This window comes from Leuciscus leuciscus (assembly GCF_965113295.1).
Source record: "Leuciscus leuciscus genome assembly, chromosome: 5".
NCBI lineage: Eukaryota > Metazoa > Chordata > Actinopteri > Cypriniformes > Leuciscidae > Leuciscus > Leuciscus leuciscus.
The window spans coordinates 33,681,953-33,742,900 of record NC_138729.1 but is presented as its reverse complement, the minus strand read 5'-3'; the positions used below and the strand labels follow the sequence as shown (position 1 = coordinate 33,742,900).

General features: G+C 41.5%; 1 protein-coding gene and 1 long non-coding RNA gene across 3 annotated transcripts; both read right to left on the bottom strand.

Moving 5' to 3' along the window:
- Positions 1-18,412: 18,412 nt before the first annotated feature.
- LOC309499406 (myosin heavy chain, fast skeletal muscle-like) lies at positions 18,413-31,125 on the bottom strand. 2 transcript variants are annotated; one of them, XM_082170631.1, is made up of 40 exons: positions 31,103-31,125; positions 29,893-30,107; positions 29,655-29,798; positions 29,415-29,571; positions 29,281-29,308; positions 27,699-27,801; positions 27,439-27,531; positions 27,253-27,316; positions 27,061-27,159; positions 26,879-26,982; positions 26,659-26,797; positions 26,315-26,433; positions 26,069-26,218; positions 25,811-25,981; positions 25,418-25,718; positions 25,244-25,308; positions 25,052-25,139; positions 24,839-24,956; positions 24,633-24,756; positions 24,391-24,527; positions 24,047-24,302; positions 23,713-23,955; positions 23,430-23,606; positions 23,196-23,341; positions 23,019-23,109; positions 22,545-22,934; positions 22,343-22,469; positions 22,022-22,140; positions 21,745-21,941; positions 21,478-21,661; positions 21,206-21,371; positions 20,611-20,735; positions 20,185-20,493; positions 19,850-20,053; positions 19,651-19,776; positions 19,385-19,555; positions 19,196-19,300; positions 18,975-19,070; positions 18,740-18,871; positions 18,413-18,521 (listed from the first exon to the last, which is right to left on the bottom strand). In XM_082170631.1, the coding sequence occupies exons 2-40, from the start codon at positions 30,097-30,099 to the stop codon at positions 18,507-18,509; spliced, it is 5,790 nt and encodes a 1,929-aa protein (XP_082026757.1). In that variant the 5' UTR covers positions 30,100-30,107; positions 31,103-31,125; the 3' UTR covers positions 18,413-18,506. The 2 variants fall into 2 exon arrangements, with proteins under 2 accessions (XP_082026757.1, XP_082026756.1); XM_082170630.1 differs by lacking the exons at positions 29,893-30,107; positions 31,103-31,125 and having other exon boundaries at positions 29,655-29,794.
- A 28,488-nt stretch (positions 31,126-59,613) lies between these two features.
- On the bottom strand, positions 59,614-60,116 carry LOC309499448. Its single transcript, XR_014206261.1, has 2 exons — positions 59,834-60,116; positions 59,614-59,734 (listed from the first exon to the last, which is right to left on the bottom strand). It is a non-coding gene; the product is annotated as an uncharacterized lncRNA (long non-coding RNA).
- Positions 60,117-60,948: the final 832 nt, after the last annotated feature.

Below are 60,948 nucleotides of genomic sequence, written 5' to 3'. Positions count from 1 at the left end.
TCTGATTTGAGTCACGATCTGTTTGAGTGTGAGCATCTTGAACTTGAGTTTCATGACTGCACGATACAACAGACGAAGATCTAAAATGGGAACGCAACCCCCCATCCTTTTTCGGAACAATAAAGTAGCGGTTGTAAAACCCTGATTCTGTGTCGGGCGAGTACACCTGCTCTATAGCTCCCTTCGCTAATAGAGACTCTACTTCTTGCTCCATTACCAGAGCCTGCTCGGGATGTACTAACGCGAGTAGCACCCCGTTGTAACGAGGTGGAGGAGAACGAAATTGGATTCTGTAACCTACTAAGAAAATCTACTAAGGGTACCAGTCTCTCGAGACTGGCCTCTGGTGTTATTGTAACAGCCACTTCGGTGACCTGAAGCATCCTGGCAGGAAACAACCGAACTGACTCTTTTTGAACCCCCCTCAGAGGGTGCGAGTTTGACACAGTGTCGTGGTGACACCGAGCCATGTGCTCGCTGGAGACCGCTGCGCCCCGAGGCACCAAGGGTGGCGGGGTTGGCAGAACGGCCTCCTGAGGGCACCGAGGTGGGGCGGGCACCGTATACTGAGGTGTACACCGCTCCACCCCGGCCGGGGTTGGCCGAAACCTTTTTCACAGAAAAACAGTCCTCAGATCCATCTTCTGCTTTAAAGGCTTCTGTTGAGAATGCCATTCCGGTCCCCAATCTTTCTGAGGGGGAGCACAGGAAATTACACTCTGCCCGTACAATGAGTTTGTTAATGGCTAGGGCTGCTCCGCCCAGCAGCCCCATTTACAAAGTTATAAACTCCAAACTCATTGTACACAGGAGATTGAGATGTAGAATCTTCATTTCCCTTAACTCGATGCTCAGCGCATCCATCTCCTCGGAGGTGGACAGCTATAGCACCAAGTTATACCATTTAATTCCTCAAAATTAAATGTAGTAAAAGATCAACCAGACAAGTTAACACGGTCTGGATGAATTACTGAACATAATACATGAATCTAACAAATGAAAGTCAGATAAGTAAATTTAAATGCAGCCCACTTATTTAATTCCTCAGAATCAAACAGCAAAAAATCAACCAGACAAGTTAAAATAGTCTGGATGAAAGGCTGAATATATATTTATATATATATAGGGTTATATATAAAAAATAGTTTCAACATACAATACAATAATCATAAATTCATAGCTTGCAATACACTATGTATTTCTCTTAATGAATGCATAACCACTGGATTCTTATTGCAGTCTTTTTTTAAATAAACAGTAGCATGGGGAAACGCCTCGGTTACGACTGTAACCTCGGTTCCCTGAAGAGGGAACGAGCGTTGCGTCGAATTGACGCTATGGGGAACGCTTTGCGTGATGACGTCTTGAAGCACATGTAAAATCAGTCCAATGGTGTGGCGGAACGTCAGAGGCGGGTGACGTCACGTACCAGGAAGCTATAAAAGCCGGCCCGAAACAGAAAACGAAAGCTTCGTAGAGTCTGAAGTCGTGCTGACAGGCATGAAGGAGATATGGCAAGGTGACGCAACGCTCGTTCCCTCTTCAGGGAACCGAGGTTACAGTCGTAACCGAGGCGTTCCCTTTCAAGGGAACTCGCGTTGCGTCGAATTGACGCTATGGGGAACGTCTATACCAACGCCACCATAGCTACAAATGTCTGTCCTGTGTGAAATCAATTGCGCAGCACTAGGAAGACAAAACCTGAGACCCTGGAGTAGAGTCTAGGTCTAAAGAGTAGAATCTGACGAAGGTGTGCGGTGAGGACCAGCCTGCCGCATCACAAACGTCCTGTAAAGATACTCCTGATATAAGGGCCTTAGAGGCCGCCATACTCCTAGTAGAGTGCGACCGGACAGCCCAAGGAGAAGGCTGCCCAGCCGCCTCATAAGCAAGTGAGATAGTCTCAACCACCCACTTGCTCATCCTTTGCTTAGACACTGGACCTCCCTTGTTAGGGGAGCAATTGATCACTTTTACGCCACAGGGCAGCTCTGTGGACATACGCGTCTAACGCCCGAACAGGGCAAGCAAAATATTCGCCTCCTGGTCCGATTTCGAAAGGGAGGAGGACAGAAGGCCTCCAAGTGCCACGAGGGAAACGAGATACCAAAGGGTCTTTCCCCACAGACATTCCACCCAAAGGACTGTGGTAAGCACCTACGGCCGCCACATAAACCTTTAAAGTGGACGGGGTCCGACCTGCAGTGAACCGGTCCTGCAGGAACTCCAGAACTGTAGCACTTGGGCAGTTGACTGGATCCAACCGACGGTCACTACACAAAGAGATGAACACTCTCCAGTTCAGGGCATAAAGTTTCCTCGTGGAGGGAGCTCTGGACTGTAGAATGGTCTCAGCAACCTCAGTTCAGAGACCTAACTCTATGAGCTGGGCCCCCTCAGAGGCCAAGCCCACAGGTTCCACAGTTCCGGTCGGGGGTGAAAAATCGAGCCCCCTGCTTGGGACAGAAGGTCCCTCCTGACGGGTAGCTCCAGAGGATGCCCGTCGAGGAGGAACACAAGATCGGGAAACCATACTCTGCCCGGCCAGCGCGGGGCTATAAGAAGCAGGCAAACCCGGTCCCTGCGAACTCTCTCCAGAACTCCCGGGAGCAGAGCAACTGGGGGAAAGGCGTACAGACGTAGCCTCGGCCACGTCTGTACCCTAGCATCCAGTCCCAGAGGAGCTGGATGCGTGAGGGAGAACCAAAGTGGACAGTGAGACGTCTCTCGAGACGCAAACAGATCCACTTATAATTGACCAACTCCGTCCATATCAGCTCCACCACCTCGGGGGTGGAGCCTCCATTCCCCGGGCCTCTGCCCCTGTCTCGACAGAGTGTCTGCTCCTATATTCTGGACCCCGGGGATGTAGGCTGCCCTGAGTGACAGCAACTTCCCCTGGGACCACAAGAGGATATGGCGTGCCAGATTGGATAATGGGCGCGAGCGCAAACCCCCTTGGTGGTTGATATAGGCGACTACCGACGTGTTGTCCGTATGCACTAACATATGGTGTCCCCTGAGATCTGTGATAAAGCTCCTCAGAGCCCGGAAGACAACTAACATCTCTAGGCGATAGATATGCCAGGAACGATGATGGTCTTCCCACAGACCTTGAGATGAGCGACCCCTAGGATCACTCCCCAACCCGTGAGGGAAGCATCCGTCGTTAGCAGTTTGCGACGGCAAGGAGCTCCCAGCACTGGGCCCTGGGACAGGAACCAAGGTTTCTTCCACATAACCAAGGCACGTAGGCATCGCCGCGTGACCTTGATTGTGCGAAATGGGTTGCCCCTCGGGGAAAACCCTCTGGTCCTGAGCCACCACTGCAGGGGCCTCATGTGCAGCAGTCCAAAAGGTATCCCGTTGGAAGCTGCTGCCATGAGACCCAACAGTCTCTGGAACTGTTTGACAGTGAGTAGCTGGCCTAGCTTTACACTTTTCACAGCTGCCAGGATGGAATCTATGCGTGGCGAAGACAGGCGCGCCTGCATCGACACTGAATCCCAAACCACACCTAAAAAAAAAAAAAGTGGTCCTCTAAAATGGAGAAAGCACACTCTTCTTGGCGTTCAGCCGTAACCCCAACTCTTTCATATGGGCGAGAACAACATCTCGATGTTGAACCGCCATCTAATGCGACTGAGCTAAAATCAACCAATCGTCGATGTAGTTCGTGATGCGAATACCCCGGAGGCGCAGAGGCGCCAGAGCTGCATCCACGCCTTTGGTGAAAGTGCGGGGTGATAAAGCCAGGCCGAATGGAAGAACTCGATATTGGTATGCTTTGCCCCCGAAAGCAAACCTCAGGAACTTCCAATGACACGGACGGATGGAAATATGCGTCCTTGAGGTCTATCGTGACAAACCAGTCCTCGGACCTGATCTGTGGCACGATTTGTCTCAATGTTAACATTTTGAACTTGAGCTGCATGACTGACTCGTACAGAACTCGAAGATCTAAAATGGGACGCAATCCCCCGTCCTTCTTTGGAACTATGAAGTACCGGCTGTAAAACCCGGTTTCCCTGTTGGAGGGGGGTACAAATTCTATGGCCCCTTTCTCTAACAGAGTGTTTACTTCCTGTTCCATAACCAGAACCTGCTCGGGGCCCACCACTGTGGGCAGGACCCCCATAAACCGCGGTGGGCGTTACTAGAATTGTATCTAATACCCTTTTTCCACGGTCTGCAGGACCCAACGAGAAACATTTGACAGTAGCTTCCACGCTGTCAAAGATTCTACTAGAGGTACCAGCCTCTTGAGACTGGTTTCTGGATTTTGTTGCTGTTGAGTAGTCGGTTCGTCGCCCTGTAACGGCGCACCGGCAGGGAACGACCGAACAGACTGCTCTAGCACCCTCCTCAGAGGGGGCGGGCATCCCAAGGCCACTACGTTTCCGGGTGGACCTTGAGATATGTGCTCGCCGGAGACCGCTGCGCCCTGAAACACCGGAGGCGGCAGGGTTGGCAGACCGGTCCCCTGAGGGCACCCGTATTTTTCTCCTGCTGTTGAGTAGTCGGTTCATCGCCCTGTAACGGCGCACCGGCAGGGAACGACTGAACAGACTGCTCTAACACCCTCCTCAGAGGGGGCGGGCATCCCGAGGCCACTACATTTCCGGGTGGACCTTGAGATATGTGCTCGCCGGAGACCGCTGCGCCCTGTAACACCGGAGGCGGCAGGGTTGGCAGAACGGTCCCCTGAGGGCACCGAAGAGAGACGGGCACCGTGAAAAGAGGTGTTAACCGCTCTGCTTCAGGGGGGACTACCCTCATTTGTCCTGAGCCCTCAGACATCAGGACTTTTTCCCAGCAGCCTTCTTGGCGGTAATAACGGTCCGCAGATCCGTTTTACCCCTCGAAGACTGCTGGGTTTGAGAGCGCCCTCCGTGTCCCCGAGATTTTTGTGGGGGAGCACGGGAGGAAACGCTCTGTTTCTGAGTGGCACGGTGCTCAGCGCTCTTTTTAGATGAGTGAGGCTGCTCCCGCTCAGCAACCTCAATGAAAGAACGGCGGGGGAGAAGTTTCTGAAGTGCAGCTGCCTGTTTTGAAGCTTCTTGTGATTTAGCTACAGCACTGTTAACTGCATCTCCAAATAACCCTTGAGTGGATACTGGTGCATCTAAAAGAACATGTTTTTCTTTGTCCTTTATGTCACTTAAGTTGAGCCACAGATTCCTCTCAGTGGCCACCAGGGCTGCCATAGAGCGGCCGATGGATTTAGCCGTCTCCTTGGTGGCCCTGAGAGACAAATCTGTGGCTCTACGCAGTTCAGACACCGTATCAGCACTAATACCCCCGCCCTCTTCAAAATCACCCAATAATTCAGCCTGGTAAGCTTGCATTATAGACATTGTATGTAAACACGCTGCAGCTTGGCCGGCGGCGGCATAAGCTTTATGAACCAGATAAGATGTAAATTTTACTGGCTTGGATGGAAGTGCAGGAGCCTTCAGAGAAGATGCCATTGCTGGAGAGAGATAGCTCGCAAGCGTCTCTTCCACCTTCGGCATTTCCCCATAACCATGCTCTTTATAATTGTGAATGGATGAATAGTGTGATGTTTGTGCAGTATACACTCGATATGACACTGGTTTCCCCCACGATCTCCACACCGGGGAAAAACGGAAGGCTTCTGCGCTGAGGCTGTGCACAAGATGGCAGGAAACGCTCGTCGAGCTTGCTTTTCGAACGAGCGCCCTGCCTATCTTCTGGCCACTCAATAGATAATCGCTCGACCGCTCTAGTGATAACGTCAAGCAATTCCTCAAACGCATGAGACTGAGGTGGCGAATCCTCAGACTCAGCGTCAATACTAACAACGTCCAACTCCTCAGAGCTGGACAATTGCAGTATTGGTGCCTCCATCGGGGGGGAAGAAACCGCAACGCGTGCTTCCACACCCTGATGAGAGGCACTGGATCTATCAGAAGGAGGCTGAGATAAGGCAGAGCCCGTCTCAACATCCACTGATAAATCCATTTGTGAACCCCAGGTCTGAGATCGACGCCGTGCCTCGGCAGCGGCGGGACCCAAGCCCTGGGGAACGTGATCGGGATTGAACCGAGCCAAGCGGGATCGGAGCGTACGCAATGGAAGCGCCTCGCAATGCACACAGTCACCACCCTCGAGTGCTGACTGGGCATGCTCCTCACCCAAACAAACAACACAAAGAGTGTGAGTATCACCTCCCGTTAAATAACGCGGGCAGGGATGGACACACACTCTAAACTGGTGCTTGCTCGCCATACTGAATATATATATATATATGATATAGACAGACAACACCAAATATACAGACAGATTTCACACAGAGCGCAACTGAAGACTCAGAAAGCTTTCGTTTTCTGTTTCGGGCCGGCTTTTATAGCTTCCTGGTACGTGACGTCACCCGCCTCTGACGTTCCGCCACACCATTGGACTGATTTTACATGTGCTTCAAGACGTCATCACGCAAAGCGTTCCCCATAGCGTCAATTCGACGCAACGCGAGTTCCCTTGAAAGGGAACTCCCGATAGTGCACACACGTCGGTAATTTTCATGAATGAACGTAGCCCGTCCACTATTATTCTTATTGCAGACCCCGTAATCTACGCGCTGCCTCAGCACACGCGAGAACCGAGGTCGAGTAACAGAATATTGCAGACCCGTAATCTACGCGCTGCCTCAGCAAACGCGAGATCCGAGCCAAAGAATCTTTATTGACTTTCTTCCCTCGAGAAGAAAGCCATCAGGAGCAGAGCTAACTCTCGATAGTGCAAATGTTACACGTCGGGTATTTATGAATGAACACTGTCAGCCCCCTTTTACTAGAGCTGAACGTGCATGCTCCACTCCCAAACAAACAACACATGAATTGCGTGTGTCCCCACTCGTAATGAAGCGAGTGCAGGGAGGAACACACGATCCAAAGCTGTTTGCTCCCCATACTCCTGTCTAGATATCAGTGGCGGCTGGGGATGGAAAAAGTAGGGGGGGCTGAGGTACGATGTGGTTTTAAAATTTTTATTTGAACAATTAAACAGTTGCTGCTGTTTATTTATTACATTAACACCAAAGTAACAGCTCAAAAACAAATAGCATCTAATGTAATTATTAAAGTATGAATTTAGAATGTCCTTGTAGATTTCAAATATTGTTTTTTCAAAGACAGAAAGATGTGCCAATTTGAGATTCATTGGAAACCAAGTCATACAAGGTGAACTTCTAATTGCTGTAATTTGCATGAATTACAGTGAGTGCTCAGAGTCAATATTCAATAAACACAAAGAGTTAAATAGTCGCTGTTATTACATGGAGTAACCACTAGATGGAGAAGACTGTACATTAATTGGAATGGTGAGCAAGTCAATAAATACTATACATTGTCTCCAGTGTTCACATGAGTCAATCATGAATCTTATCCTACAGCAAACCACCTCGAAGGCAGACAAAAAAAATAAAAGAATCCTCCAAGCACTCAGCATCTCCTCTGCTCCTCCAGAGACACAACAGCATCTCCACTGCTCCTCCAGAGACACAACAGCATCTCCTCTGCTCCTCCAGAGACACAACAGCATCTCCTCTGCTCCTCCAAGCACTCAGCATCTCCTCCAGAGACACAACAGCATCTCCTCTGCTCCTCCAGAGACACAACAGCATCTCCACTGCTCCTCCAAGCACTCAGCATCTCCTCTGCTCCTCCAGAGACACAACAGCATCTCCTCTGCTCCTCCAGAGACACAACAGCATCTCCTCTGCTCCTCCAAGCACTCAGCATCTCCTCTGCTCCTCCAGAGACACAACAGCATCTCCTCTGCTCCTCCAGAGACACAACAGCATCTCCACTGCTCCTCCAAGCACTCAGCATCTCCTCTGCTCCTCCAGAGACACAACAACATCTCCTCTGCTCCTCCAGAGACACAACAGCATCTCCTCTGCTCCTCCAGGCACTCAGCATCTCCTCTGCTCCTCCATGCAGATGCTGTTGTGCTTGGAGGAGCAGAGGAGATGCTGTTGTGTCTCTGGAGGAGCAGAGGAGATGCTGAGTGCTTGGAGGAGTAGTGGAGATGTTGTTGTGCTTGGAGGAGCAGAGGAGATGCTGAGTGCTTGGAGGAGCAGTGGAGATGCTGTTGTGCTTGGAGGAGCAGAGGAGATGCTGTTGTGCTTGGAGGAGCAGTGGAGATGCTGAGTGCTTGGAGGAGCAGAGGAGATGCTGAGTGCTTGGAGGAGCAGAGGAGATGCTGAGTGCTTGGAGGAGCAGAGGAGATGCTGAGTCCTTGGAGGAGCAGAGGAGATGCTGTTGTGCTTGGAGGAGCAGAGGAGATGCTGAGTGCTTGGAGGAGCAGAGGAGATGTTGAGTGCTTGGAGGAGCAGAGGAGATGCTGAGTGCTTGGAGGAGCAGAGGAGATGCTGAGTGCTTGGAGGAGAAGAGGAGATGCTGAGTCCTTGGAGGAGCAGAGGAGATGCTGTTGTGCTTGGAGGAGCAGAGGAGATGCTGAGTGCTTGGAGGAGCAGAGGAGATGCTGAGTGCTCGGAGGAGCAGAGGAGATGCTGAGTGCTCAGAGGAGCAGAGGAGATGCTGAGTTCTTGGAGGAGCAGATGAGTGCTTGAAGGAGCAGAGGAGATGCTGAGTCCTTGGAGGAGCAGAGGAGATGCTGTTGTGCTTGGAGGAGCAGAGGAGATGCTGAGTGCTTGGAGGAGCAGAGGAGATGCTGAGTGCTTGGAGGAGCAGAGGAGATGCTGTTGTGCTTGGAGGAGCAGAGGAGATGCTGAGTGCTTGGAGGAGCAGAGGAGATGCTGAGTCCTTGGAGGAGCAGAGGAGATGCTGTTGTGCTTGGAGGAGCAGAGGAGATGCTGAGTGCTTGGAGGAGCAGAGGAGATGCTGTTGTGCTTGAAGGAGCAGAGGAGATGCTGAGTGCTTGGAGGAGCAGAGGAGATGCTGAGTGCTTGGAGGAGCAGAGGAGATGCTGAGTGCTTGGAGGAGCAGAGGAGATGCTGAGTGCTTGGAGGAGCAGAGGAGATGCTGAGTCCTTGGAGGAGCAGAGGAGATGCTGTTGTGCTTGGAGGAGCAGAGGAGATGCTGAGTGCTTGGAGGAGCAGAGGAGATGCTGAGTGCTTGGAGGAGCAGAGGTGATGCTGAGTGCTTGGAGGAGCAGAGGAGATGCTGAGTGCTTGGAGGAGCAGAGGAGATGCTGAGTGCTTGGAGGAGCAGAGGAGATGCTGAGTGCCTGATGGAGAGAAGCAGCTGAGATGATTGTGTTCTGTCACTTGTAAAGAAATTTGGCTCTCCTTTCTTTCTGGGTTGCAAACCTATCAATAACTTTGTTGTTGAAGTTAGGCATGTCTTTCACAATCTTTTTCTCCATAGAAAGCATGGCAAGGGCATTCAGTCTTTCTTGAGACATTGTGCTCCTTAGGAACGTTTTGATTCTTTTTAGAGTGGAGAAGCATCTTTCAGATTCTGCTGATGTCATTGGAGTAGTGATAAGGATTTTCAGAAGATTAACAGTTTCTGAAAATGGGCACTGAAGGTTGTTCTCCATAAAAAAACTGATACAGAGGCACTGCACCACTACACTTTTCAAACTCCGGGTTTTCATAGACCAAGGATAGTTCTGTCTTCAGTCTAGCCTTGTTCAGCATCGGATAGGCCTCCACGGTGGCATTCAATGCAGCACTTGGAAAGGTTTTAGCATTGTTTGTTTATTGTTTATTATTTAGATCCCCATTAGCTACTCCATTAAGCAGCAGCTATTCTTCCTGGGGTCTTAACAATTTTTACCAAAATATTAACATCAAAGCTATACAACAATGAAGACAAATACAGAAGTGCACACAACATCATCAAGTCATCTAACTCACATGCCCAAGCACAAACACAGCACAACACATATACACTAAACATAACAACATAACAATATAAGCTCTTCTATGTACAGAATATTACCACTCTCTGGGTATAATATAACATACATTTCAATTGCCATAGCTCATTATAAGGTCATTATTAATTACATAATTACAGTTACTCCAAAGTAAATAAATACAGTCTCAATCTTTTGGAAAAACTAAAATTGTGACTCTCTGAGACCAAAAATAACGGGAGCGAGTTCCATGCCATCGTTGCTCTATAACATGATGTTCTCTGAAGTTGATTTGTTCGACAGGCAGGTAACAAGAAACGCCCTTCACTTGATTGGCGAGTGGAATAAGTATGAACGTCACTGAAGAAAGTCAATCTTTTATAAATAATTTCAGGTACATTTGTAATAATTATATTTTTTAAGAATTTAATAAGAGAATAATTAATTATACTTCTTACATGAAGCCATGCTAACTGATTATGCATATCCCTGACACTTGCTCTAAAAGAACAATTTAGAACAAGCCGAGATGCTTTATTTTGTGCAATCTGTAATCTGTTTAGATTATTCTCTGTAGTTGAAGCCCAAATGATGGAACAATAGTCCAGATGACACAAAACTATTGATTCCACCAAAGTTTTCCGTATACTAATCGGTATGCACTTTCTGCTATGGCGAACTGCAGCCATACTCCTGCCCATTCTATTCAATATTAGTTTTATCTGAGCGTTCCAGGTCAGCCTGCTGTCCACAATCACTCCGAGCAATTTGGCTTCAGCCACTTGTTCAATGATTAAATCACCAACTGACAAATTCAGAACAGGGGAATCTTTTAACAGATGATTAGATCCCAACATCATACATTTACTCTTCGCAACATTAATAATTAACTTATTTTCTCTGTTCCAATTTTCAATTAATTTTAGTTCATGATTTAATACAGTATTAAGTCTGGTAGAGTCGTAATCAGACACAAACATAGTCAAGTCATCTGCATATAAGGCAATAGTGGCATGCCTCAAAATAAAAGACAGGTCATTAATAAAAATAGAAAATAACAGTGGTCCAAGGCAACTCCCTTGAGGCACCCCACAACGCAGAACCTTTGTCTCAGAGTAACTACCATTAAACAGTACATTAAACTCCCTATTAGTAAGATAGCTATAGATCCATTGAATTGCACACTTTTCAAATCCATAACAACTTAATTTTTCCAATAATAGATCATAATCAATTAAATCAAATGCTGCGCTCATATCTAACAGTACCAACTAATTTTCTATCGTCAATTTCTTGCAACCAATCATCCGTCATCTGAACTAAGGCTGTCGTTGTAGAGTGCCCTTTCTTATAAGCATGTTGATAGATTGAATTTAACCCATTTTTAGAGAAATACAAATTAATTTGATCATAAACTATTTTCTCCGTAATCTTACTCAAAATTGGCAGAATACTTATAGGTCTGCTATTTTTCCCAGAGAAATGTTCCTTTTTATTTTTTGGAAGAGGCACAATTTTAGCTTTTTTCCAGTTAGCAGGAAAAACACATTTTTCTAAACTTAAATTAATAATATGACATATAGGCATAGTAATCACATCAGCAACCATCTTTAATAACTTAACATCCAGTTCATCAAAACCAGGAGGTTTATCTTTCATTAACTTTAATATGTTTTCTACTATAAGACTTACTCTGTCAAATTTAAATATACATGATTTATTAAGCATGATTGTATCTTTAATCGTCTTAAAAGATAAATCAGAGTGTTCCTGTAAGATCATATCTTTTTGTAAATTCTGAACTTTCTTTATGAAGTAATCTCCTAAATAATTAGCTATATCAGCAGGTTTAGTCAAAAAAGAATCACCTACATCTAAAAATGTTGGTACAGATTTATCTCTCCGCCCTGTTAATTGGTTTAATGTATTCCATAATTTATTCCTATCTAATTTTACTTCCTCAAATTTATATTCATAATAGGTCCTCTTTTTTGTTCTATTTAATTTTGTAACAAAATTTCTTAATTGCTTGTACCTTTCCCATAATCCATTATCCACTGATATGCTTGCCTCTGACTTTAATTTATCTCTTTTCCTCATATATTCTTTAAGTTCAGCATCTAACCATGGAGAAGCAATATTTCTTACTGTCATTCGTCTTAATGGGGCATGTTTATCAACAATTGGCATTAATACATTTGCAAAAACCTCCAAAGCTAGATCAGGATCTTCTTCCCTTAATACTTGTGACCAATCTATATTTCTAATATCAGCACAATAACGATCCTCATTAAAATATTTAAACATCCGTTTGATTATTATCTTCTGACCTGGTTTGGGGATTTTAGTTTTTCTGTTAATTGCGATTAAATTATGATCACTAAAGCCAACACAAATTGAGTTTGGTTTTGAACACAAATCAGTTGCATTAGTAAAAAGTAAATCTATGCATGTTTCCGTTTTTGTCCCATCAGCATTATAAAAAATTCTTGTTGGCTTTGTGACCACTTGTGACAAATTGCAAGTGTCGGCTATAGACTGCAACTTATTTTTCAATGAGCAATTATTCAAACTCCAATCAATATTTAGGTCACCTAAAAAATAAATCTCCATATCTAAATCACAGACTAAATCCAATATATAACAAATTCGATCTAAACAGACTATTGGTGCATTGGGTGGCCTATAGCAGCAACCAACTAGAATAGGCTTTAAGTGTGGTAACTGCACTTCCAACCAAAGCACTTCAACCCCAATACAACCCAGGTCCAGTCTAGTCTTTACTGGTATATGATCCTGAACATAAAAAGCCACTCCTCCTCCATTTATATTTCTGTCACATCTATATAATAGGTATCCATTTACATGCAAAAGGGAGTCCTCTATAGTTGCATCTAAATGCGTCTCAGATATTGCCAAAATATGTAATTTATTATTTTCCAGAATCCCAGTAATATCCTGCATCTTATTTCGCAAACTACATATATTCAAATGAGCTATTTTTAACCCTTTATTTGAGAGTATTTTATCCATCACCATTTTTTATTTTACACAAATAGTAACTTATGATTAAACATAGTAAAGAGCTATCAAATGAACAAATTAAACAAAGAAGACACACAACACACAAAGACACACATACACACACATTCACACAGATGCACCCCCATTTCGCCAACATTTGTCAACAACAACTAATAAGATGTAACACCAACTCAGACAAGCCTACTATTTTACACATAACTTCTATGGTCATGAAATCATACAGTACATCTTAATTCATAAATCAAGCCAACCACTTAGTCTAACTATTACCATTTAAACTGATATAATTTAAACCGAGATACTGAAAGCATATACATTGTAACTAGACCTTCAGAAGCAGACTTAAATATGTCTGTAGACTTAGTTACCTGCCAAAGTCAATACCTGTGCTTGGCCATCAGTGTTCATTCGTACTTTGCATCTCCGGTTCAACCACAGTCTTGTAGAATGTCTCTGCAGCTAGGTGGTCAGTAAACGTAATAGTTTCTTTATTAAAAGTCAAAATCAAAATAGCTGGATGAATGATCCCATGTTTCACTCCTGCGCTCCACAACTTGTTCCTCACCTCACGGAAACGCGCCCTGGCCTTCGCCGTCTCCGCAGTGAAGTCAGGAAAAAAACGCAGCTTCATTCCACGAATCTCAAACAGCTTTTCTTTCTTAGCTAAATGTAGAATCTCATCGCTCATATCTAACCTGAGCATCCTTGCAATCATTGCGCGCTGACCAGATTTAGCCACCGGTCCAACGCGGTGGGCATTTTCCACTTCAGGTGCGCGATGGAGTTTATCCTTGAACAGATCATTAAGCAAAGCGGACACAAAACTTGTTGGATTCCCCTTCTCGGTATCTCGAACCAAGCCGAGAATACGGATGTTATATTTACGACTGTGATTCTCCAAACGATCGGCTTTCTCTTTCAAGTCCATGTTCTCTTTACGCAAACTTTCGTTTGCAAACTCCAGTGCCGAAACCCTGATCCCCATGTGGTCAAGCGTTTCCTCTATAGCAGCAACTTTGTTGGAACATTCGGACATGTCTTTTTTAACGACATCAAGTTGCGATTGAAGTTTATCAACTGCCGCATTGATTTCTTCCCTTATTATGATTCGGATCAGCTCTAACAGCTCCTGCATGTTGATGTCCTTTCCTGCTGCCATATCAATCTCCGGCACCTGTTCAGCGAGGCCAAGTCCACTTAGCTTTGTTTGCGACCTTGTTTTCTTCTTAGACATCTCACAGCTTTCTCACCCGATCGAGTCGACCTTCATACTTGGCTGACCGTCATTATAAGTCAGAGAGATCTTTAATTACCAATATTTTCACATTTTGTCTGAGATTGGCGTTCTCCCGATATGCTTAGCCTTGACGCATGCGCAAAACTAACACACAAACACAGCATGCTGTGAGAACAGCTCTCCATGCAGCAGTGTTGAACTCACAAGGTGCCCGGTGAACGCAAAGCGCTCCTTTGTCTGAGCCCAGATGGTATCACACACCTGTAAAACATAAAAATAAATAACATATGAATTGCTTTACATAGAACTTCATTGAATTATGTCACAATAATTTGAATATAGTTGTAAATGTGGATATGCAAAAATCAGGTATGAAATACTGTTGTCTAAACCAAAACTAATCAAGGATCTACAATAGAACTAAATCATTGGTAAATTGAGATTAAGAGGAAATCCAAAATAAAATTATTGTAACTAGTGCAAAATGACTGTGCAAAATCAGTTTTTGAGTGTGTTTTAGTGTGGTCTACAAGGCTGTGGTCTAAAGTTCAGAAGATATTTCTTAGCGATGGCTGATTTCAACAGTTTCAATATGATAAAAAATAACTTTTATATTGATTCAATGGATTAATTGCATTTTGAAAAAAAAAAAGTGTTATGAATTTATTGCATTTTTTGGAAAAAATTATCCGTTTTTATAATAAATCTTTGAAAATCAAAATCTGGATTTGAATTTTTTATGTTATTATAACCTAAAGATGCTATGTGAAAGTTTGAAACAGAAAATAGTGGTTTTCATCTTGCCACTTTCTTGGTAAAGAAAACACATTTTTACTCAAATTAATCAAAATGGATTTATCACGTTTTGGAACCAATCTATAATATTCAGAAGTAAACAGTGTAGCTGACAGAGTGTTTATATCAGAATGTTTAATTTTTAAACCACAACCTTCTTGGGGCTTCTTTGACTGATATATTTAACGATATCTTTTGCATTTCTCATCCAAACAACGTCAAACTTGGCTCTGCACTTACTCGTGCCCGTAGCAAGACACCTGTCGAGTTTGAAATCAATCGGACTAACGGTTCGCGAATAACAGACATACAGACACATACACAGACAGACAGACAGACAGACGTTTCTGTAATTTATAGATAGATGTACATGTGCTATGTTTTTATCTGTAGTGGCACTTTCTCAGCAAATGAAGTCCCTAACGGATAAAGTGAATTTGATTTGGCAAAACATTAGTAACTGCTCCAAACATAACACAAAATTAAAACTATAGAACAACAGAGGACCTTTGAGTGGCACCAGTAACCGTGCAGCAGTTTGTGCTCACTACTGTAGACTAGAGCACAAGAGGAGGCCTATGAAAGTGAAATAAGCTGTACCTCAATAGCAATCCGATGTTGTTCTGCGGGCCCCAGTGTCCTCTGTCGCTTGGCAGCTGGAATCTCCTCTTGCACAGTGAATATGGAAGACCTTGTTTAAACATAAAACAATTGCTTAATACTACATTATTCTGCATTCATGTTATTTCTATGATTTTTTACATTTACCTGATGTTTCTAATGCTGTCGGCAAAATTACAGATGGCAGCTTTGATGAAGATGGGGTCAATGTTTCGTTTCTGAAGCTGCTGAAAGAGCATGTCGACGTGTGGCATGATTTTGTGAAATAGTTGGAGAAAAAAGCAAAATGTACCATCCTACAGCATCCTCCAGCATCCTCACAAACCCTCCTGCTTCTCTCACAGTCACAGCATCAAAGTTCCCAGAGTCCTGAATGGTCTTAAAACACTTCAGAAGATCATCCCTGTGCTCATATACAGTGTTTACTGAGCGACTGTGAAAGTTCCACCTTGTTGCACACGCTCTCGGAAGTCTGCTGCCAACAACATCATCAAGCATGCTGGTCCGTTTGGGCGACCTTGAAAAAAATGCACAAAATCCACCTAGCTCCATAAAAAATGTGGAGACCTTGGGTATCTTTGAGGTGGCTTGCTGCATTACCAGATTGAGCTGATGTGCGTAACAATGTACGTAGTGTGCGTTCTCATACACATCCATCACTTTACGCTGAACTCCTCCAGTGGCACCCCGCATAACGCTCGCTCCGTCATAAGCTTGAGCTATTAATTTTGTCTTGTCTTTGGGTGGGATCAATGCACTCATCCTTTCCAAAAGTGCTTGAGCGATGTTTTCAGCATTCGCGTTTTCAATTGGTATGAACTCAAAAAAGCGCTCTTGAATGACGTTGTAGCGGTCGATGTAGTGAAGTACAAGGGCAAGTTGGCACTGGACAGACACGTCAGATGTTTCATCTGCTTGAATGGCAATATAATCAGCCGCAGTCACCTCCTCGTGAATGTACTCCTTAACAACAGTCAGCATACAGTCCAGCAGCTCATTCTGAATTGTTTTGGACGTACCTCTGAACACAGTAGCTCCCTCCAAGTGCTCCTTCAGAGCATCGTCCAACGACGAGGCAAAGTTAACAAGGCCCCTAAAAATGCCTGGGTTCTCAGAGACTTCAGTCTCGTCGTGGCCACGCAAAGCCAATTCAAAGGCACCACAAAATTTTACACAGTCAATCAGTTTAGAAAGAATATATCGATTCTTGTCCACTTCCTCATTGTGCCTTCTTATAGCTCATTCTGAATTGTTTTGGACGTACCTCTGAACACAGTAGCTCCCTCCTAGTGCTCCATTCTTATACAAAGTCGATGGCCATCATCCAACTGAGTAGCAATGTTAGCCTTCCCCAGCAACGCAAATTTCAGGCAGTTGTCCATATGCATCTTTGTGTGTTCGTGTTTTTTTATTTTTTCCGAAAAATGTTTCATATCTTGAACACCGTTTTCACACCAGGCTCGATCGGTCGCTGCAGTTTTAAAAAGCAAACAAGGGAAGCAAAACAGCGCGTTAGCTACTCCGCAGCCGGTTAGCCACAGCTTCCTAGTGTACCATGTCCGCGAAAAGCCTCTAGTATAAGACGCTTCCTTGTCTTTCACCTGCTGTCTGATGTTAATTTGTGGCTGGTCCGGACCCATTTCTTTTATTTTTATTTTTTCAGCCAGTGGTCTTCTTTCAAACGGAGTTTGAAGAAGAGATTGCACGGTCTCTTTCTCGTGTGTCGCCCGCGCCGCCATTGTCAACTTGTAAAGAAAGACTGGCTCCGCCCGCCGAATCTCACTGCAACGTGACCACCCCAAGTAGAGTAAAAGTCCATGTTATTCTCCGATGGGCGCAGAGGCAAAGCGCCCATCGGAGAATTATTAATGCGCGTCACTGATTGGTTGAATTGATCATATTTAGTGACGTTTTATAGCATATCAGAGCTCCATTGGTTAGATAGCGAGGGCGCCCTTTCTCGGCGCCCCAAGCATAAAACTACACGGCCAGGTAAAATATAAAATATAACATGTATCCCCACCCGTAAAGAAAGAGGGCAGGGAGGAACACACGATCTAAGGTTGTTTGTTCACCATAATATCTATGCTTGTGACTGATATAGTGACAGACAACAATAAATATGACAGACAGTATAACACAGAGCGCTTGCTGAGGCACAGAAGCTAGCGCGGTTCTAAACCGGATGTCCTCCTTTCCTGGTCGTCACGTCACCCGCCCGTGACGCCCACTCTCGCCATTGGACTAGTTGACATAGGTGCTTCAGACGCAATCACGCAGGAGCGTTCCCAAAGCGTCATTGACGCATCGCGAGTTCCCTCGAAAGGGAATACCTTGTTGCTTGCTCATTATGGGGTATTATATTATAAATGCATGTATTGTATTATAAATTAATTAAATTATATTATATTAAATATAATAATTACAATAAACATATATATAAAATATATATTATATTATATTATAATATAATATAATATAATATAATTTAATGAAAATGATAAATGTTATAGGTTACAGATAGCTTTTTCCAGGTATTACATTTACTTTTTAGAGCTCTGGATCATCTGTGGAGGCTTAATTGTGCTATCTGGAAGGCTAGTTCACAGAATATTGCAATAGTCAATAACATCAGTCCAGGGTGGAAACTTTATAGCAGAAATGTTTGAGTGAATGCATTCAGTAAACCTGAGAATTAAAATGTATGAAACCTTTTGAACTTTTATGGAACCTTTAAAAAGTTCAAATTTGGATTCAAGACACTCTTGATACTCAGCACTCTTGTGATGCAAATATTAAGGTTTAATGTAATCATACAGATCATATATTAGTGTTGTAATCACAAAAAATCACAAAAAGGCTAATTATTTGCTGAAATAGGTTTATTAAGAAAGGAACTTGTACAATAAACATTCATATTATATGACTTCAGTAAATGCTCCTTTCAAGTGTTAAAGATTCATTCTTCTTTGGCCTGAGAAAGAATGAAGAGTTAAACATTAGTCTTATTAACAAAAATGTTCTTCACTTTACATAATGAAGAGAATACAGATGTGCAAATGTCATACAGGATATGTAACATCAGCAAAATGCAATTATTATAGTTCCACTACTTCTTCTAAGAGGTAGTTCATGTATTTGGATAAACAAGTTGAATAAATAATGCAAAACAACTCATCTACTTAGTCTAACCTTTCCAGAATCACGGCTCTTAACTCTGAGCTTGTTGACCTGAGACTCAGAAATGTCAGCACGCTCCTCAGCCTCCTCAAGCTCATGCTGCACCTTCCTCAACTTGGACAGGTGAACATTGCCTTGCTCCTCCTAAAGGTTTTTTTTTTATATGGTTCATGTATCATGTTTCATCAAATTAGAATTCCAATATAAATAATTACAGTGTTAAAATGTTCTATTAGATTTTACATACCGCCTCTTCAGCCTGCCTCTTGTAGACTTTGACCTTCAGCTGCAGTTTGTCAACCAAATCCTGGAGTCTGGTGATGTTCTTCTTGTCCTCTTCAGTCTTCAAAAAAAATACATGTTTACAAAATTAAGCATTGATCCTTTACTAAAAATAGGCATTGTCAGTACATACATTATTATACAGACTCTTTTGTCTGAACAAACTTGTGAGGAATATGGTCATACCTGATAAGTGAGCTCTTTCACTCTCCTCTCATATTTGCGGACACCTTTAACAGCATCAACTCCACGTCTCTGCTCAGCTTCAACTTCAGCCTCAAGCTCACGGACCTAGAGAATATATTATTTTTATTCAAACAAATCATAATATAACATACTTCACCTTGCCCATATCATAACTATAAAGAGGCTTACTCTGGACTCCAACTTCTGGAGTTGTTTCTTTCCTCCTTTCATGGCCAGATTCTCAGCCTCATCCAGACGGTGCTGCAGGTCCTTCACTGTGACCTCCAGATTCTTCTTCATCCTCTCAAGGTGAGAACTGGTGTCCTGCTCCTTCTTCAGCTCTTCTGCCATCATTGCAGCCTTTTGCATGAATACAGAAAGTCATTAGATCCACATTTTTTAAGTAAAATTGATGTAAGCGTCTAATGAAACATTTGACAACTACTGTTTCTCACATCAGTGATGGCCTTCTTGGCCTTATCCTCTGCATTTCTGGCTTCCTGTACAGTGTCATCAACTTCACTCTGGACCTGAACAAGGTCAGCCTCAAGCTTCTTCTTGGTGTTCAGGAGACTTGTGTTCTACAAAATGGAAAGCAACAGTTTGAACATTTTGAATGATGTTCTCAAATTCAGGGAAACAATATGCCCTTACCTGAGAGTGCAGCAGCCCAACACGCTCACTGATATCCACCAGCTCTTGTTCAGCCACTTTGCGGCCTCTCTCTGTCTGTTCCAGAGCAGCTCTCAGCTCCTCAATCTCAGACTGCATCAGAGTGTTTCTGCGCTCCACCATGGCCACCTGCTCCTTCATGTCTTCCTGTCCTCTCTGGGCATCATCAAGGTGCAGTTGGGCATCCTGAACATAACAATAGCTGTAGAATGAGCTTTCGATGGGATTTCTGCTAGGCTGTACTTACCATATGTTAGATTATTAAAAAATATAAATGAACACATCCCAAAGTCAAAAAGAAGAATTCCTATACATACCTTGAGTTGTCCCTGAACATTCCTGAGCTGTTTCTGGGCCTCAGCAGCCTGGCGATTGGCGTGACTCAGCTGAATCTCCATCTCATTAAGGTCTCCCTCCATCTTCTTCTTGATTCTCAGGGCATCATTCCTGCTCCTGACTTCAGAGTCCAGAGTGCTCTGCATGGATTCAATGACTCTCTGGCTGTTCCTCTTGATCTGCTCCATCTCCTCATCCTTCTCTGCAAGCTTCCTGTCAATCTCTCCCTTGATCTGGTTTAGCTCAAGCTGGACTCGAAGAATCTTGGACTCCTCATGCTCCAGTGTACCCTATGAAAAATAAAACAACATTTAAATATAAGAATGAAAATACACGCAGTGTGTTGATGAATACAACACTGTATGATGGTTCTAGGAAGAATTCTATATTGATCTCCAGATACTCACTTCAGCCTCTTCCAGGGCGGTCTGAATCTCTGACTTCTCAGTCTCCACTGTCTTCTTGGCCTTTTCCAGCTCATGGATGCTCTTACCAGTCTCACCTAATTGCTCTGTCAGATCTGAAATCTCCTCTATAGAGAGAAAAAACATATAATATGTATCATAATGCACATGTGCTTACTTTTTAATGTTCACTGAGAATTAGAACATTTAAAGGGATAGTTCACCCAAAAATGAAAATGTTATCATTAATTATTTACTCACCCTAATGTCATTACAAACCCGTAAGACTTTCGTTCATCTTTGGAACACAAATGAAGATCTTTTTGATGAAATTTGAAAGCTTTCTGTCCCTCCATAGACAGCTACATAATTGATTCTTTGACACTTCAAAAAAATTATAAAGAGATCATAAAACTAATCCATATGAATTGAGCTCTCAGATTTCATCAAAAAGATCTTAATTTGTGTTCCAAAAATGAACAAAAGTCTCACGAGTTTGGAACGACATGAGGGCCAGTAGTTAGTAAAATAATTTTCATTTTGGGTGAACAATCCCTTTACGTTTTTTTTTTCTCTAATTTAACGATTTCATTCTTACGCTGCAGATTCTTGTTCTCTCTCTTGAGGGTCTCCAGCTGATCCAGGCTCTCCTCATAGGAGTTCTTCATCTTGAACAGTTCAGTGCTGAGTGAACGAGCCTCTTTCTGGGCACCTTCCAGCTCAGCCTGACCTTCCTCATATTTCTGCTTCCATTCTGCCAGGACCTTTGGTGGAGATATTTTAGGATAGAGTTTGTTTAAAAAAATGTTGAACAAAGCCCAATCCAGCAATACTTTACAAAGAGAATATAATATGACTAAAACTGTTTACCTTGTCAAAGTTCCTCTGCTTCTTGTCAAGGTTGGCAGCCAAACCATTGGCTCTCTCCACATCGATCATGAGGTCCTCCACCTCACCCTGGAGTCTCTGTTTGGTCTTCTCCAGAGATGCACATTTGGAGTTCACGGCCTCAACTTGTTCCTCTGCCTCTTGCAGACGCTGAGCCAGCTTCTTCCTGTTGAGTAATACACATTATTTTGAATTCTAATCTATAAAATAGCTGTGAGAGTTAGGAATATTATACAATAATATACATACTTGGACTCTTCAAGCTCCTCCGTGCGCTGGATGGCATCAGTTTCATATTTGGTTCTCCACTGAGCAACCTCACTGTTGGCCTTTGACATTCCCCGCTGCAGCTCAGCCTTTGCCTCCTGCTCTTCCTCAAACTGCTCACGGAGCAGGTCACAGTCATGACGGGCTGATTGCACAGCATGGGCCAGTGCGTTCTTAGCCTAAGGGACAAAGTCACATAATATTATTGTATTATTGTCTCTACAGTAAAGTAATTCATGAATTGATTATGCTGTATTACCTTAACCTCCTCTTCAATAAGCCTCTTAAGCTCCTCAATTTGCTGAGTGAAAGCTTGTTTTCCTCTGGTGAGCTGAGAAACCAGAGCCTCCTTCTCCTCCAGCTGACGGCCAAACTCACCTGTATAGATTTAGATTTACTGTGTCAGATTGTGCTGTCTCTATCAGTTACTATCAAAACAAACTCCTTGAAAGCAAAATGTAAATAAGTGTGTTTTCTTCTGATAAGACTGTCAGAAATGCAGTGCTATATATAATCTTAATACACCACACTCAGTTACTGTTGGAATACTATTAATTTATTCATGATTTTCATTAGTTACCATTTTCAGTTTGAAGTCTTGCTCTTTGAGCACTGAGGTCATTTAACTGGCGAATGTTCTCATCATTCTTTGATTTTATTTCACTAAGTTGGTCCTCAAGTGTGCGGCACATCTTCTCAAGATTAGCCTGCAAATACAAAAGTCATTAGATAATTGAAAAACTTCAACATGTTATGTATTCTTTAAACATAAAATTTCCTACTTTTCCTTTGGCAACAGCTTCCATGTTGCTGGAAAGATCGTCAATCTCCATTTTGAATTCGCTCTTCTCTTTCTCAAGCTTCTGCTTGACACGCTGCAGGTTGTCGATTTGCTCTCCCAGCTCGGCCACACTGTCTGCCTGCTTCTTGCGGAGGGCAGCAGCAGTAGCTTCATGCTGGAGGGTGGACTCTTCAAGATCACGACGCAGCTTCTGGAATTCAGCTTCACGCTTCTTATTCATCTCGATCTGAGCAGCAGTGGCTCCTCCAGCCTCCTCAAGCCTCTCACTGATCTCCTCAAGTTCCCTGGAGAGATCAGCTCTCTGCTTCTCAACCTTGGCACGAGCAGCACGCTCAGCCTCGATCTCTTCCTCCAGTTCCTCAATTCGGGCCTATGGTGGTAAGTAGTTAATTAGATTTTTGGTTATCTTTATTTTATTATAATGATGTAATGTTTGAAAAAAATCTCTAAATACCTGAAGCTCCTTGATTTTCTTCTGGAGTTGAGCACCTAGAGATTGTTCATCTTCAATCTTGCTGAGCAGCTGACTTATTTCAAAGTCTTTCCTGTTCAACAATAAGTAGTTGTAAAAAAAAACATAACACAACAATAAAAAAATGCAATGTTTTCAAAGATTTCCTGCTTTAATTACTTTTTTATTTTCTCATCAGATTGCTGCTTGTCATTCTCCAGGTCCATGATGGACTCCTGGGATAATTTCAGGTCTCCTTCAAGCTTTCTCTTGGTTCTCTCCAGGTCCATGCGGAGCTTCTTCTCTTGTTCAAGGGAACCCTCAAGCTACAGGACAATGATATATAAAATGTGTTCACAGCAGAAAACAGTTAATTTGATGAATTAATATAATTAATTTACATCATCAACTCACATCATCAACTTGCTGCTCAAGCTTTGTCTTGGATTTGGTCAGGGTGTTGACTTTGTCCTCCTCGGCCTGAAGATCATCCAGTGTCTGCTGATGTGCCTCTTGGAGGGCTTTCTTCTCCTTCGTAACCTTAGCAATGCTCTCATCCTGAGCTGCCATTTCCTCAGTCAAGTTCTTGACCTGTAGGATTTTTTGTTCCAAATAAGCTTAAATATCACAATTCATATTCTATATCAATATTTAAAACAGAGATTAAATTTAATCTTAAACCAACTCGATCTCTAACCTTATTCTCAGTGGCATGTTTCTCCTTCTCCACTTTAGCCAAGGTGAGCTCCAAGTCATCAATGTCTTTCTTCAGCTCAGAGCACTCATCCTCCAGTTTCCTCTTCTTGGCTGTCAGTTCAGCATTGATTTCTTCCTCATCCTCCAGTCTCTCAGTTGTCTCTTTGAGTTTAGCTTCAAGCTGGATTTTGCTTTTAATCAGACCCTCACACCTCTCCTCAGCATCTGAGAGATTCTCAGAGTCCTGTTTGTAAAATAGATTGCTATTTCATTGGAAACAACCTTGCTCATTTTTAATGTAGCCAAAATTCAGTTAATTATAAAAATATACTCACAGATGCAACTTGCAGCTGCAGATCATTTTTCTCTTGCAACAGTGCTACCATCTTCTCTTCAAGCTCCTTCTTTTTGGCTTCAGCCTTAACCAAAGCCTCTTTGCATTTTGCATAGTCCTCTTTCATGTTTGCCAGCTCCTTCTCAGTCTCTGCACTCTGAAGCAGAGGCTTAATCTTGTAATAAACCTTCATCCATGGCCAGTGTTTGACATTCATGAATGAACGGATGTTGTATTGGATGGTGTAAATCGCCTCCCTGTGAATAATTCATCATTAAATGGCATAATCATCATTAAGTTTGCACAGTTATCATTGATGTCATCTTTACTCATGACAATAATCACCTCCTCTCCATCATTTTCACATACTCCCTCCTCATCAGGTAACCACGGCAGAGAGCCTGAGTCATTGTGACCAGAGCAGCCAGTTTCTCATCACGCATCTCCTCAAGAACACCCAAAAGACCAGCTTTGAAGAACACCTGAATTTATATAAAACAGTCAATCTAAATATATTGATTTAAACTGTATAAGCTAAATGACCATGATCACTGAATCTTTGGAATTTGTAAAGCTAAATAATGAACCTTTGTATGTCCAAATCTGTAGTCGTCATGATTAATGTCGATGGATCCCAGGAGTTTCTCACTGGCCTTCTTGTTATCCATAAACTGTCCATCTGGGATAACACCGGCATTCAGCACCTTGTATCTGTGGAAAATGTATCAAAATACTTCATATCTTTTAATTAGGAGCCTCCTAGGAAATGTTGTTTTCATGTGGTCCCATTTACCTCTGCTTAAAGTCACCATATTGGATTCTGCTGGGGAAGCCCTTTGTGCAGATTCTGATGCCCTCCAGAACACCGTTACACCTCAGCTGGTGGATAACCAGGAAGTTCTCCATGAGACCTAAAACAAACAGTTTACACCATGAACTTGGTAAATTAACTTCATCATATATATTGAGAACCAAAATATCTGTACGTTTTTTTTTAATACTTTACCTGGAGTCTTGGACTCATTAGGAATCAGGCAACGCACAAAGTGAGGGTGAGTGGCCCTCAAGTTGGTCATGAGTTTGCCCAAGTTCTCCTGTGGAGAATAGAAAAAGGTTGGCATGCTTTGTATTTCTTTTTTTTTTCTTTTTTTTTTTTTTAAATAAAGCAATATTGCTGTGATGTCATCTCTATACATACCCTGAACTGGGAGGACACAGTCTGCATGGAGCCACCCTTCTTCTTGCCTCCCTTTTTAGTATTATCTATTGAGATAAAAATACAAAGGAAACTAGAAGTAGCAAAATAAATGCAAAAACAAGAAAGAAAGTTCAAAACTGAGTCAAAGTTTTGTTAAATAGATTTTTTCTTTACCCTCAACAACAGGTGGGTAGAGAGTAGACAGCAGTTTGACAGAAGACTTCTGGTACAGCAGCAGAACAGAATCATTCAGTGGATCCTTGTTCTTGTCCAACCAGCCAGTGATATTGTAGTCCACAGTTCCAGCGTAGTGAACCAGGGAGAAGTGGGCTTCAGCCTTGCCTTTGGCAGGCTTTGGTTTCTCGAAAGCTTTGTTCTTGCCAAGATGCTGATCATATAGCTTGTTCTTGAAGGAAGTGTCTGAAGCCTTGGGGAACATGCACTCCTCTTCAAGGATGGAGAAAATACCCATGGGCTGTTTATAAAAGAATGTTGTTTATTATCAAAAATAGGAGATTTTGAGAATAGGATCAATGGAAATAAATAAATTCATAAACCATTGATAACCTTCTCAATGAGCTCAATGCAAGAAGCCAAGTCCATGCCGAAGTCAATGAACTCCCAAACAATGCCCTCCTTCTTGTACTCCTCTTGCTCCAGCACAAACATGGTGTGGTTGAAAAACTGTTGCAGTTTCTCATTGGTGAAGTTGATACACAGCTGCTCCATGCTGTTGTACTGAAAGACAAAAAATGACAGAAACATTTACTACCTTCTGAATATCATTAATTTTGACATAAAAAGAGATAAAAGAATTATTCTTACATCAAAGATCTCAAAGCCAGCAATATCCAGTACGCCAATGTAGAAATTTCTTTGTTGTTTTGTGTCCAACATCTGGTTGATACGAATGACCATCCACAAGAACATCCTCTCATAGATAGATTTGGCCAAGGCACTAACAGAGTTGTACACCTGTAAGTAGAATAGAATGGATATTTTATTCTGCTTCTGCAATAATTAGCCATACTTTTAGGTTAAACACATGGCATGCTGGAAATGTTACTATACCTGTGGTACGGTCTGGCCTTTGGTCACATACTCATTTCCGACCTTGACTCTGGGGTAGCACAAACCCTTCAGCATATCAGCAGAGTTCAAACCCAGAAGGTAGGCGATTTTGTCAGCCTCTGTTAAATAATTTTTTGAATAAATTATATTTTCTTTTCTAGAGTCTTTTATGTAAAATTATAATAAATCAGGCACTAGGTACTTTCCCTTTCATTTTTAGATTTATTGATATGCATGCAACTTCTAGTTTATATTTACACTAAACATTTTAAACACAGTTTCTGTTATCAGCAAAGTCGGTGCAGTGGTTACTATTTTAAAGCCCAGGATAACACAAGTCTCACCATCTGTGCCATCAGGCTCAGCCTGCTCCTCACGCTGCTTCTGCTTGAACTTCATGTTACCATGATGAAGCACAGCTCCAGTGAACTTGTAGATGGACACTTTCTCATCACTTGAGAAACCAAGAATGTCAATAGCATCCTGTAAATACAGAGAATAATAAAATATATAATTTGCCATATTTAAATAGAATATGTCAATATTCAAATAGCAATGACTCACATCAGTAGCATCCAGCTCAGCTTTATCATCAATGCTGGCCACTGTGATTTGACCCTGACTGCACATGGGGAAGTCATAGGGGTTGGTGGTGATGAGCGCCATTTCTGTAAAATATACAGCATTTATGAAAGAGCATCTTACAATATTATCTGAAACATTGAATTAATGAAATGTGCACCTACCAATAATTTCAGGCTTATGGTTGGTCATCATCTGGAAGAAGATGTGGTAGCCTCTCTCATCTGGAAGCTGGAATGACACTCTAGACTTCTCCAGCAGATCTGTTGAGAGAATGTACTTGAGTCACAATCATCTGAAGAGTGACAGACAAAGACAACTGTTCAGGATGGATAAATTAAATCATGTCCACCTACATGTCTCAATGTCAGCACTAGCCAGTTTTCCAGTGGCGCCGAAATGAATTCTGATGAATTTACCCTGTTTAAATCATAATAGTATAATACATAAATAATTATTATAATCTCTTTATAGAAAACTCTGTACAGTAAAATTGAACACAACTGACCATCTGTACTGTAAATAAACAGTGGTTAACTTACAAAACGAGAGGAGTTGTCATTTCTCACAGTCTTGGCATTACCATAAGACTCAAGCAGAGGGTTGGCAGCAATGATCTGGTCCTCAAGAGAGCCCTGTGATGTTTGAAGGGTTTTCATTTATTTTCAATTGTTTTTTCTATTTCATGACTAAACACAATCTATAGGCATTTCACAAATTCACATATCGTATAGTTTGTGAGATGAGTGTAAATCATCATCTTTTAAAATAATTATATATGACATAGTTTTGTATCTCATACCTTTATTTTACTGGACTCTTTCTTGACACCTGACACTGCAACTGTGGCAAAGTACTGGATGACACGTTTCGTGTTCACAGTCTTTCCAGCACCAGATTCTCCACTGGTTTATAAGAGATTTGAAGACAGAAGTTTGAAAGACATGTAGACTTTTCAAAGTATATTTAATCTTTGTTCAATCTTAACCCTCTGATGGTCTTTATTTATGTCTACACTCGAGTTTTTTGGGGTCTCTAGAGACCCCAGACAATAACATTTAATTTTGTAACAAGATAATAGTTTTTTTTTTTTTACAAATGTAATTTTATTCTGTTTGTTAATGTTTTTACTCAACATTTGTGCAGTTTTTGGAGAATTTATGATATTTTTTAAATTTCTATAAATAAATAAATAAATAAATATTTAAATAGCCTTTTTACAAAAAAACAGCATTTGATGTAAAATTAACTTTATAAAAGACCCAGATTTCTAACTTTCATTCATGGGGATAACATGGATAATTTTAAATGGTTTAATGTAAAAATTTTGCCCATTTTTTGGAAAATGCAGTTTTAAAATAAAAAATAATAATTTTAACCACTAGATGGCTATAGAGCTCCAGTATGCTATTTGCTATTAGACTACCTGAAAGATATCTTTTCACAAGTTGGATTCAGTTGGATTCATATCTAAATATTATAAAATCACAATTATAACAAAAATAAAATATTTTTGTCAAAGTTTAGCATTTTTTTGTACCAAAAAACCCCCCAGTTTTTCAATAATGTTACATTATGATTAGAATCAAACCTGAACAAAATGTTACAAAGAGAAATGTTGGAGTCTTAAGATTTTATCATTTATTTCAATAATTTATTTTTAATCTAATTCTAGATTCTAGACACACACAATTGTGTGTGTGTGTGTGTGTGTGTGTGTGTGTGTGTGTGTGTGTGTGTGTGTGTGTGTGTGTGTGTGTGTGTGTGTGTGTGTGTGCGTGCACATTTTCAATGTGTCAGTGTCACCAATTTATTTTTGTGGTGGTACTGCATTTTGGATGATTTTATTTTACAAATGATAAGAGAACAGTTTTTATAGTCTCAAAAATGTATTCCTCTATGTGTGTGTGTGTGTGTGTGTGTGTGTGTGTGTGTACACGCGTGTTGTGAGCAATATAATTTAGCATTGTGGATGTTTTTTGCATTGGTGGAAGTGTGCCACTTTATTTGTGCCATTTCTGTCGATGTGTTCTGCGTTGTTTCTGATTTTGATGATGAATTTTGTCTATTTTGATTGCGGGGTCTCCAGAGACCCCGAAGACCACGAGTGTCACAATTTTTGTCACGCTAACATAAAAACAGATATCATTCCAAATTATTATTTTTTTTGTAGATCTAGAAAGTGTTGAGAGCCGTAGAAGGTTTCATACCATTTGGACAAAGGGAAAACATTTTTTAATTTGAGCAAAAGTCATTTGGGGTCCAAAAAGACCCCATAAACCATCAGAGGGTTAAATTCTATTTTGTAAATATCTCCATAAATTTTCCATCTATGTTATACTTTTCATTTTTGTCATGGTCTGAAATTAAATGAAAATACTTACGTAATCAGGACAGACTGGTTTTCTCTATCTGTTGATTGAAATTTGTAAAATATCCGGTAAATATTTATTATATTAACAGCAACATCTACTTCATCTCAATTAATTCTGTAGAATTTAATTACATAATGTCTTACCACACTGCATGAACTGATATGCGTTGTCAGAGACAGAGAAGATGTGTGGTGGAGCCTCCATACGCTTTTTGCCTCTGTAGGCAGACACCACTTCTGCATCATACACTGGGAGCCACTTGTAGGGGTTCACAGTTGCGCAGAAGAGTCCAGAGTAGGTCTGAAATGAGCAGAGACATGGTCAGATTCTAACAACACAGAAAAAATGAACTTAAATGCTTTTTATGTTGTTTCAGAACTTACGTAGATCATCCATGCAGCATAACGCTCTTTGAGGTTATACAGCACAGAGGCTTCATTGAGATGGGTCATCATGGCCATGTCCTCAATCTTGTCATACTTGGGAGGATTCATTGGGTAGACATCTTCTTCCTTAGCAACTCTCTCCTATAAATTTGATAAATTAAGATATAAGATATAAAAGAAAACAATGTAATAAGTAATTTAATGAGCATCTACATGAAATGGAAATGTAATTTACCTCTTTAGTGTCAAGCAAAACAACTGTGACTTTGCCACCGTCTTTGCTCTTGATTGTTCCCTTGAGGTACAACTCTTTGGGATCAACCACATAGCAGGCAGACTTGGCATCAAACGGTCTGGCCTGAGCCTCCATTCTCTCCCTCTCAGGCTTACGAAGGTAAATGGCAGCTTTGCCATAAATCTCCATCTCCGCGTCTGTACTCATGGTGGCGGCTTACTAAAGAGAGAAAATATCAACTTATCCATTACAAATTTCATAAATATTCAACAAAGGCAAGACACATAAAATATAAAACACATGAATTGTGTTAGGAAAGAGGCATATTCCTAAGTGTAGGTTTACACATGAATACAGACACATAAAACAATACTAGATAAACATTTAGATAGCAAGCAATAAGCAGGTAAGGGGCCCATTAATGGCAAAAATGTCGATTGAATATGTCTTTCTGGTGATGAAATTGAAATGCTGGTGTCAGGGGATGGCACATACAGTACAATATGAATTGTGGCATATATGAAGTTTCAGGAGTCAGGACAATACAGAGATTTTCACTGCCGACTAGTCTCACTTGTGGTCTCTCTGCCTGAGTGCATCCTCCTGCTACGAGTATGTATGAAACAGACAAATATTTCCTGACAAATATTACGAAATTTCTGTCACAGATTTGGTTTCATTATATTAACTTTTCTAATGATTTATATTTATGCAAATATCATGATGGATTATGATAGCAACACTGCATCCCAAGTTTGAATTTAATCAGACCATCAGTTCTGTAGTTTGAACCAATTTCATGTTTTGCTCTATTATAGCATCATCAATTGGCCCTTTCCCGCTTCTTTTTCTGTTTCCTCAGACTGAGTCTGCACATAAATGTGTCAAATGTCCTCTGCATTTGGGCTAAATTTGTATAACTTTCCCACAAGGGGGTCTATATCATAGACTCAAAAGTGGTAGAAGAAAAACAGAATGCAATACAACACAATAAAAGCGAATACAATAGGTGGTATATTTGGCACCAAAATAAAGGGTCAATGGGACCCCTTCCTTAAATTCATCTTACTAATACATTTTAAACACATTTCTTTGTAAATAAATTACATAGGTTTTTAAAAACAGCATGCTTCACCAGTTTTCGTCTATAATACAGACTATAACGACAGTTTTCCTCTACCCTAATCCACACACTGAATCATAAACTCACTTGCCTTTTGTCCTTGAGACCAGATGAAATGTTAACTTTTTTAACTGTGGATTAAAATAAAAAAATAAAAAATTTATTACAATGTATTAATATAAATGTAAAAAACAATTACTTTGAGTACAGACGCATAAGTGATGATGTTAAATTCCTTTCAGTCACAGTCAGCACAGGCTCTTACCACTTGATGGAACTTCTGAGGTCTCTTCTCTTCTCTTCTCTGCATCTCTTCTGGTCTACGCTCTTGGCTTTTATAGAAGTTGATAATGCACACTAAGCAGAATCTATACATGGGCAACCTGATATATTTGATGTATGATGAGCTTTCTTTACCCATTATATAAGAAATGTATGGACAGACTGACAGACATCCTACCTGATGAAATCAGTTATAAGTCAAACCTTTATCCTAAACTTCCATTTCAAAGTTATTGTGTATTATAATTATATATTTTTAGTCTATTAATATCTTACTTTGACATATGACACACACTGAAGTAAAGAAATCCTTTTTTGGAAAGAGGGTACATTCAGCCACCCCTCCCCCTCTTTTGAATCAGAAAACATTTCACCTATGGAAGTTCTTGTAGAAGGCTAATGTGGCAGCAATTGGGCAAAACAATAAAATATGTTACAGATCTGACAAGATATATTGTTCAAGAATATAGAAGAATATAGAAAAACACTGTAAAATATGTTTAATACAGTGAAAACACACAACAAGTGTCAGTTTTTCTTTGTAGAAGAAAGCCAGTAGTGATAAAAATGGCACATTCCCATTGTGCGAAAATCCCTTTGTTATAATTTCTGCAAATATTCAAAGATTGTAGACATTTCTTGGTCTTCAACAGCTACAGTCTAATGCACATGGAGACTAAAATGATTCAAAACTGTGTGTGTACAGAACAGGATTAAGCACTAAAAGGTGAACTGACAGCTGAATTTAGCTGCAGTGCTTAGGTGGCCTTAAAGCTTCCTTCTAGAGGTTTAAAGCTACATCCACCAAACTTGGCTCAGACCTTCAGACTGTTCTGACTCGGGTTGCTATATCTTTTCTATTGGACTTTCGGTTTTCCTAAAATGATGATCAAAACTCGGAAAAGTCCCATAGACTTACATTGATGGAATGTTCAAATGAGCCAAGGCTGTTTAAACTCCAACTGACAAAAATTCTAATTTAAACACCCAAGCCGTTTCTCAATGTCAAGGAAGGATCCTCGGAAGCCAGAATTTCGAGGATGCTACGTCATCGACATCCGTCGAAGGACTGTTCCAATGTCGAGGATCCTCGGAATTTCAACCAAGGACTGAGTCCTTCGTTCGAAAAATACCCATATACAGGAAAGGATGCATATGTGTAGCCTTCGCGCTCTTCGCGCTCTCAAATCACCCACAATCCTATGCGCGCAGCTTTGATATCTTTTTCAAAAAAATTCTAAATGTCGGACGTTAACGGAGTCGGAGCGTTAACGGCGCAATATGCTTTCAAATGTAAGTATATTTACGTTACCAAACATTTGTTAAAAAAAAAAAAATACATCCATTATGTTATGGGTCAAATTGATCCGCACTGTTTAAACACACTTGACAGTCAAAGAATCAATATGATTAAAAAGGAGTTTATTGATTTAAAAACGATTATATTGCCTGAGTGAACAGAACTGCGTCCATAGCAACGCTCTGTTTTTCATTTTCACTGACTTAATGACGTGCACTTGCTAGCCTGTTCCAGAGCCGTTGAAAAACGTGTTCTCTCCGAATGCTAAAGAGGAGCCTCGCCTAGCCTCTGAAGGAAGTGACTTGGAAGGACCAGTCCTGCCAAGGAAGTATCCTTGACATTGAGAAACACCTCCAGAAGCCCACTAGACTTAATTAAAAGTGCCAAGGGTCAAAGGGTGACTACAACCATCCTCTCACTGGCAACACTCTTTGCATTCCTCTGTGACTTCTAATAACATAGCTCTGGCATGAAACTCTGAATGGTGCAGGCTGATAGGTCTTTAACCCTTCAAGGTCTAAGGGGTTTTAAGTCCGCCTGGCACTATGTTGATATTTCGATATAAGGGTCCATTTTCATAGCAGAGTGAAGAGAGTCATATTTCTGAATTCTATAGACTCTCAGCTACAAGGTGGATGCATTGACAATACACTTCTTGAGACACTTGTATGGGTTCTGATGTGATATATCACCAAGAAATACAAAAACGGAAGTTCAAATTTTTCTTTTTTTATTATATAAACCAGCAGCGGCCCGCCGGCGGGCCGGATGGGGCGTGGCTAAACTTTTATTAATTTTTTAAGCTTTGTTTTATAACAAATATTCAACTGACAATCATAAACTATGCATCATTTGAAAGCTAAAACACTCAAGAATCATGTTCTAAACTTGTTTTTGCAATCAATACACCAGAGAGGAAAGGGTTAAATTAAATGCAAGAGGACTGGTTATGTAAAAATGAGCAAAATGAACCGCTATACTCATCTTTCATCTCGTATGGTTCATATCAGTTCGGACGAATCCAAGAAACAACAGCATACATTACACTGTAAGGGTCCACTCTTCAAAATGCATCCCACTTTTTAATCCAAAACAACGACAAAATAGGGAAAAAAATGAAATATCCTCCTTTGTTTGCATGAGCGTTTTCGAGATAGAGTTCGCATCACGTTCATTTTCAAAGAAATATCGATTCTAATCCGTATTCCAACACTCAAAAGCCATCTCACCCCCGTCGTATACACTCTTCCGGATCAAATGAGACCTTCCACAGCTCTCTCGTTCAATCACAGGCTTTGTTACAGACCAAAACAGTAAGAGACCGACTGACAGGCTGAGCGCGCTGTCAATCTCGCACCTGGGGTTTCGACTGGATAAAAGCCTGGATAAAGGCAGCCAATGTCCTGTCAGCAAAGTTTTGATTGATGGGAGTATTAGCCAACTAAAATCGATTGCAGTGATAGTCAGTTTATGCAAGCATATTCGTCAAATTCAAGTGCTCAATGTTTACATTCACATGCGCGCTTTCGCCATACGCGCGGCTCACAGACACGCACACACATAATGCAGCGACCATAGACTGTAAACAAACACACACACGCAATGTTTTGACACATGAAGCTTGCATAAATGCACGGATTTACTCCAAAGCATGTTTCTGATCATCTCGATCATGGATCGTCGACTACAGAAGAGAATTGAACGTGTTATTGATGAAGATGAAGATGAAGAGGAGCCGCGACGAAGAGCAGCAGAAAGTAATAGGATATTCATTATAATTATCAGTTTATTGCAATTTATTTGAGTAAAAACCACGTTTGTAATTACAAAATGTTCTAAAACATTTATTGTTTTCTTTTTATGTATGTTATACATTAGTTTGAAAACGATCACTGCTGGAATGTCTATAGATGTAGTGAGAAATCACTGTTTTTGCTATTAGAATTGTTCAAAATAAAGGGAATTTTGTTCAAATGTTCAAATGTTGTGCTGAAATCGTTTTTTTTCTTGTGTGGTTTGAAGGGCAGAACAGTTCTGAATTGATATACATGTATGTAGCAGGCCTATGTAGTGTTTACTCCTTATGTGAAGGTGTTGGGTGCCAGGTGTACATTTGGAGTCTCCAAATTGCATTTTGGAAAGGACGCCTATACTTTTCTTGAATAAAAGCTTACAGAAACTGCATTTTTGGGAGTATCATCCTCAAATTTGAATCTAAACATGGTCAGACATTCAGTTTTATCTGTATGGTGTTTTCAGGCCCTTAACATAAAAGTCTGATACATTTTTCCCTAAGTGAAGTTAATTCAAAGAAATCGTGAGTCACTTTCATGTAAATTTGACCTTGTTTTATTCTGTTCCTATGCTACTTTGAGTTATAATGACTCTTGGGTAACTAAGTTTCAAGTGTCTAGATTAAAAAAAGATCAGAGTTATGAATGTGGACCATAGGGTTTAAGAGCTACAGACATTTGTATTTGGGTATGTCATTTTCTGAAAATTCTCAAAAATAGGGGCGCTGGTTAAGAGGATAAAAAGAGTAAACCATAATGAATAAGGGATTTTACATCATATATTGATTCATCAAAGGGTTTAGAACACCTGTAAATAATTGGGTGAAAAAATATAAGGAAACAAAATAACTATTTACATTTCTGTGACTGTAGTCACCATTCGTTTTTTGGGGAAAAACACAGAATATTGCACTGTGCACTGTATTTGCACATCAGTCTTTCAACATTATTCTTACATTTTACATGTTGTGCCACATGTGAAAGCAGTTACCCTCTGGCTGTAGGCACATCACATTCATTACATTTCCATGAAGTGTCCTCTCTTGGGACCCCATCTGCCTTACATTTCTCACACCTCAGCCTTGCAATTGGTTTTGAGATTGGCACAGGTGTATGCCCAGTTCTCCTCTGTACAGGCACGGCCCCGACTGTGACACCGCACAGCTCAGCCACAAGCTGCTCCACGTAGGCCCTGTGGGTGATGAGCTGGGTGGCTGATGTGTTCCTCAGCTTTTGTATTTCTCTGTAAATTATAAAGCCATTGGTCACAGCAATGTCAATAAAATGAAAGAACATGGTTCTGTACCATCTTCTGGTTGTGTGATGAACTGAGTAGTACTGTATCAGCTGGTCTGATAAGTCCACTCCCCCCCATGTACATGTTGTAATCCACAATTGGTTTTGGTACTTGTATGTTTGTTGTCTCCCAGGATCCATCCCTATTTTTTCTGCTTCCTCTTGACAGTTTCCCCATCATAAGCAACATGGACACTGCTGCACATTGCCACCTCCCTGTTGTCCATTCACTTGGTGAAGACAAGGTTATCTTCTCTTATCCACCTGAGAGATTTTATTTATTTTTGTTTTTGGAGCCTCCTTCCTCCCTTCACATAATATGGTACCACAGGCTCCAAATTTGGGGGACAGCAGGTGCCTGAAGAGTTTTGGGCTGGTGTAGAAATTATCACAGTAGAGGTGATAACCACTGCCTAGGAAAGATGGCCTCATCAATTTCACCACAGAGTCAAATGAGAGCCCTAGCCCAGAGGCCAACCTGCTTTTACCTGTGTATAGAAGTCACAGGTATAGCCCATTGCTGGAGTCTGCCAGCACAAACAGCTTTTCCCCCCACTTGGTGGGTTTGGCTTTAATGTACTGGGTCATCCCAGTTCTTGCCTTGGTGGCCACCATCCTCTCATCAATGGAAATCTGCTTCCTGGGATGGTAGGCAGACTGACAGGCGGCCTTTATCTCAGTCATCAGTGGCTTCAAACGAAAGAGTGTGTCATACTCATCTGGCTGAGTCTGCTTCTTTCTGCACATGGTCCTTTTGGACTGCTCTAACCCATAGTATGCCCTTTAACCTAATAAAAAAATCAAGAGAGATTATCTCCTCTTTAACATATGTGTAACGGGGTTCAGACAGATGTTATGGGAAGAAGGAGGCGGGAACCGGCGGACATTCAAACATATTTAATAAATAAATACACAAATACAAAAATGAAAGTAAAAGCCAGCAGCCCCTCACGGACGACTGCTGGCAACACAAACAGAAACAAAACATGAACTAAAAATCAGGCCTGTCCTCTCTCGCTCTTCACTGTCGTCGCTCCTCCTTTATGCTTCCGCTCCTCCGTGAGAGATGCGAGACCGGTGCGTCGCGCAGGTGTCACTCATTTGCAATCACGCCACCGGCCTCGTGCCGTTCTCCCACGGCCCTCGACCTCGTCCTGCTCGCCACATACCCCCATCGCCCCTCGCAGGCCGGGGGGTACCACCGAGGCTGCGCCTACTCCCCCCCCCTCCCCGGGAGGACCGATCACGGCGGCTGCGGTACCTGGGGGTATGGACAGACGAGGCGAGAGTACAGGAGACGGAAGCATGAGGAGCGACAGAGACGAGAGAGGGGAGAGAGAAAAAAAAAAAAAAAAAAAATCTTTGATCCGGTTCCCGGACACACTGCCACTCGGCCCTCAACCAGCTGAGAGACTCACTCGCGGTGCCATGCGATGGTACTGGACATCCGTTGGGGGACGGCTCGACGCTCCTCCGCCTCCTGGCGGACGGCGATGGCTCCTCCTGTCGAGGGCAGCCGGCAGCGAGCCTCCCGTCCCCTGCTCCGCCCCCATCATGGCCGACGGCAACAGGCTCCGGCCCACGGCGAACGGGAGCGACTCCTCCGCTCCCTCGCGGATGGCAGCCATCCCTCCTCGACCCAGGAGGACGGCAGCGAGCTCTCCGTCCCACCTGATCTTCTTTCGATCCAGCACCATCGCCTCGGGCAGCAATCGGCGGCCGACGCTCCCTCGTGCTGCCCGACCTCCTCAGCACCGCGATTCCTCCCAGCAGCGAGGGCTCTCCGACAGCGTGTCCCTCCTTCTTCCCGGGTTTCGGCACCAATGTAACGGGGTTCAGACAGATGTTATGGGAAGAAGGAGGCGGGAACCGGCGGACATTCAAACATATTTAATAAATAAATACACAAATACAAAAATGAAAGTAAAAGCCAGCAGCCCCTCACGGACGACTGCTGGCAACACAAACAGAAACAAAACATGAACTAAAAATCAGGCCTGTCCTCTCTCGCTCTTCACTGTCGTCGCTCCTCCTTTATGCTTCCGCTCCTCCGTGAGAGATGCGAGACCGGTGCGTCGCGCAGGTGTCACTCATTTGCAATCACGCCACCGGCCTCGTGCCGTTCTCCCACGGCCCTCGACCTCGTCCTGCTCGCCACAATATGTTATCAGCTGTATGCCACGTACTGTATGTGTGCCATATATATATACTGTAGGTTATTTATTTTTACACCCAAGTTTCATCATTTAACCTGAAGTTTAATGTTGTGCAACTGTGTATTCACCTTATTTTCCATGACAACAAGGGCGACGGGATGGCGCCTTGCATGGCTGACACCGCCGTCGGTGTACACTGAAAAAAATGATTCTGACCCCTTGTAAATGTTACATGTTTTTATCTGGTTAATTTCACTGATTTTAATGTGTCATTTAATCCTACTTATTTTTTATTATTAATTTTCAAATTCACTGCCCTTGTTTAAAACAAGTTAATTTCATTAAATTAAAAGTAATTAGAAAAAAATAAGTTTAATTTAATTTCCATATACACTGTAAAATGAATACACTATATCTACTCAATAAAATTGTGCAGATTACAAGCAATATTATTAATTAAATTGAACATATTAGAATTGAGTAATAATTAATCAAATCAATTCCTTAAAAGTTAACCATTTAAAAATGTTTAAACAAAAATATCTGAATAACAGACAGACGTCAAAGATGAATTAAGAACTCTTTATTTTGTATTGCCAACACTGCAGACACCTGACCCACTAAGCAAAATGATGTCCAAAAGACGTCTTTTCAACGTCTTTGTCACAAAAGTCGGACGTTGAAAAGACGTCCTCTGAGGAGCCAGAATGAACGTTTTTATGACGTCTTTTTTTTACATGTTCTGTCCGATATAGACGTTCATGGAAACTTCGTACAAGGTTCAGATGTGGCCATTGTGGACATATTTCAACATAATTGATGGTCTCATTTAGACATAATTACTTTGACTATTGCTGTCAGATTATCTTAGTGAGAATTAACAGAGGTTTAGATGTTGATATTTGTTTAATTTGAAGTGTCACCATTGTGCTGATTAGTGTTTGCTTTAGTTGGGCTCTTGGTCCCCGTTACTTTTACTTTTATTTGACTGCTTTAACTGTGTGTTTGTTAAACACAATTGTTGCGGCAGAGAAAGCCAATAATAAGTAAGATCAGCTGTTTTCAGCTTATTGATGATGAAATCATCACAAAAAAAGCATCTAATGTTGTCAGATGCTTTGGCAATCATAACCACCAACCTTGTGGAACTGCAATATTGGTTCCAAAAGCATTAAAATTATCACTTATTTGAAGGTGTATAAAAAGCATGTGCATATGATGTTTTGAACAAATGTATTATGTAAACACAGACATCAAGATTTTGCATATGATTCACAACAATGGTGACAATCAAAACAAAAAAGCTTGGGAATTAAGGATGAGTTTTGTACTATGAAAGCTACCCATCATGCATTGCAGCATGAAGCTTTTTTTTTTTTTAATTGTCACCATTGTTGTGAATCATATGTGACCCTGGACCACAAAACCAGTCTTATGGGTTTTTTTTTTTATTATTGAGATTTATACATCATCTGAAAGCTGAATACATAATCTTTCCATTGATGTATGGTTTGTTAGGATAGGACAATATTTGGCCGATATACAACTATTTGAAAATCTGGAATCTGAGGGTACAGAAAAATCTAAATATTGAGAAAATTGCCTTTAAAGTTGTCCATTTCTATTGGCGATAGTGCTGCATCCATTCACAAAAATAAATGTTTTATATATTTAAAGGTATAGCGGAGGATGTTTTACTTCCTGGTGGGTAACCTATACTATTGGTCCTCCTAATTGTCAATCATTCTGGTGAATCAATCAAACTTTTCAAAAAGTGGAGAGGGCGGGTCTTATCTAAAATTTGGAAAGATCCTCCGCTATACCTTTAAGGTGGGAAATTTACAAAATATCTTCATGGAACATGATCTTTACTTAATATCCTAATGATTTTTGGCATAAAAGAAAAATCTATAATTTTGACCCATACAATGTTTTGTTGGCTATTGCCACAAATATACCCGTGCAACATAAAACTGGTTTTGTGATCCAGGGTCACATATGCAAAATCTTGATGTCTGTGTGTTTACATGATACACTTGTCCAAAACATCATGTGCACATGCTTTTTATACACCTTCAAATAAGTGATAATTTTAATGCTTTTGGAACCAATATTGCAGTTCCACAAGGTTGGTGGTTATGAATGCCAAAGCATCTGACAACATTAGATGCTTTTTTTTGTGTGTGATGATTTCATCATCAATAAGCTGAAAACAGCTGATCTTACTTATTATTGGCTTTCTCTGCCACAACAATTGTGTTTAACAAACACACAGTTAAAGCAGTCAAATAAAAGTAAAAGGAACGGGGACCAAGAGCCCAACTAAAGCAAACACTAATCAGCACAATGGTGACACTTCAAATTAAACAAATATCAACATCTAAACCTCTGTTAATTCTCACTAAGATCATTTGACAGCAATAGTCGAAGTAATTATGTCTAAGTGAGACCGTAAATTATGTTGAAATATGTCCACAATGGCCACATCTGAAATAGTTATAGAAATACTCCATGAACGTCTATATCGGACGTGCAGAACACGTCAAAAAAAGACGTCATAAAAACGTTCATTCTGGCTCCTCAGTGGACGTCTTTTCAACATCCGACTTTTGTGACAAAGACGTTGAAAAGACGTCTTTTGGACATCATTTTGCAGCAGAATCACTGAAGGACAAAACCGTAATGTTAAAACCGTAATTTTAAGTCACCATTATGGGGATTAGTGTGTGTTTTAGTTGGGCTCTTTACCCTTAAACCGTTAACTTTAGATTTTGTTTGGCTGCTGTACCTGAGTTATAACAGCCAGATGAACAAATAGAAAAGGTTATCTGATGGTGTTGGTTGTGATTTAACATAATCATTATTTCACAATCATTTGACCTGAATCATTGTATTCATATAGAGCCCAAATTCTGAGTTAGGTTTACTTTATTAATTATAGCAGCACTGGCCTTGTACAGCATAATATTTTTAGCCTTTTCAATGAAATCCAAATGATCAAATCAATAAAAAAAACTTCAACATTTTCTTTTTATGTAGGCACACACAGACATATGTAGGCACACACAGATCACCTCTGATCATAAGCTCATTATTTATTCATGCAGCAATGCATGATGGGAGCCATGAATGAGTTTTGATTGATGGCACACAGAATGCACTGCAACATGCTTTATAATTGTCACCATTATTGAGATTCATAGGCTGATTCTTGAAAAAATTTAGTAAATTCAACTCAAAATAGTTTTGCTAAAATTATGAATATAATTAATCTGAAATTACTTATAAAATATAAGTACAACCAATTTACAAAATATAAGTACACTCAACTTAAAAAATATATCTGGATTTAGATCAATTTATTTCGTGCAACCCCTTGACATAATAAAATTAAGTAAAGTCAACATACATTTTTTTTCAGTGTATGAATGAGTGAGTGGATGGGTGAATGTGAGGCTATGTAAAGCGCTTTGGTGGCCATAGGTCTATGAAAGCGCTATATAAATGCAGTCCATTTACCATATGAAAGGAAGGTGAAACTTGTCCTTCTTGTGAATCTTGTAAAACAGATTTTACCTGTTATGAACAGTTATTTTTATAAACCTTTACAAAGTGCCCAGATGTTACCTGTTATGAATAGTTGTTTTTATAAACCTTTACAATGTGACCAGATGTTACCTGTTATGAATAGTTATTTTTATAAACCTTTACAATGTCCCCAGATGTTACCTGTTATGAATAGTTATTTTTATAAACCTTTACAATGTGCCCAGATGTTACCTGTTATGAATAGTTATTTTTATAAACCTTTACAATGTGACCAGATGTTACCTGTTATGAATAGTTGTTTTTATAAACCTTTACAATGTGACCAGATGTTACCTGTTATGAATAGTTGTTTTTATAAACCTTTACAATGTGACCAGATGTTACCTGTTATGAATAGTTGTTTTTATAAACCTTTACAATGTGACCAGATGTTACCTGTTATGAATAGTTGTTTTTATAAACCTTTACAATGTGACCAGATGTTACCTGTTATGAATAGTTGTTTTTATAAACCTTTACAATGTGCCCAGATGTTACCTGTTATGAATAGTTATTTTTATAAACCTTTACAGTGTGAGCAGATGTTACCTGTCAGTCATTTATTATAAAACAATATAATGTGAGCTCTGTTTCCCCTTAAAACTTAAATGAATTAAGTCTTCTAGTTAGAAGAAATAAGTCACGTCAAGTTTGCAAATGAATACCATTTTGGTTTATTACTTATGAAATTTAAATGGTGAAATGTATCTAAATGAAGGTCAGCAGAAGGTCTCTCTAGCTTCCCGAAAACATCAAACACTTCTTACAACTGATTTTATACAACTTATTTAATCATTCATATTTCACCAATTAGCCTACCTAATCTCCTATCCTTAACCCTAAATATTCTCATTCCTTCTTATTTACAAATCATTTTTAATTGCTGCTCCATCAACTCCTTCTGACAGGACGTAGTTAAATATTCCCATAGGTTAACATTACCTCTGGCCACGTTAACAATGACGATGGATGAGACAATGTGAGACCAACTGATCGTCGTACGAAGTTTTCTCCGTGCTCCCAATTTTAAACATTTACGGTATTAACGTTATTTGTCATTTTGATAAAGTTTTGGCTAACTATAAACAATCTTCTAACTACTGAACTAGCTACCGGATGTGCCGTGTCAGTTTAGCGGAAGTCGGATGCCAAAATGCGGAAGCGCGAAGTATTAAAAGTGGGCGGGGCAGGATAAGGTGAATAGGCCTTATTCGCAAACACCGGAAGTAGCTAACCGCGGCCATATTGTTGACATTACATCTGTCCTGCCCCTAGCCGCACGCAGATTTGAGTTGAGGGGAGCAGTAGCCTAATAGCTTCATCTCGTCGGTATCAAGAGAAGATAAGCTTGATTGGTGTGGACCCATATCAAATAGACCCAATAGCCTTAAGTAAAGAAAGATCCGACCTTATTGCCAGCCGTAACTTATCCAGATTCAGAGCTGCCAACTCTCACGCATTCACCGTGAGACACACGCAATTGACACTTTTCACACGATCTCACGCCACACATCCATTTTCTCACGCACAAAAAAATCGCGAAGCAAAGAGGACACGGAGACTAGACAGACTAGACAGAGCAGGTTACTTATGATAATAAAAAAATCTCAGCTCTCAGATTCTGTCACTTTTATTACGAAATTCAAACAATAAATACCGATTTGGCGCTTGTAAATGTGACGCGACAGATCCCTAGCGGCACGTGAACCGATCATATCTAGCTAGTAAATAAACACGAATGAACAATGTTGAAAGATACAGTACAACTTACCGAAATGTATATTCCTCATACATAATATCGACCAATCAATCAAACAAACAAAGGGGTCAATAAAACAGTTGGAGAACAATTATGTCACATAACATTTACCTCAGGAAAGCAATTTGATGACCATAATATATAGGCTATAGCACGTTAGTTGGCTAGAAAAAAAGAGCTATAGAGAGTATTGTACTATATTACATATTTATTATATTTTTACTTATATCATTAAATAAAGTTGTTATTATAATAAAAAAACGCATTATATCTCTCTCTGTGTTTACAGCATTAGGTGAGTTGTTGTTGTTTTTTTTTTGAGAAAAATGAATGCCTATCTTGTGTAGCCTACCTAATATTTATCCAAATGAGTCCATATTAAATCAAATCACAATAATTGAATTGAATTGAAATAATAAAAAAAAGCGTAACGTTAGCTTACCAGAAATTGTACCATGTAAACATTGTAATATGTTGTCACTAAACCTAATAAAATTCAGTTTAGTTACTAAAATGTTTTGAGAATCACAATACACTTTTTGTCATGCAATATTTTTTTTTACATCCCCCCAATCCCCCCTAACATGTGGTAAAATGATGGGAACAGACTTTGCTGTGGGGAGTTGGCTAAAAGTTTAGCCTATATTTATCCTAGCTAGCCACAAGTCTCTCCTGCGCTGGCTCAACTCCTCTGTTTCCTTCCCTTCACGTTTTCTGACAGTCGGTATCGGGGTTCTTATTGCTGTAGTTAGAACAGCCGTGTATTACACAACACACCATCGTGCTGTTTAAAAAAAAAAATACAGCGATAATGCCATGGATAATACCGACGCTGCCTCGCTTGTCAATTGACAGACTGACAGCTGCCGTGGTTTCTATGTCAACAACATGGCCGCCGCGAACATTGATGACGTAGATCGAATAAGAACTATATGGAAAGTATTTATGAGCAAAGACAAGAGATGGTTGTACTGATCTGGGTGTCATCAAGACAACCTATTGTAAGGCGGGTGCCAGTACCACTTCTCTGGGCTTCCACGCGAGAAAGCAAAAGGCTCTCCTGAGAATTAACATTTGAACTCTCTCTTGCATATGTAACAGCAACATTCGAGACGCACCACACAGTGCAGCTCACACCTCACTTTTACAGTCTCATCATCTCCCCCTGCTCCCACTCTTCTCCTCCTCACCTAAAACTCACTAAAAACCTATGCAATGTTAAATGTGTACAATAAGTAATTATACATGTTTGGTATCATTTGAAATGTCTCAGTGCAACTGATACAAATGTCTCATTCCAAAAGAAGTAAAACAAAAGGTAATAACGTTTTTAAGAGTTTAGAGATAGCTTGCACACAGAGGAGGTTGCGTCTTTCAGGCAAATGGCCTCCTGCTCTCAAAAGGTGTAAACTCTGAATGCAGATTCCCATTGTTAGCAAATGTTTTCATGTGAAAGAAGTTTCTGTCTTGGTCTGGGTATATGTAACGGGGTTCAATGTTGTATTGCAAGGAAGGAAGAAGACAGGGGTCGGCGTGACTGAAACACTCACTTTAATTGCAAAATAAAAAGAAACAAATAAACAAAAGAGGCGCACGTAGCGCATTCACCGTGCCACGCACAGTAATAACAAAGAGGACAAATAACAATCACAACTTTCATTCAAACACAGCGTACAGGTGAGGTTCCAGTCCAACTCTCTCTCCCATCTCCTCCCGCATGCTGGCTTATAACCGGTCTCTCCATGCCAATCACTGCAATCAGACACAGGTGTTCCTCATTTTGCACTTGACCTACTTACTCACCGATCAGCCCCCTCCTTTCTCTCCTGCTACAGACTTCGCAAAACCACGCCCCCCTCGCCACATACCCCCACCGCCCGACTCAGGCCGGGGAGCCATCCGGCCTGCAGCCTCCCCCCCCCTCCTCCTGGAGAGGAAGTCAGCCACAGCCATCTGTACACCCGGCCTGTGGATCACCTGGAACTTAAACGGCTGTAAAGCGAGATACCAACGAGTGATCCGCGCGTTGGTATCCTTCATGCGGTGGAGCCACTGCAGGGGAGCGTGGTCCGAACAGAGGGTGAACTCCCGTCCCAGGAGGTAATAGCGGAGGGTGAGAACGGCCCATCTGATGGCCAAACACTCCTTCTCTATGGTGCTGTACACCGTCTCTCTCTTAGAGAGCTTTCGACTGATGTACAGCACCGGCCGCTCCTCACCCTCCACCTCCTGGGACAGGACCGCGCCCATCCCCCTGTCCGACGCGTCGGTCTGTAGGATGAAAGGGAGAGAAAAGTCAGGGGCATGTAAGAGCGGTCCACCACATAAAGCAGCCTTTATCTGGGTAAAAGCCCGCTGACACTGCTCCGTCCATTGAACCGTATCTGGTACCTCCTTTTTAGTTAGATCAGTCAGCGGGCTGGCGAGGTCCGAATAATTAGGCACAAACCTTCTGTAATAACCCGCCAGCCCCAGGAACTGTCTAACCTCCTTTTTGGTCTTAGGTCTCGGACAAGTCGCAACCGCTGCCGTCTTATCAATTTGGGGACGCACTTGTCCATGACCCAAGTGGAAGCCCAGATACCTTACTTCCACCCGCCCAATTGCACACTTCTTCGGGTTGGCCGTGAGCCCCGCCCGTCTCAACGTCTTCAGGACAGCCCGCACCTGCTGCATATGACGCTGCCAGTCACCACTATAGATGATGATATCATCCAAGTAGGCAGCGGCATATGCAGCGTGCGGTCGGAGAATCCTGTCCATCAGACGCTGAAACGTTGCCGGAGCCCCGAACAACCCGAAAGGAAGAGTGACAAATTGGTGTAACCCGAACGGCGTGGTGAAAGCTGTTTTTTCTTTGGATAAGGGAGATAAGGGGATCTGCCAATATCCCTTGGTTAAGTCCAATGTCGAATAAAAACGAGCAGTACCCAGCCGATCAAGCAATTCGTCAACCCTTGGCATTGGATAAGCGTCGAACTTCGACACAGCATTCACCTTCCTGTAATCTACACAGAACCGGATCGAGCCGTCCGTTTTAGGAACTAAAACTATCGGGCTCGCCCAGTCACTGCTAGATTCTTCTATTACTCCCAACTCTAGCATCGCCTCTAATTCGCTTTGCACAACTTTCTTTTTGTGCTCTGGCAGTCGATACGGCCGGCTGCGAACCACCACGCCCGGCTCTGTCTCAACGTGGTGTTGAATGAGGTCCGTCCGACCAGGCAGGGGCGAGAACACATCAGCAAAATCTGCTTGTAAATTACGCACATCAGTGAGTTGGGATGGTGAGAGGTGGTCTCCCCCAGCGGCCAGGGCGAGAGATTTTGTTTTGACATTCGCCTCTGGACCGAGATCCTCCTCTCCACTCACTACCATCGCCAGCATCACTGATTCCACCTCAGACCATTTTTTAAGCAGGTTGAGGTGGTAAATTTGATGTGCCCCGCCCCTATCTGTTCGTATTACCTCATAGTCAAGATCTCCAATTCGCCGTGTAACCTCAAAAGGTCCTTGCCACTTTGCGAGTAATTTTGAGCTAGAGGTAGGAAGTAATACAAGCACTTTCTCTCCCGGTGTAAATTGACGCAGTCTAGCCCCCCTGTTGTACAGCCGACTTTGCTTGTCCTGAGCCTGTAACAAATTCTCCCGTGACAGCCGCCCCAAAGTGTGGAGTTTTGTTCTCAGGTCCAGGACATACTGAATTTCATTTTTACTAGCTGAAGGTCCGTCCTCCCAAGTTTCCCTAAGGACATCTAACACCCCGCGGGGCTGACGCCCATAGAGAAGCTCGAAGGGGGAAAACCCCGTGGAGGCTTGAGGGACCTCCCGTACAGCGAACAAGAGGGGTTCTAACCACCGATCCCAATTTTTGGCGTCTTCTTGTACAAACTTTCGAATCATGGATTTCAAAGTGCGGTTAAATCGTTCGACCAGCCCGTCTGTTTGTGGGTGATAGACACTGGTCCGGATCGATTTAATGCCCAATAATTCGTAAAGTTCGCGTATCGTTCGTGACATAAACGCCGTGCCTTGATCGGTGAGAATCTCTTTCGGGATTCCCACCCGGGAGATTAGTTGAAACAGAGCGCTCGCCACGCTATTTGCGGAAATATTGCGAAGCGGGACTGCTTCAGGATATCGCGTTGCGTAGTCCACCAGGACTAAAGCAAAGCGATGTCCCCGTGCTGACCGTTCTAATGGCCCGATGAGGTCCATACCAATTCGTTCGAAGGGGACCTGCATCAACGGAATAGGGCACAATGGTGCTTTTGGGTTGGCCGGTGGATTCACCAGCTGACATTCCCGACAAGACGCACACCACTTGCGTACATTCTCGTGAATGCCCGGCCAAAAGAATCGGGCCATGAGACGGTTTAGTGTCGTTGTTTGTCCTAAATGCCCGGCCATTGGATTAGAATGAGCCGCCTGGAAAAGCATTTCCCGACGGCTTTTGGGTACCAACAACTGAGTTGTATCCTGCTTTGATTGGGCATCTTGGGTCACCCGATACAACTTATCTTTTATAATTGTAAAATACGGATAGGTGAGCGGTTGGTCTGGGTGGAGAAGCTGGCCGTCGATAGAGCGAACCTGATCAAAGGCATGTTTCAGCGTGTCATCCTGGGACTGTTCCAGGGGAAAATCATCGCGCTCTGAGAGAATGGTTCTCTCCAGTGCGCTCTGTTCCCCTGAACCAGTACCCAGAGGTTCCGGATCAGCTTCTCCCAACTGAGCAGTCGCCACCTTCCTTTTATCTTTTTCTACCCAAGAAGCATCCGCACATAAATGACCCAATAATTCATTAAACGCTGGCCAATCCGTCCCCAAAATCAGCGGATGCCGGAGATGCGGGTTAATCGCCACCTCCACACTATGCTTTTGTCCCCTAAATTGAATATCCACAGGCATTAACGGATAATTCACCACTTCCCCGTGCACACACCGTACCTTAACCATGCGGCCATTATCCAATGCCTTAGGTTGAATCAGGCTTTGGTGTATAGAGGTTTGGTTACAGCCTGAATCCACCAGAGCCTGAAAAGTACCCCCCTTTATACTCACGGGTATTTGGTACAGGCCAGCTTGATCGGGGGCAGCTTGCGGCGCATCGGGGACCCGGATCAGCGTCCCCACCTCCATCACCGGACACCGATCGATAAAATGACTCGGGTCCCCGCAGCGCCAACAAGCCGGCCCGGACCTCCCCGCCGCTCCAGTGGCAGGAAGCGGGTCAAGGGATTGGCGTGGAGAGAGAGGTAGCGCAGCCTGGGGAGAGAATCCCCCCCTCGATGGGCCCCCTCCCCGGGGAAGAGGCCTGGGGGCAGATACCGGCTCCGCAGCACCCCCTGTCCTCCACCTTGGAGCCGGCCGCGGCGGCAGATTCACCCGGTACCTGGGAAGGGGAGAGGGCTTAGGGGGGGGGGTAGAGAGAGAAAGAGAGAGAGAAGCAGATGGCAGGGGTTCGCCGACCCCCGGGCACGCCACCATTTGGTCCTCCGCCAGCTGGATGGCCTGGTTCAGCGACGTCGGGCGGTGGCACTGGACCCACTGCGCGGTCTTTGTTGGCAACCGCGCCACGAACTGCTCCAGCACCACACGATCGATGACTTCCTCGACGTCGCTTCCGTCGGCCATCAGCCACTTGCGGCACGAGTCCCGGAGCTGTTGGGCCATGATGAAGGGTCGGCCAGACTCCTCGAGGTTCAACGTCCTGAACCTCTGGCGGTGTTGTTCCGGAGTCCGGCCAACCCGCTGGAGAATGGCCCGCTTTAAATCCTGATAGACCAGGAGATTCTGGACTGGCAGTTGGTGTGCGGCCACCTGCGCCTCTCCGGACAGCAGGGGTATCAGCCGCATTGGCCAGTCCGTCGAGGGCCATCCCCGGTCCTCAGCCGACCTCTCAAACAGTTCCAGAAATGCCTCCGGATCATCCTCGGGGCCCATCTTGTTGAGAGGTATCGGCGAGGACGAGTCTTTGTCCGATGGGGGGACGGCCCTAACCTCCCGGTCTATCCAGCTCCGGAACAGCTCGCGGTCTTCATGCTGGCCTCGGAGGAGCGCCTCGAACCGTTTGTCCTGCTCCTCCTTTATGGCCAGCAGATGTTGATGTTGTTCCTGGTGAAGACCAGCGAGCGATTGGATGATGTCCGCAAATGGTGTACCTGGCGGAGTCTGCATGGCGGCGATCTTCTTCCTTCCCGGGTTTCGGCACCAGTGTAACGGGGTTCAATGTTGTATTGCAAGGAAGGAAGAAGACAGGGGTCGGCGTGACTGAAACACTCACTTTAATTGCAAAATAAAAAGAAACAAATAAACAAAAGAGGCGCACGTAGCGCATTCACCGTGCCACGCACAGTAATAACAAAGAGGACAAATAACAATCACAACTTTCATTCAAACACAGCGTACAGGTGAGGTTCCAGTCCAACTCTCTCTCCCATCTCCTCCCGCATGCTGGCTTATAACCGGTCTCTCCATGCCAATCACTGCAATCAGACACAGGTGTTCCTCATTTTGCACTTGACCTACTTACTCACCGATCAGCCCCCTCCTTTCTCTCCTGCTACAGACTTCGCAAAACCACGCCCCCCTCGCCACAGTATATAATGAATTGCAACAAGAGGCTCGGGGCGATTTGTAATTCAAATTAGCCCGTGATGCTGAGTGTATGCAAAACACTTCAAATCATGTATTTTTTAATGTCAAGTTCGCATCTTCTCTCTTTATTCCAGAGCATTTGATGTTTTCTATTTATTATCTTTGATCTGATTATGAATTTGGCATGATACATTTACCTGACATAATAAATTCTTACATTTGATTTATTCAGACTGACTCCGAAATCGTTTTCCCTAGTAGATTAAACAGATTTGTTGGTTGCCACAAGTTTTGCATCAGATTAATGAAGACTAATATTTGGCACTAATTCAAGTGTACTTGGTTTGCAAAGACAAGAAGTGAATTTCCGTTTAGGGCAGCAAACGTGCTGCTTGACCAACCTAAATCCGGGTGTCTTACCGCTGTTTTAATTTAATGTTACTTTGGATAAGTGTGCATGGGAAACTACGGCATGGCCAATCCAAAGCTATTATAAGAGAAGTAAAGTTGGTTGACTTATCTGTAGTTGTGGCCATACCTCCACTGAAGTAAACGTTACGTTAAATTCAAGTGTATGCAATTCCATGGGGGCTTTACCAAAGAATCTTTGATTGTGTAAGCGTGAATGCGACCAATCTCAGATATATAGCAATTACCTCTGTTTGGTGATGAAAACTGACGAGCTTGTGAACGTGAGACCCGCGTTAAGCGTGAGGACCTCTGAGCGACATAGCTTCCCAATATGAACGGGTAAAACTTTGGTGGTTCTCTTGAGTGTAACAAGTATTGTCTTTCATTTGTGTCTAGGTCATGGGCTGATAATCATCCCTTTTAAGGTGGAGACAGAACCTGCGTTTACATGGACCCTAATAATCCGATTGTATTTAAACTAGTTCAATTCTTTCACTGTGGTGCACTTTCGTTTCTCTCTAAAAGCCCAAACTTAACATCCAAATTAGCCAGATAAGTTTGTGTAGTAAAATGCAGTCTACTCTTACTAAACTGCGGTAGCCTACATGTTTGATATTAAACAGTGTTATTAAAAGCAAATTAAAAAGCGCATTTCAGTGTGCGCGCTCCGAGTCGGAGCTCAACACGGATAAGCAAATGGCTTCGGATACGAGCCTAAACATGTATACACAAAAATGTCAAAATGTCTTTTTGTAGAGTATTCAAGTAAACACAAGGGGTTATGTCTTAAGTAAACATTCACAGCTGAGAAAGAAAACACATGTGTAACAGTATATTGGATCCGTACATTAGTTCTTAATTTGACAGCAGCCTAATAGACCTGCTGCAGTCTGTCATTAATGATAATCAAACAACAAATGACAAAGGAAAATCAATCACTGATCTTGACTGAATAACTTAATTAGCTTTAATAAGGCTTAATCTATATTAAATGTGTACAATGAGACTGCAGTGTTATTTTACATTTGAATATTCATTTTTTGTTGTTGTAGGCTATTACTTTACTGAATACCATTATTAGTACATCTTCCTGAAATACTTAAAACACTATTTCATTTGTATTTCTGTTCCATTATATTTAGTTGTCTGTTTTGTTTGTAATTAGCTTCTTTGTTATTTTTTAATTGCTGAATGTTTACTTGTCTAATGTAATTGTTTTGTAAAATTTCACTGATATTTAAAATTACTGATATCATGTAATAAGCCTTTGATCATATCGCCCACTGTTACGATATTATACGACACCAAGCTGTGCGACTTTGGTGTTTTTAGTTTCTGTTCTGCCGCTGTCCGTTTATTTTCTCTTTCCCAGGTGATGTGCTGATCGGTCGCCTGATTGGCTGTCAACCGTCTGAAAGGAGGGGTTTGGCGTGCTGACGTTTGCAAGCGAGATCCAGTCATATGGTTACCGGAAACCCGGGAACTATAAAAGGAGTCACGAACGCACTAGACAGCGGCGGCCTTTTTGTTTGTGAACTTGACTTTGTGCGCTTGGCATTTCTTTTCTGTTAAGCTTGATTTGGTTTTGCTTGTTTGTTTTTTTTGAGAATTTATCAAGCTCTGTTTATGTGTGTAACATCGGTCATGTGAGAGCTCGCTGTTTTGCCGTCCTATTCTTCTTGTCTTAATGTTTGAGAGCGGTAACGCTGTGTTTTTGGAATGATAAAGGGAAAGGGACAGGTAAGAGATGTCACGTGACGTACATTGCACTTAGGTTTAGTTGCTGTTTAAATACACTAGGTTAAGGGGCATGTGCCATTTGTTGTATTTTTGTTTGGTAGTTAGAGTAGGGAAGGATACGACGTCTCGGACGTCGAAGACTTTTCCTTTCTACATTTTTCTTTTGTATTAGTTAGGTTAGTCTAAAACGGTATAGAAAGATTATTTTTTTTTTATTATTTTTTTTTTTTTTAGTTGGCACTGTCCAGTTATTCCCTTTTCCCCTCCCAGGTTTGGGATAATATAATTTGCTGGTTTGTTTGCTTTGCTTTTGATTGTAAACAACTTTAATTGTTTCTTTATCTATATATATCTATATATATAGAGCGATCATTTGACCAGTTGCACATAATAAATGTGGTCAAACGCTCTGCTGCTTCCTGAATTCATTCATTTTCCAGTGTTCTAATAGTAAGTATTGTTGACGGGTGACATAATGTTCCCCTTCTACCTTCCTAGACTTTAAAACCATGAAGGGTCGTAACACCCACCGATAATCATGTTCAATAATCGTGATTTCAATATTGACCAAAAATAATCGTGAGAAAAACCTGCCTAATCCAAAAGACAGGTGCAGAATCAGTGGCTGCGATTGAAATCTTAAAAACGCTGCCTTCGGAAGTTGCATTCCAAGGTGGGAAGGAATCAAGCCACGTCCAATTCCAATATTAGCTTCACTTTGTGTCTCCTGAGATACTGTCAGGATTTACCAGACTCAAGAAATAAAAAAAGGTGTAAAGTGTTTCAGATAATTTGTTGAACAGTATGTGCAGAAACAGAAAGTAAACTTGAAGTAGAACCATTTAATGAGTGTTGGAAAAGAGTGGAGACTCTAATTAAGATGAATTAAATTAAATTAATGTTCATGATTAAGTTAAATAAAACTTTTGAGAGCATTCACCTTTGTAATGATTCTGTGGTCATTGCTTGCAAAACAAAGTCCCTTTGACAATGCGATCACAGCTACATGCTATGAGTAGTAACTGTACCCAGTAAGAAAATAATTTTTCTGTTGCCACGAAAATAACTTTTCTGAGAGTTGATAACCACCTTGGAAGGAGCTGTAGCGTTGCTGCCACCTCGAGAGGAGTAGGAAAAGGCAGTTGCCATCACAGGAAGACCAGCCAATGGTGGAAGTACCTCTGTGACCACCGAACTCGGGACCACCAGGACAACTGGACATGGGATCACTAGACTAGGGCCTACTGGATTGGAGAGCTCTGGGATCACTGGACTGGGGAGCTTTGGGACCACCTGTCTGGGGAGCTCTGGGACCACCAGTAACATTTTCATAGACGCACGAACCGACATCCGCCAACTTGGATGCCAGCCCCAAATGCCTCCCTCTCTGTGCTGGAGTCAATTTGGTGTCCAAACTGGAGGATGAAGAGAACTCTAGGCTGAGCCCTGGGACTGTAACAGACTCTGGGATAAGCTCCGGGGTTGAAACGGACTCTGGAGACTCAGGGGCAGGCGTGAGGAGTGATTTCACGGAGTTGGATCCACTTAGGAGGGAATGGAGGATATACTGATCCAGTGTGTAGTTGTTTGTCTCCTAGGACATCTGTGGAAACAAAGGCTCATCCAAGCCCTCATGGAAAAGAGCCATTAATAGCCGCTTTCCGACCGGAGGAACCTTTTCACAGTTCCTAGAACTATTGGCTAAAGTACCCGGATGTTCCTGCGGTGCGAACACGCCGACTAGGAGCGATTTTAGTTCCAGGAACTCCATTTGGAGGAACTAATTTAGCTCCCACTTCAGAGTAGGGTCTAAACCAGCACTATAGGAACTACTCGTGACGTTAGTGTACGCTGACCGAACGCACGCAAAACACCAGCACCTGCCATTTTTAAAACAGCTATGTAAACACACAGATTATATATTTACTCCAGAAACTAACTATACAAACATGGAAAACAGTGATAGATGGGCCTCTAAACCTTTATGCTGAAGAGAAAATCCAACGCAACAGAGGGGACCAAGCCAAACATGATAATATATTTCTGCTCAGCTAGCAACACTGGACATCAACCACACGGCATAGGCTAATAACTTATTTTCATATACTGTCTACTTTCTATGTATAACAGTTCTATCTAATAACATATTAAACAGTACTGTTAGACAGATCGCTAACTAATGAACACAGAATGCGAGCATTGTTTGCTCTGGCGTTCTCAGCGCCATCAAAATAAAGGTCCGCCACGCTGTCAAAATAAAAGTCGCAACAACAAGCGTCACTCCCTTACTCCTCTTATCAGTTCCTATGGCCACTTGGTCAGTGCGAATGCAAACAGCAAAACCGAGTTTGGGGGAGAGTAGTTCATAGAACTGTTTAGAAGTGGACAGTTCCTATAACTAAGTTCCTGTAACTACTTAGTCAGAAAGTGGCTATTGTCACATCATTAAAATACACAGCTGAAGACAGTTTTCAGAATTCCAATGCATTCTCCTCTATTGGGTGGCCATTTTGGGAAAGGGAGAACAACAGGTCGGCTGGGCGGTTTGGAGTCATACCGGTTCCTGCAAGGTACTTGTTGTTAGAGTTCTGGCCTTCAGTCAGTATTTACCATGCTCAAGTGACAAGGAGTGGTATAACTCAGTTTCAGGTAATTCATTTTTAATTTATTGAACAGTATGTGCAGGAACAGGTGAAACAGGCAAGTAAACTTGAAGAAGAACAGTTCAATGTAATATTCAGATAAATAACTTGGGATTTCTTATCTTACTAGGTCCCGAGCAGCATGCACAGACACAGGATTACAGATCCACACAGGGGATCGCAGGACAATATATAGGCTACACAGGAGATAAATCCACAAGGTACTGTAAGTTTGCAGGTAAGGAAGTCTGAGTGCTTGATGAGGCCAGAAATAAGGCTACGTTCAGACTTTCAGTCCAAATCCGATTTTTGTGCATATCGATTGAAATCCGATTAGATGATAAGATGATAAGTGTGATCGGCCAAAAAGCACACACATTTTTTACAAATCAGTTTCGAGCTACATTCATATGTGGTTTGAAATACTATTAAAATCACATTTCTGGAAATCCGTTTCAGTCAGACCGTTCTGAACGGATTTTGCGTGGTTAATGTGACTTTCTCATGTTGTGTAAAACGCAAATGTTGTTATAGGAAACATGCTGAAAGTCGCTGCAGAAACAAGGTTGAGTTGTTTTAAAGTGCAGGACGAGCAGAAAATGACAATATAATGGAGACATTTTTTGAAACCGGTGGAGATGACAGCACGGAATAAAGCCACTCATACTAGCCTCCTACGGTTCTGCCGCTGCCTCAGAAGACAGTAGTCCAGCGCGCCAGCAACACATTGTCATGTTGTAAATCAGACAACATCTGTATTGCAAACCCCTCCATGTTGCGGTTGTTGTTGCCGTATGCCTACCTACAAAACTTCATTGCCATAGAAACCAATTCAGATAATTCGGAAAATGAAAGAGCATCATGGACACACAAATAAGATTTGAACTGTTGCGATACACAGTTTGGACATCAATCATTTTAGATCAGATTCCAATCGGACATACAAATAATCAGATTTTGACTGACAGTGTGAACGTAGCCTAATGGCCATTTCACACTGCAAGCTTTTCACACTGGAAGCGTTTGAGTCATAGCAGCGGCTCCAAGGCTACATATAAGCGAGCATTTCTTTATAAAGACAACTATACATTTGTTTTTAGAAGTTGGTAATTTGAGGGAGGTGTACAACATTTGCATGTAAATTGTAAACAACAAACACAGCCAAAAAAACTGTTCCGATCATGTTGTTTCAGTCATACTTAGATATGTTTACAAGACAGCAAATTCTGCGGATAAAAAAAAAAGAAAAAAGAAAAATGCACACTCAGGTTTGATTTGGTATAGTGCTAGCCTATATACCTAACTGTGTATTACATAAACTAAAATAAAGTTTATATATCATATTTTCTGTATAGTTTAGTTTTTTCTATAATACACCATACTCATAATATTTTTGAGTCTTCATTTTCTTTTCTAAAATACTCATTTCTGACAGACCTATACTGTAAGACTGGGTTAGTGCGTGTACCTTTTGGAGGGGAGCTGAGTGTGGTGATGAGGACCAGGTGTAGGTAATTAGTAACCATGGCAACAGAACACTTGGGAAAGTACAATTTGTACAAAAATCAAATGCTATTCTGAATGTTGTCGATGTCAGTAATGTTTACAACCCTGCCTGAAACTTAATTAAAATGTAGTCACTTTTTTTCTTTATATGAGACAAAAAGTGGAGAAATATATGACACATTCTCAATGGTAGTGGCAAGATGTTTGTAAGGGACAGTATTTTGAATGACCTGTACATAGTTGTGTATGTAAAGTATATTCAGGCATACATTGCAATGCCCTCAGAGTGAATTAACTGTATGAAAGTACTGTCAGTAACGTGCCAAAACATATTAGAGAAGTATGCAGTAAGGCAGCTTGGCTTCATAAACTCATAAAACACATTAAGATGACAGGTTGACAACTTCACTCCTGCTGTGTTTTAAACTGTTTTGAAATAGCTCTCATTGTGTAAATAGTCTGAGTTCAGCAGCTCATAAAGGCTTCAAGAATTTATAGCCACAAACAGCCAACAACTATCAAGCTTCTCATCACTCACAGCCCTAAATACCTTCAGGGGATATAGTGTTTGGCTCAGAAATAAACAGATAAAGCAGAACATGATTTACACACATTTATTGTGTTCTGAGTTCTAAAAAATACATTTGACAAATTAAAGAAAAGTGCATTCAATGTTTTAACACGTTAAATGTCAAAACTCATGGAACCAGCTAGTTGATATATATAAATTATTTTGCTTTGTTACCATTTCAAACTTTTTAAATCAAAGTTAACATTTTAAATTGTCCACAAACTGAATAATTCAGCTGCATAAGGTTGCAATATAAAGAACAATAAGCCATAAATGTTTGATTACATTGTTTATCATGTTTCAAGGAAAAATGTTTAAGACTTTTTTTATCAAGACAGTCATCAAGACATCCAAAGTTTGCTTATATTGGTCGTGTTCCATACAAGGTCCTGAATAATGACACTTGGCTGCAGTGCCCCCATTCAAAAGACTGAGTGTGAAAAGCGTCCTGAGACGTGAAAAGCGTCTAAACCGGACACCAACATTCCTCTATCTGGTTTCCGCTGTCAAAGCTACATTTATTTCTGAACATGCCAACTGCTAACATGGACCATAAGGAGTTCGAACAAACAGCTGCAAGCTTAGATCAGCACCAACTAATTACCTGGCATAATTGAGTTAACTGCAGTCTTGAGCTTTGTATATTTGTATATTCAATATTTTATTTCAAATAAATTATTAATAGCAGCACATGTTATGACAAATTAGGTCTGAGGCCTTCATAAATTCCCTTTCTTGATAACCAACCTAAAGGTAACAGTTTAATTTAATGGTAGCTTTTGTGTGTGTGTGTGTGTGTGTGTGTGTGTGTGTGTGTGTGTGTGTGTGTGTGTGTGTGTGTGTGTGTGTGTGTGTGTGTGTGTGTGTGTGTGTGTGTGTGTGTGTGTGTGTGTGTGTGTGTGTGTGTGTGTTGAATTAATCAGAATCATATGTTGCTGAATTGCTTAAGAGTAAACCTCTCTAGTGGAGGACTTTAAAGATTACTCTTCTTTTCATAGTTTATTTACTGCTGCAGTAAATGAATTACTTAAGTAGTGTTAACATATACCATGTGTCACTTTTTGACACCCTGACATTTATGACCCCCTTTTGAATGATTTAAGGCCCCCTTGTCACTCATGATTGACAGGTAATCCATGTGTCTAGAAAACAGTGTCTCTGGTTTACAGTGCCAAACTGACTGGTCATTTGTTGAATCCTGGGTATCTGGCTCCTTCCAGTCTGTCGAGGGTAAACTGTTGCTGATTGTATTTTCCTTTGATTGTTGGTTGATTGTTGAAATTCACCCAAGCAAGTATTACGCAATGTTGACACCCTGAGTGTCAAAATCTTTGCTGTTTGATCAATAGGGTAACCTATATGTTAATTAAGTCAAAATATTTGAGTCAAGACATTCAGGAATACCATTACACCTACAACACACTGGCTATATTCATTAAAATAACATGTCTGGGGATGTTTTAAGAACAACTGTGTGTGTGTGTGTGTGTGTGTGTGTGTGTGTGTGTGTGTGTGTGTGTGTGTGTGTGTGTGTGTGTGTGTGTGTGTGTGTGTGTGTGTGTGTGTGTGTGTGTGTGTGTGTGTGTGTGTGTGTGTGTGTGTGTGTGTGTGTGTGTGCGTGCGTGCGTGCGTGCATGCGTTGCAAAAGTCAAGTCAGGTCAAGTCATCTTCATTTATATAGCGCTTTTAACAATGTAGATTGTTTCAAAGCAGCTTTACAGAGATAAACATAATTTAAGGTAACAGAGATTGTTTTGGCTTTATAGCGGTTCTTTAATAAAGTTATTTTCCAGCTAAAGTTTTGATTGATTCGCTTACGTCGCAACGATCATTTGTTATTAAATTAGGGGCCGCTAAGACGACACCATTCTCTCTACACAGACTTTAAACGCGAACCTGTGATAAACGCTGATGCATTGCGCATTAAGAACTTGTTCTATAGTTATGTGCGTTTGAATATATGTGCGCAGGTTGGTAATTCCCTACAAACCAAGCCTAAACAAAGCACTGGTCTTTCCTTATAAATTTTGATACAGAATTGTATTTTTATTTTGTCACTTCGGGGTAGGTATGCGAAACGAATTTTCCCGACAACGCTTTATCTGTAGAGTGGTAAAGGGATCCTCCATAGGGAGAGACAAGTTGGCACTTCAGCACTGCGTTGTCATCGGGTCCAGGCGAAGGTCCTTCGTCAGATCTGGATCCGGCCTGGATCCGGCAGGCTGCGGGAAAACCTCGGGATAAACAAAGACACTAAAATTAGCGTAGATGCCATTCTTCTTATGATGTAACTGTCACGTCACTGTCAGTGTTGTGTTTCTGTTTTTCTGTTTAGCTCATCTGTTTCCCTGGTTACCCTCATTAGTTCATTTGTATCACCTGTGTCTTGTTAATTACCCTCTCTTGTATCACCTGTTTTCAGTTCATCTGTGTGTATTTAGTTTCCTCGGTTCAGTCTGTCCTTGTTGGTTGTTAGTTATACGTACAATGTAAAAAATTTAACGTAAAATCAACAGTAACTTACTGGCAACAAATATCCAGCAAGCTTGAGTATTTTATTCCACGGTAAAATTACTGTAAATCTGACAACAGTACTTCACAGCATACCGTATAATAACTTACAGTATATTTATACTGTAAAATTAATTACAGTTCGTGTTTTTGCACTGTATTTTAAAATACAATAGTTAACAGCATACTGTATAATAACTTACAGCATTTTTATGCTGTAAAATTAATTACAGTGCTTGTTTTTGCACTGTATTTTAAAATACTGTAAAGTTACTATGCAGTATAATTGATTATGGTATTTTTATATACACAACATATAACCAACTACAATCTGTTACACGCTTAATAAAAGAATGAAAGCTAAAGGCGTGTATGCAAAAAAAATTCACACAGTTATATTACTGATTATTAGATGTTATGTCAATTATGACAACACACAGAAGTCAGTTTAAAATTCTTTATTAAAATTTAATTCATTAAACTAGAAACACTACAGACTTGGCGGGGCCAAGCAAAGAGCGAAACTCATCCTCAGCACGCTGCAATCTCGAACAACTGTACACGCTGAAAGAAATGAAAAACATATTCAACACTGCATAGACGTACACAAAGAGATTACTTTATGAATTTTAGTGCATTATTCAATAACTGAAAATGACTTACCTCTGTTTTTAATGTAGGAGCAAAACTCACCCTCAGCACGCTGAAATCTCGAACAACTGTACACAATGAAAGAAATGAAAAACATATTCAACACTGCATAGACATACACAGAGAGATTACTTTCACAATGAATCTTCTTTCTGAATGACCCTGATTGATACAATTAAGGTAAAAATGCTCCTGATTAAATGTAATGCTGGTATTTCCCATTAAAAGCAAATTAAATATTGAAATTAGACTTTTGTTTGTTGATACCTTAATTACACTGACTAATCTTTTCTCTTTACTGGTCCCATTGACTTCCATAGTATTTTTTTTTTTTACTACTATGGAAGTCATTGGAGTCCATCAACTGTCTGGTTACTGACATTCTTCTAAATATCTTCCTTTCTGTTCAGCAGAAGAAAGAAATTCATACAGGTTTGAAACAACATGAGGGTGAGTAAATGATGACTGAATTTTCATTTTAAAGTGGAGTATCCCTTTAACACAAACAGTGTTTGCTACATCCCAGCTTTGGAACATAAAAATAAACTTCTAACGTTAGCATGGGTTTGAATGGCCATAGTACTTCACTGTAGATAGGGACATCCAATTATAGCATTTGCAAAATCTTGCATGAAAATCAGTCATAAGTTGGTCACACTGGATAAAGTGTTCACTTTTCTAGTACTCAACATGATCTTCTGATGCCAAACAGTATGATTTCTTTATGGATTCACCAATAGTTACCTCTGGATGAATTCCAAGGTTGATAGATGGCAGATGTGAAGTCATCCTGAGGGTTAACTGACTGGATGACCACCTTTCCTTCTACGCAGAGTAAAAACAAATTTCAAAGATAAAAAATTACAAGCTATCAACTAAATTGCAACTTAAAAATATCAAAAAAGTTAACATATATTTTTTGTAAATGAAATCATTGAATGCTCATATTAATTATTCAATCCGTGCATTTCATTTATTACGTAAAAAGGTGGCTAGCATGAGCATTTTAAGAATATAATATGATTGTTTTACAGCTGATTTCATGTCTCTATGATCTTTGAGTTCAATAGAATTTGAGTCTTACATACATATTACATACATTTACACTAGAAAGGAGTATTTTTAGC

Coding starts and splice junctions, on each gene's coding strand:
- LOC309499406 (XM_082170631.1), bottom strand. CDS start 30,099: ATGAGTACAGACGCGGAGATGGAGATTTATGGCAAAGCTGCCATTTAC. Junction 29,799..29,892: donor TTTTGCTTGACACTAAAGAG/GTAAATTACATT, acceptor TCAAATTTATAG/GAGAGAGTTGCTAAGGAAGA. Junction 23,607..23,712: donor AACATGCCACTGAGAATAAG/GTTAGAGATCGA, acceptor AAAATCCTACAG/GTCAAGAACTTGACTGAGGA.